This window comes from Alligator mississippiensis, chromosome 1 (genome assembly GCF_030867095.1).
Source record: "Alligator mississippiensis isolate rAllMis1 chromosome 1, rAllMis1, whole genome shotgun sequence".
Taxonomy (NCBI): Eukaryota; Metazoa; Chordata; order Crocodylia; family Alligatoridae; genus Alligator; species Alligator mississippiensis.
This window is the reverse complement of record NC_081824.1, coordinates 236,925,516-236,986,463: the sequence shown is the minus strand read 5'-3', so window position 1 is coordinate 236,986,463 and position 60,948 is coordinate 236,925,516. Positions and strand designations below refer to the sequence as shown.

At 47.0% G+C, this 60,948-nt stretch overlaps 1 protein-coding gene and 1 long non-coding RNA gene across 2 annotated transcripts; one reads left to right on the top strand and one right to left on the bottom strand.

Annotated features, from left to right (window-relative positions):
• Positions 1 to 231: 231 nt before the first annotated feature.
• Positions 232 to 56,326, top strand: FBLN7 (fibulin 7). Its single transcript, XM_014598226.3, has 8 exons — positions 232 to 598; positions 18,110 to 18,269; positions 32,217 to 32,387; positions 39,174 to 39,299; positions 42,202 to 42,339; positions 46,387 to 46,524; positions 49,707 to 49,845; positions 50,767 to 56,326. Exons 1-8 carry the CDS (start codon positions 524 to 526, stop codon positions 51,137 to 51,139), a joined length of 1,320 nt encoding a protein of 439 aa, XP_014453712.1. The 5' UTR covers positions 232 to 523; the 3' UTR covers positions 51,140 to 56,326.
• Positions 27,276 to 35,234, bottom strand: LOC109281310 (uncharacterized). Its single transcript, XR_009458949.1, has 2 exons — positions 34,894 to 35,234; positions 27,276 to 27,813 (listed from the first exon to the last, which is right to left on the bottom strand). It is a non-coding gene; the product is annotated as an uncharacterized LOC109281310 (long non-coding RNA).
• Positions 56,327 to 60,948: the final 4,622 nt, after the last annotated feature.

Sequence of the window (60,948 nt, the reverse complement as noted above, 5' to 3'; positions counted from 1 at the left end):
AGCAGGGTGTGCTCAATTTTCAGCAGCGCTCACTGGAAATACAGTCCCTAGGAGGCAAAAGGGAAGATATTCCCCACATTGACCACTGTCAGAGTGTGCTGCCTGCCAAGTGATGTCTACTAGCCAAGTGGCTGGCTGCCGAGATTAGTATCTACTGCTACAAGGACACTGCTAGACTCCCATATTTCTGCTTTTACCTCCTGCAGTGCACTAAGCCAAGGGCTTGAGTGGGAGGGATAAGTCAGTCACACAGCCAGACCCAAACAACTTAGGTGTTGGACTGTGAGAGCTCACAGTAGCAGCAGCAGCAGGGGCAGCCTACAAAGGAAGGCTTGAGAACTGAATGGTATTCTTCAAGCCTTCTGTGTAAAAGCTAGGTTAGGGCTGGAAAGCAAACTCAGCTGTCACTCTGCTGCATTCCAGGCATTCCCAAGGACTTGTAAAACAGACGGAGAAAAGCCTTGGGACGGAAAGCATTTGAAGATTAATTTTTAACAAGAGATTTCACCTTAAAACTGGGACCATGTTTTCTGGATTTCAGTACAGCCTCTTTCTGTTCCTGTGTCTCACAGCATGTCAGGAGTCTCAGGCTTCCCAGGTAAGCTCGCCGCTCAATCACATCCATACAGGGTCTTAGAGCATATGCAAAGGAGCTGTCTGCTACCACCTTCTGGCTCTTCTGCTTGCTGTTCCATTCCATTTCATGTAGAGACTATTCCTCTTTTATCAGGAAAAAATGGGTTTGAATCTCTGGAGCAAGTCCCTGGAATGTGTGTGTGAGTCTGCATGATGCACGAAGCAGCAAGTGTGTTCGTAGAGGAAACTGGAGTAGCAGAAATAACTATAGGTAACAGATCCTTGTATGTTTAAGGAATAACTTGGAATGCAAATTAGTTTGTGGAATGGAATAGTTTGTGCAGAGCTGTTTTCATGAATACCTCTGGTATTTTCTGGAACTGTGTTGTTTATAAATATGTTAGAAAGCTACCAATCCTTCGAAGCTCTTTCTGGCTATTTTCTTTTCTTGCTGATGCTTTTCTCATTCAAAGGCAGGGCAGTTGTTAGCACTCACATTAAGAAAAATATAAGGACTAAAGTTTTCATGATTCACTGTGCATCGCTAAAACTTCTCAGAGGACATTAGGCATTAAGGAAGTTGTAAAATTCACTGGATTTGTAACTCCAGCAGTGAAATATAGAGTCAAGTCAAATGTCCCCACCTCTGTCTTTGCATTTTTACTTGCAGTGCAACCTTTCCCACAGTATAATTGTATCTGATTTTTCAATAGAGTCTAGATAGAATCTATCCCATATATACTTGAATTTTGCAGCCCAGTAGCAGGCTATGGGCTATAATACAGTTTATAGCTATCATGAGAAATTAAAAGGGCATGCACAAGAATGTTGTCTTTGTATAATACTACCACTAATACTTAAGTCTTTCATTTACCAGTATGTGCTATTTACCAGGTCAAGACTAGAGTATAATGTACATTTCTTGCTATCCTGTCATAGGTAAAGTCAAGCACTGCTTCTCTGAGGGAGCTGTTACCTACTGGTGAATAGTATGGTTCAACACACTACAGTGAACTTATGCAGGCTGCTTAAGTTAAAAATAACCCTTTAACAAAGAGCTTATTATAAAAAGAAACTGCCTGCCAGGAATCTGCTCACTTTTTTGCAGTTTTCTGCATGACAGATCCAGCCACTATATTTTTGTTTTATGGAAGCATTGGGCAACAAATACTATCCAAAAATGTAGGTGATATCTTAAACACCCCCTCCTTATACTAGAAGAGCATGATGATTGCAAAATTAAGCACTCACCAATCTAGACAGGCCAGAGTTAAGTCTGCCCATGCAACTTTAATTCAGCCCCCTAATTCTGTAAGGATTTTCATGCAGTGTTTAGCTGCTCACTAGTTCTTCTGCCTGACTCTGCCTCCTTAAAATCACAGGCTGGACAGGGCTCACTGAATGAGACAACTGTTCAAGGTTTGCTTTCATCCCCTTCTGCCTCTGTGGCCCTGCTCCATATTTACTGTGCACTGTCCTAACTCTGCATCAAACAAGGGATTTTTGTTTCCTCAAGAGCTTCTCTATTGCACTGGTTCATGCATTCCATAGACATGTATTAAGCTCAGTCAAGGGGCTTAACATGATCATCTCCACTGCGCATGGGGGAAACTGAGGCAGGAAGCTTAATGATCAGACAGGCAATTTGGGGGACCTCAGTGATTGTGTGCCCAGCTCAAGACACCAAGGACTCAATGTGCAGAGATGCTGAGGAGTGGCAGTTCCTCCTGCCTTAACCAGGGGCTGGGCATGTTCCCCATGTCTGCCCATCAGGTCCCAGCTATTTTAGGAGGGGCATATACTACATATAGAACACACAGCTAGCACTCATCTCTCAGCCCTCTGACAGTGTCTGCAGCACAAGTCAAGGTTTCTCTTTGTGCAGGTTCCTTTTCCATCACTGTCCATTCTGTGCCTACATGAAGGCAGGGGCCTGGAGACCACATAGTGTAGGATCATGGGGCTGAGTGGTGAATTCAGGTGACATGCATAGCCTTCATTCTGACATGTTCTAGTGTCTGAGTGCTCAACTTCACAACCTTGTTGGTGACTGATATTGGCTTGTACGGAATCCCATATGCTTTTAAAAGGAAAAACTGAACAGTTAAGTTATTTTATGTGCCGCTGCTATGACCCTCCCAGGGTCTGAATCCTGGACCTTCAAGGTTGCAGCACCAACCAGAGGTGTAACAACACAGCCAGGCACCCAGGGCAACTGTGACACATAGGGGGAGCTGCCTCACTGGTGCTGGTGGCTGCCCTAGTTATACTGCTGACACAGACCTCTGCCCCTGGAGCTAGAGGAGTGACTGGGGGCGGTAAAGACCTGTTCTCTTCTTTGTTGGGCAGCTGTTGTGGAGGGATGCAAGGCAGGCTTTGCTGTCTGCTGGCCAGCAGTGGAATGTCAAAACTCAGGGCTTGAGAAGTTGACCACTTAGAGCAGTGCCTCCAGCCCCAGAACAGGGGCTCTGCCTTTGCATGATGTACATTTGCACTGCATCCCCTCAAAGTCCTCTCTGAAGGAAAGGACATGGGGTAACTCTGTTTCACAGACCCCTTGGCCAAAGTGGGTGTGAGCACACAGCTCAAGATAAAAAGAGATGTGACAGACAATGATGTAATAGATCTTGCTCCTGATAAAAGCACCATGGAATGGGCTGCCAAGTAACTGATGTCTGGTACCAGGAGGCAGAGCACTGCAGATTGCACCATCCAGGATCAGCCACCTGAATGAGAACATAGCTGCACGGCCAACCAGCTCCTTCTGCAAGGCACTGTAGTTGTATGCTGAGGGCTGGCCTCTCTCCCTCCTGTACAAGTAGGATGCCGCTAAAGACAGTGATGAAGTTCATGCACCAGGGAAAATTAGAGTTGTCCTATGCTTCAAAGAAATGTTTGAGAGGAGAGTAGCTAGTAGGATATTAGAACCCACCTGGGGAGGAGATTTCTGATATCAGACAAGGGCACAACAGTCCAGTGCCCAGTAAAATCCAGCCTGAAAGCAGGTTGCGATTCGTTAAAGGTGAGGGCAGTGATCTATCTGCCCAGCTTGCCTAGGGGCACAGTGAATTCTTCATTGCTGGAAGTCTGCACACACAGATGGAGTTGGGTTATATCTCCTAGTAAACAATTGTGGGGTCAGCACAGGAATGCCTGGATGGGGTGCATGGGTATGCGCTATATGGGAATTAGACTGTTCATCAGAATGCTCCCTGAAAACCCAGAAATCCATGAAAACCTTGTGCTAAGCATGTGAAAGGGAACATTCCCTCAGCAGGTCTTCAGCTAGTCCACATAGCTGGGTTTATGCACCAGCTGTCAGAAAGCTAATGTACCAGACAGGCAGATGGGTTGAGCTGACCATTGTGGGTTGCAAGAACTTCCTGATACTAGCACTGCCCACTGCCTTAGACCCTCTCTCTCAAACAGCTTTGCATTTGTCTTGGGAAAAGCCCAGTGTTCCAGCAGCTTTCCTTCATCCTAGAGGCCGTCTACATTGTGCACTGTGGTGCAGAGTAAAGATACCTGCACCAGCCTAGTCTGGGTACAGTAGCTTCACAGCAGAGTGAAGGAGCTTGTACAGAGCGTGCTATGGCTAACCTGTCTCCTACATCCCAGTTGGCTTGCCTAGAACTTGCTTAGGTATCACAATGCTGTATTTGCACATGGCCAAGCAGGAGAAAGCATGGCACAGATGCACATTCAGCATCTGTTTAAGTACAGGTTTCCCTCACCAACCGTGGGAGTTAGGTTCCTGAAAGTTCCCATGGTTGGCAAAACTGTGCTTGGTAGGACAAAAAACTTATGGGAAACCCTGACTTATGGTTAGGGACTTGAATATGAATAATAAAGGAACGTACAGTGCATGAACGCCACGTGCCCCCGGAGGTTGCGAGGGGGCATGGCAACCACTCACAGGTGGCAGCAGCAATGTGTGCAGCAGGGGCATGGCAGCAGGGAGCTCCCGCAGGCTGCCATGATGATGTCAGCAGCAGCGGTGGGGAGAGCACCAGTGGGCGACCACCCACAGACACCACCAGTAGCATCAGCGGTGGCCAGCAGCAATTAGGGACCACCTGCAGATGCTTCCTGCGGTGTCAGTGGGGGTGGTGGTGAGCAGTGACCGCCCACAGGTGCCACCAGCACATCGGTGGTGCTTTTCACAGAGGGTGCACTGCCAATCTTAGGGGGTGCATGTGCAGCCATGTGCACCCCCTATGTCTCGCCAATGATACAGTGTATAAAAATAATTTTTATTTACCTTGAACAGGTTAAAAAAAAAAAGTGTCATTGTTGAGTAGTGGGTCTTTTAAAGAAATTTTAGCACTTCCCTGTGGACCATTCATAACACTAGCCCTAATAGTAGCCTCACTTTTCTTAATGGTTCTCACAGTGGATTTCTTCACACCAAAATGCCTCCCTGCATTCGCCGCACTCTCTCCATGTGCTAGATGATTCCACAACTCTAATTTTGTTTCCAAGGACATCACTTTCCTTGCCTTCTTCACAAATTGCTTACCTTCACCACTCATGCACTTAGATGCCATGACTAAGGACAAAATGCAAAAATCACAAAGAAAGTGGAAGAAAAATGCAGAGCACCTGCGACTGGATGTTAACGGTGTGAAGCACAATGCGAGACTGAGGGTGCATGAGGAGATGGGAGAGCCACAGGTGGCTAGCAAGAGTGCAAATTATTTGAAATGGGAGGTGGTGGGCTGATGCGCAGCCATGAAAAACCATGGTTGCTCAAAACTGTATACCATGGTAGCCAAAATGGTATATAGAATATTAAGCGTGAATACTCAAAACCGTGGTTGGCAAGGGAAGCCTGTAACATCAAACAAGACCCATAAGTGACCCGTGCTGGGCAAAAAGCAGGGTAAAACTTCTAGCTTTGTCCAAGTAAAATCTTCCAGCAGACTGATGTATCATTATGAGGATATTTTGTGCCTGTTTTTGTGTTCAGCATCTTTACAAAGAGATGTGAAATGTGGGGAGGGTAGGACACAGGCTTTCTGTAATGCGAATTGAAGAACTCCTACCTAAGCATTGCAAGGACTGAAGGGTTAGGCTGCTAGTCACCTTGCACAGGGACAGAAGAGAAATTAAGTCCTCCCTTCTCTTCCTCTGTGGCAAACCTGGTCATAGCGGTTAGTGGGCACCATGTGCCCAGTCTCCTCTAGCCCAAGAGCAGGCCTGCCTGCCTGCCTACCTTTTCAACTTTCTATGAAAGAGGATCTGGAGGAGCACAGCATTATTAGTTATTATTGCTTATTTAATAGTCATGTGCCTAGGCCCAGCTCCTGCCCCTCCTCCACACTGCATGGGCATGGAAATGAGGTCAAACCAGCTTCACATACCTCAGGGCAGACTGATCTCTAACAGCTGAGCTCCGCATGGGGTCCATCCACCCATACAGGGGCAGGGTAAAACCAGAAGGCCAGGATGTCATGTCCACAGAGGTGCACACCCTGCCAACTCCATGAAAGAGGACACTGGATTGAGAGCCTTGTGGCCCAGGAGCCACTCCAGAGCAGTCCTGCAGAAGTGCTGCAGCTGGACAGGGAGGAAGACTTTCATTCCTTCCCCTTGTGGGGACCCACTGGAGGATTTGGCACCACGTGTGAGGCATTTGGCATAAACTGTGTGACCATTTGGCCTGGACGGCTCGCTGCCCAACACCTCGTTTAGATTTTGCAGCATGATTACAGCACCAGTTGTTTTCTTAGATACATTTTTCCTTTGACCAAGGCAGCATCTTGAATGAATGAACCAGAGTTTCCAGGCCGGAATCAGTAACTCACAGGACGGATGCCTACTACCGTTCCTCAGGAGTTTCAGCTACTAGTGAGTTTGCTTGTGGCAGTGACAAGCCTGCAGCTGCTTACTGCTGTGTGATTATAAAACTCTTTTGAAGTTAGGGTATTTTCACTTGTTCAAAAATTTCCTGGAGGCTTACAAAGAAAAATGTTTGCTGCTATATTTTTCTGTGTAAGCTGGTAAAATGAGCAGGAATAGTTTCCTACTTATTCTCTGCCCCAAGGGCAACAGTAGGTGTGTCTACATGTACCTTTTTAAGCAGGATTAGCTTAAAATTGCCATTTTTAAGGCGTATTAAGAGTATGCCCACGCACGTGCCTTTTATGCACCTTAAAAATGGCAGTTTTAGGCTAGTCCTGCCTAAATTTGATATTTGCATAAAGCAAATATTTAATTTAGGTGCAAATAGCTAAGTTGCATTATCCCACATGTAGACACTTAACGCAAATTAACATGTCTACTCATAGGCTAATGTGACTTAGCTATTCATGCCTAAATTTAATGTGCCTTAATGTACATTAGTGCATGCACATGTAGATGTGTGCCTAAATCGCCTCAATACGCTTTAAGTTTAGCGTATTATACACCTGTAGACATGTCCAGTGTCTCAGCAGATGGGGCAAGAAGAACAAACATGACCACAATCTATGAGGCCCAAGCCTACAAACACAACATCCATCTCCAGGAGTCTACAGAACCTGTGCAGAAGGTCAACTTCCTGGCAGCTTGGCATAGTCCTCACTGTACTGCTGGTTTCCTGGGAAGACCAGGTGCAAGGCAGCTTCTTACTAAAGCAGGGCTGAGGGGGTGTGACAGGGGGCCTCCTTGGGGCCGATCTCCATGCCCCGCCCACCTGTTCTTGGGCCAACCACCCGCCTTCTTGTCCACCACGCGTTGATGTTAATTGATTCACTGATTGATGTCAATTAAGCGGGAGACTGCCCATTTTGGTGCCGACGCCAGGGGGCGCTCTCTGCGGCTCCTTTCCTCCTCTACACCACAGCCCAAGCCTTGCAGATGGCATCTTGGTGTTCATATCCTCACCGGCCCCCACGCTGGGCCCCAGAATCATCCTAACAGGACCCCTCCTTGATCCCTCCACTTAGACGGCTTCTCCGCCTTCACTCAGGCTACCTAGCCCCCCGAAACCATTTTCCCCTCTCAGGCATGGTCCCCTCGGGACCTTCGGCTACTAGCCCTGGCCCACCTCCAGGTTAGTCGGGACCCCAGGCCCCTGGCTCTTGGGCGTCCCTTGCGGTGGGCCCCTGGCCCTTTTGACCCTTCTGGTCCTGGCCCCAGCATGGGCCAGTCGAGGGTACTCTCTTATTCGGGTCGGGTCTCTAGCCCCTCACTCTCTCCCAGGGTCTGCCCTCTGGGCCCTTCACAAACGGGGTTACCCACCCGGTGGTGGGGGCAAGGGGTTAAGGCACCCCAACCTGCCTTTCACCGGGGTGGTAACTGGCCTGGCATTTCCTGGGGGCTCCCGTGCCACTGAGAGCCCCACCAGGCCATCCACTCCCAGCAGGGTGCAGTTGGAGGCTCCTGGTCCTGGGCATGACCTAAAAGCCATCCCCTACAACTCCTCCCTTACCTCTGGATGATCCCAGCAGCCCTCCAGCAGCCAAACTGCCCTGTTTATATAGGCAGCCTTTGCCTCCAAAATGGCTGCCCTCGTCAGGCACCTGGTGGCTGCCAGCTCCAGGCCCTTAAAGTGGCAGGCACACACAGTGCCCTGCCACAGGGGGGCTTATACCAGCCCTCTTCCAGGAGCTCTGCCCTCATAGGAGGAGCAGATGCTCAGTCTCTGAACCTCTGCTCTTCTGCCTCCCTCTGTTTCCACCAGTTCTCCCCAGGGTACTCTCCTCAACCCCTTACTTTTATTGGGGACTTAATCTTGCTTGCATTAGGCCCTCCAGCCAGACTGACGCACCTCCCCTGGGTATGACACCACAGCATGGCTATCTAGGCTGTGATGTTCCATTCCCTTCTCACTCTGTTCCTCTGGGCCAAGGAGAACAAGCTCCCTGTCTTGTCCTTCAAAGGGACCAGCTTCTGCTCCTTTCCCAGCTCCTCTTTGCTCTGTGGTCTCCACAGACTGGAAGAAAGGCAGCCCCTTGACTACTTCTGCATAGCCTGAGCTACTTTCTCTTTCATCTTGTGCCCAGATGCTTCTTCTAACTGACACATGGGCAGGCCGGGCTCTTCTGGGCATGCACCACTGAACCTCTGCCTAGCCCTCTTTACAGGGATCTCCCCTTCCTTGTACATGTGCATGAGTGACTGGTGCCTCCTGAATCTGGGTGGGCACCCACAGAAGCCGCCAACAGCGGCGGCCCCGTCAGATGGGGCACCAGTCCTACCGACAGCACCAGTGTCAGCCACTGGGGGGCACTGGTTCCAGGGAGGGCACGTTTACCCCAGTGCATCTCTGTGCACCCCCTACCAGTCACCTATGTACATGTGTACCTTGCTACACAAGGTCATCTTAATTTCAGAAGACAGGATTGTGCAAATTACATCCACTCAAGGAGGAATCACTGGTGCAGAGCCTGAATATTTCCTTTGTGTAATAGGTTAGCTTACATCAGAGGTTCTCACCTGGGGCACCGCAACACCCTGGGATGCCTCAACAACCTCCAGAGATGCTGCAATGCTGGCACTACAGCTGCAGGATGAAATTGCCCTCTGCATCTCTGTTTTCAGGAGACACTGGTGCCAAAGGGAGAAGCGATTGCAGCAGGAAGGCTCACCAGCTTGCATAAAGCAGTGAAGCACAACATTTCTGCTGCAGCTCTTCCTGGTTCAGCTCCAATGCACCTCTTGGGAACAGAGGCATGTGGGCCAGTTCCACCTGTTGGAGCAGCATTTATCTCCTGGCTGCTACTGCTGCCAGGTAGAACTGTCCTACATGCCTCTGTTTTCAGGAGACATGTTGGAGAGGAACCGGAAGGAGCTGGAGCAGAAATGGCATGTCTGACCACAGAATGTAATGTAGGCAGCCACGGCTTTCTTGTGCAGCCACTTCTCAGTTCGGCTCCAGTGTGCTTCCTATTTCTAGGAGACATAGAGCCAGAGTGCTGACTCTGGAGGAGACATGCAGCATGGTGGGGTGAAATTAATACAATTATAATGTTAATCAACCACTAACATATTAATGAATAGCAATTACAAGTTTATATCATAATATGCATACTATATTTAAATTTTTTTTTAAATGGGGTGCTCCTAAATTTTGAGAAGTTTTGGGTGGTGATTTGAGTCTGAAAAGGTTAAGAACTACTGGCTTCTACTGTGTGCACCAGTTTACATTATGTGCACCTGAATGGAGATGGTCCTAGATGGCATGCAGGCATGCACAATTTCCTTCTTCCCAGAAAACAGTTCTGCCCTAAGAATTTACTCTAAATAGAAAGGTTTTTATACAGACCCTTGCTTTGCTGCATGTGACACCTTCTCCTAAGAATTTTTGTTGCCAAACCAACAAGACAACTCTCACAATCTTGGGATTGATCCAGGCCCTTCCCCCCAACACTTCTGCTGTGTGTTCTTGGGTACAGACCAGATCTCATTCCCACGAAGATTCCTCTTGGGGACAAAGTCGCAGTCTAAACCAGTAACCTGACCTGATCTTACAGCTAATTCAGAGGAAGGCCCTGCCAGCTTTCTAAGGTTCCCCCCAAAGTGCAGAATAAATAAAATAAGGTCTGCTGCCCCTGTGGAAACAGAATGCCTGTAGTTGTCAGCTGCCCTGAAATCACTCTTAGCACAAGACAATCTCTTGTGATATACACAGCAGCAATAAGATTTATTATATAGAACAGCTTCAGCAATCCCTCACACTCAAGGATGATTGTCTTCCATGATTGTCTTATCTCTGGGTCCAAAGATGGCTGAAAAGGCCTACCTGGGATCAACAGACTCTGCTGCAAATTGGACATGTGTTTGCGTGTGGGGTGGATGGCGCCGGATTCTTGATTCAGTTCACAACACCTTGTTTCTGCTGCTTCCACTTTTCCATCTCCTGTTGTTGTAAGGTTTCAAAGTATTGAGATCCTTGCAGCAGACTCTTGCTCCATTTGGAGAGGTCCTGGGCAATAGTCTTTCACGAGTTGATGTTGCATATTTTTACGTTGGCCTTGAAGATGTCCCTGAAGCACCTTCTCTGCCCTCCTCTTGAGCTTATGCCGTGACTCAGAGAATAAAACTTGCTTTGGGAGTCTGGAGTCAGGCATCCAGATGACATGGCTGGCTCAGCAACGTTGATGTTGGAAGATCATCATCTCAATGTTCATAGTGTTTGCTTGCAAGAGGATGCTAACATTGGTGCATTTGTCTTCCCAATAAAACATGCAAAAGCAAAACAGAAAAATCCCACTCCACTCTCTAACTTGAGCCAGCTTCTCAGGTAAATCTGTCAGTGTTTCCTAGGGCTGTGCGAGGCTTCGGACAGAGCTTCAGATCCGGAGAAGCTCTGAATGCTTTGGGGTTGAAGCAGCACATCCCGGTCTCAGTGCGGCCTCGTTCAGCTTCCCCAAGCGGTTCGGAACCTTCTCGGAGATGCGGCCATAGGGTATAATGGGGAAAAAATAAAATATCTATTCCTTTGTTGTTTTTTATCCGAGTTGCATGAATTATTTTGGGATGGTAGACTCTGCAGAGAGGATAAAACCTGCCAAGTTTCAAGAAGATTGGTGCAGGGGGTTGTGGGGAACGGCACCCCAAATTCTTGAAAGCAAAACTCGATACAGACTGGTCACCCATGGCACCAGTTTTGCTTGTCTGCAGCTTGAAGGGCAGTTCCCCTCAAACCCCTGCACCGATCTCCTTGAAACTTGGCAGGCTTTGTGGCCTCAGTAAGAGCTACCAGCCCTGCAGTTTTCACCCCCCTGTGTTGTGATATGCAGCTGTGACATGAGTTTGGCTTTCAAGAATTTGGGATATGGTTCCCCCCAAATCCCTGCACCGATATTCTTGAAACTTGGCAAGTTTCATGCTCTCAGCAGAGGCTACCATCCCTGCAAGTTTCATCCAAATCGGACAAGAAACAACAAAGTTATAGCTATTTCACTGATTCCCCATTATAGCCTATGGCCAGATCTCCGAGGCGGCTTCGGAGCCGCTTCAGCCAGATTGAGGCGGAAACCTGGTTTGGAGCTCCAGATCGCATCACGGCCATCCAAAGTGGCTGGATCCGAAGCCGGATCAGATCACTGCCAACTCGCACAGACCTAGTGTTTCCAGCCCCTAGCACCCAGCCAACTCTTCTCAGATGATTACCAGCTTCCCTTAGCTGGGGACAGGAATCTTCCTGTGCCCAGGGGTTCCTAGCCAACCATTCTTCCCAAAAAGCCTTTTTAAACACCTTGTCTTTATATCCCTATCTTTATTTCTCTATTCAGTTCCTAGGTAATGTGTATTGGGCAAGTGATGTCCTTTCCCCACTCCCAGACCAACAACTTGTTTGATTTTAGGTGTCCTCTCTGTTTATTATTATATCCAAGGAGGATAGCAATATACAAGAAAGCCCCATATCATTTTCCCTCAGCTACCCTTTATTTCAGAGAGAGAAACATGCTCTCAGTATGTGATTTCCTTCACAGTAGACACCTCACAGACGAGTATGGGCGTCTTTTCCCTTTCACATATATTCAGCAAACATACAAACCAGGGTCTTTCTGAGGTGTAAATAGCTATTGCCTACTGCAGAGGTGGGCAACATATGGCAAGACGCACCATGGTAGGCAGGACCGAGGGACCTGCTGCGGGCTGGACAAAGCCCCTTGCACCCTGAGATATAGGCTCCAGAATGTTGCCCCTTCCAGCTCAGCTTGGCCCACACTGCCCCCACCAGCCCAAATCATGCTTGTATTGCCCTTGCTGGCCCTGGCCAGCCCAGATTGGGCCCCCACTGGCCTGGATTGGGCCCATGCTGCCCTCACCAAGACAGCTCCCCAGCAACTCCCCATGTGACCCCAAATCAAGTCCATACTCCCCCTACTATGCTCCACAGCTGCTCAGCACCTCCCCACCCACCCATCATCCATGTCTACTTCCCCCCTCTCCCCTTGGCTTCCCTTCTGCTTTTCTTCTTTCCTTCTTCATGCCCTTAACCCATGGACACTCCTGTCTCAAGAGTACTTAACACATTTGACAGGTAATGTGTAATAATACCCTTCCTGTTGCTCCCCTGCCTCCTGCACCATACATTCTGTGAGGCAGCCAAGCAGAACAACTTGTACGTGAGTGTGTCATTGAAGAGTATATGATAATCCCTATGCAGTCTGAGACACTGTCCCTTCTGAGGCACTAAGGGACAGAAAGGAGTACCACACCATCTCCACCCTATTGCTTTGCTGCTGATCCCTCTTTAGACTAGGCACTGTGGATCGGAACGTGACAGAAACTCTCAAGTAAGTTCCCAGAGAGTGGGAGCTGCTCACTGATGGAGATGCAGGAGCTCTGTGAATGTCTAAGATGTAGATTTGGCTCTGTGTTGCTCAGCTTCACTATCTGGTTTTGGTTTTAATTCTCTTGGAAACCCGTAATGAAGATGCCCATCTGCTGGTGGAGCCAGGCCCTCTGAGTTCAGCTATTAGCTTGCACACACAAAACCCACAAGTGTTTCTTTAAGAAGGCACAAGACATCTGTTTTCCTCTTATTTCGTAATACCGAAGTGGAATACAATTCTAGTTCCAACCCGACTAAACATGAGTTATGGAAGCCCTCCCTGGATTAGCAAACTGATTACAACAATGCTTGCAGGACTAAATGCTTTTGCCAGCAGTACATAGGGAGCAGTTCTTGGAGTGAAGATTTCTTTTATTAGGGTAAAGGACTTTTGGAGGGGGCCAAAAGAAAATCCCAATCTAAGGTCTGTGCCCTGCAGATTTTAGAGAGGATGTGTTCACTGGAGCCACTGGGAATTTTGTCTGGGAGCCAGATCCAGCCCCAAACCCTGAGCCACATTCAAACCTCAGGTCCCATGCTAAACTTAGTGACACAGTGAAACTGAGGTAAACCAAAAGTGCAATGCAACTAAAAGAATTGATTTCGGCACCTCTCCATAGGGATTAGATAGCAGCCTGAAGAAAGGGAAATTAACATATCAAAAAAGGAGGAAAAATATGAGATGGTTTCAGCTACAAAAGGAAGATCTCTTGTGTAGCTTTATTTTGTATGTGTGTGGAAAAATAACTTTCCTATGACACAGATGGCTTTCGAGTGGAACAGAACCTCTGATCTGTCCCCTGGAACCCTTTCTGATGCTATTTTTCCACAGCACTCATTTAACCATAAGAGGCATTTTAACGAAACAGAAGCACTTGGAATTGATTTGGAGCTGGCAGCATAGAGCAGTGTAGCACATGATTGCACAACACAACAAAAGACAAACTGGTTTATTTTACTGAAGTTTGTGTCCTCTAAGCCAGCATGTTGCAGGTGTCATTTCCTCAATGCTGTGGCTCCGCATGTGTTTATTGGAAGAGATCACTGTCAGACAGGAAATCACCACTTCTAAATAGTTACCAGGCCCTTAACTAGCTTATTTATTTGTAGCTTCTATGCGGAGCATAACTACAGGGCAGCACTAAGGAGCAGTGGCTGTTTCTAGCAGTGAGCAGAGCAGCAGCACCAGCAGCTGTGTCACCAGGTTCCGAGACGAAGGGAGTCAGCCCTTCTGCTTGTCTTGTTTCCCTGCCTTCAGGTGGGATGAACACAGAGTCCATGATTGACTTTCAGAGAATATCCACATCTGGTGTCCTAATTTACAACTATCATGTACATCTCACACTCTCTTCAGCCTCAGCCAGCAGGCCATGCAGAGGAGCTAAGGGAGCTGGGACTTTTCACCTTCCCTCCTGGTAGTAAGGAACTGTAGTCTCCTGCCCTCCCAAGGGGATAGCTCCCTGCCACCTGCCTCTTTAGTGACCTCTGCATGTCAGAGGTGCTAAGCAGCTCCGGCTTCCACAGACAAATGAATCAGCATCCCATAAATTATCACGCTATCTGAACTCCAACAGGCAAAAAAATGGTACTAAACACCAAGGATGGCATTCTGTTCCTTTGTAGACACCTTGACATCCCAATTTGGTTATCTACGTGGCATTTTGGACATGAAAATCCCCCTAGAAACACGTATGCATAGGTTGGCATGCTATTCTGTACATACCACTCTACACACCTGGACAGCTATGGATCTGCCCAGACTGGTCACGTGCTTTGGCAACAGAATGAGGGAAAGAGACTATTTGCCTTTTCCCCCAAGGTGCTCAGGGACTGGGGCACTCACCTGGGATGTTGGAGGCTCTGGGTTCTGGACCTGTCAGCCAGGGGAGATTGAATGTGAGTCTCTCTGACTTCCTAGCACAGCACCATACCACAAGTCAGCCATTATCCAGGTATTCTCCAGCCCTCTGGGTAGCCACAAAGGAAAGGTATGTGGGAGAGATCTGGAACTAGAAGGAATGTAGAAAGATTGGGGGGGGGGGGTGGCTCAGAGGTGGCTGCTGGTCTGGAAACGAGGGGCCTGGCTTCTTCCTCTGCCCTTTTCCCTGGTGAGGCAGAAGCTTCCATCCATTTTCTCAATGGCTATGGTCATGGCCCAGCCTCAAAAGAAGAACTGGAGAAGGAAGCAAATGACGGTTCATCTGTTGTGGTTAGTGCTGTGCTGTGCTTTGAAGAAAAACTTTTCTGGTTTAATCCCTCCTTTGGGTGAAGGGAAGCTGGACTTCAGCTTCCCAGGTGAGTGTTCTGGCCTGACCTGTGCTGGTTACAGTGCTATGTTGGACAGGATTTAACAATACTAGGTAGTGAGGCCCTGGTTCTTGCTGTACATTCCCAGGAACTGTCCAGTACCATCTTCTCTTAGTCTGTCTCCAGTGGAAACAAGTGTGAAAAAAACTAGAATCTTTTCTGAACCTTGGCCCAAAAGTCAAACCAACTTTTTTATACAGTTTGAAATATTTAACTTCAGTTTTCCTCTGTGCAGAACCCTTCCTTTTTGGGTTGCAAAAAGAAAAGATCTCAGAGATGGATAAAGGGACTATTTTTGCAAGATATCCAGTTTAGCTTTGTCACACCCCTGAGGTTTCAGTGGATCAGACAAGCATCCAGTCAGGTTAAACCAGAATGAATGTATATAGATGCCCTAATTTCCCCCCAAGGATATGAGTAGCTCCCACTTCACTGAGTTACTCTTATCCTATGAGGACCTAAAGATAGATGCTATCACTGCTAATGGCAGACTGCAAACTGGGGAGAAGGAAATTCAGAAATAGAAGGGTGTTAACTTTTTACCTTCAGTGATATTGGATAACAATTTAGGGTACCAGGAACTATCCCTGGAAGAATATAGACCACTATAGGCCAGTCAATCTCACCTCCAGGCAACTATAGGCCAGTCAGTCTCACCTCCATCCTTGGCAAACTCTTTGAAAAGATTATTAAGGCTCATATATGTGAGAGCCCAGCAGGAAAAATTATGCTGAGGGGAAACCAGCACGGGTTCGTAGCAGGTAGATCATGTCTGACTAATCTAGTCTCTTTTTATGACCAGGTTACAAAACACCTGGATGCAGGAGTAGAGATAGATATCATTTACTTAGACTTCAGGGAGGCCTTTGATACGGTATCCCACCCCATACTGGTGAACAAATTAAGAGGCTGTGATTTGGAGGACTACACAGTCCAGTGGGTGGCAAATTGGCTAGAGGGTCGTACCCAGAGAGTGGTGGTGGACGGGTCGGTATCGACCTGGAAGAGTGTGGGCAGTGGGGTCCCACAGGGCTCGGTTCTTGGACCTGTACTCTTCGATGCCTTCATCAGTGACTTGGACGAGGGAGTGAAGTGTACTCTGTCCAAGTCTGTGGATGATACAAAACTGTGGGGAGAAGTGGACATACCGGAGGGCAGGGAACAACTACAGGCAGACCTGGACAGGTTTGACAAATGGGCAGAAAACAATAGAATGCAATTTAACAAGGAGAAATGCAAAGTGCTACACCTAGGGAGGAAAAATGTCCAGCATACCTACTGCCTAGGAAATTACCTGCTCTGTAGCACGGAAGCAGAAAGGGATCTCGGAGTCCTAGTGGACTCCAAGATGAACATGAGTCATCAGTGTGACGAAGTCATCAGCAAAGCTAACTGCACTTTATCGTGCATCAGCAGATGCATGACAAGCAGAACCAAGGAGGTGATACTTCCCCTCTATCAGGCGCTGGTCAGACCGCAGTTGGAATACTGCATGCAGTTTTAGGCACCACACTTCAAGAGGAATGTGGATAACCTGGAGAGGGTCCAGAGAAGGGCCACTTGTATGGTTAAGGGCTTGCAGGCCAAGCCCTACGAGGAAAGACTAGCGCACCTGGACCTTTTCAGCCTCCACAAGAGAAGGTTGAGAGGTGACCTTGTGGCTGCCTATAAATTCATCATGGGGGTGCAGAAGGGAATTGGTGAGGCTCTACCCACCAAGGCACCCCTGGAGGTCACAAGAAATAATGGCCATAAGCTAGCAGAGAGCAGATTTAAACTGGACATTAGGAAGAACTTCTTCACAGTTAGAGTGGCCAAAATCTGGAATGGGCTCCCAAGGGAGGTGGTGCTCTCCCCTACCCTGGGGGTCTTCAAGAGGAGGTTAGATAGGCATCTGGCCGGGGTCATCTGAACCCAGAACACTTTCTTGCCTATGCAGGGGATCAAACTCAATGATCTATTGAGGTCCCTTCCAACCCTAACATCTATGAATCTATGAATATAAAATGAAAATAACTCTCCATTTCCTTTTACATTATATTGAGGAGCTGGTAGCAACCATTTAGTTGTATAACACTTCCTAGATATTTTTTGAGGAGGGAAAGGAGGAGATAAGCCATTATGTCACCATTTTTGCAGCATATTTTAGAAATTTGGCTAGGGAAAAATCTCTGGGGTAAATACATTCATTTTCTTTGTTCTGTAAACTTCTGTTCAGAGTTTGCTAAGTTATGAAATCTTCAATATCATGCTTTCCTTTCTGTCCCTTGCATTCCTCAGGAAAACAGCAGCAGCATGCTAAAATGATCATAGAAACCAGGCATCCTAATGATCCAGTTAATGCTGCTACCAAAATGGAACTGGGCACAACAGCAGCAGATGTTGCATTAGGAATGCCTCAGAGCTGTTATAGCAATGGGTGTCAGGACAAAAACTGGCTGGGGTCCCCCAACCAACCCCCCCCCCCCCATCTCTCCCTCTGAGTTCCTCCCATAGGATAGGATCTCCCTTAGCTCCTAAGTGGCAGAGAGGGTTATAGCCTGGGGAGGCAGAGAAGTGAGGGAGCAGTGGGCCAAGTACGGTGTGAACTGGGTTCCCAAAGCAGGGGCATTGCCAGGGATGTTGCCACAGGGCTCAAAGTTTGATAGGCAAGTTGAAATAGTTTAGTGGCCCTGTGTACAATAAGTATATTTCCTGTCCTGCAGATGTTCTTGTTTAGTAGTCATTGGAAAGCATATCATTGGAACGGCCCATGTTTGTCATTGGACACATTCACACCCCTGCTGAATGGAGACAGAGCACATATTTCATGCAGGAAAGTGGGCACTGAAATAAGTGTTATTTAAGTGTGCTTAATGAGCCATTCTTGAATTTCTGGCTGCTATAGATGAAAGCAGCTAAGATGCCTTTGGGTGACATGCTCTGAGCACTGAAGCAGCTGTTTCTTTATTACAGAATTGTCTCAACAAACAGCAACTGCTGACTGCCATTCGCCAAATGCAGCAGTTCTTGAAGGGGCAGGAAACACGGTTTGCAGAGGGAGTGCGCATGGTGAAAAACCGGCTGACGGCACTGCAAAACTCCGTGACCAAAGCCGCCCCAGACCTACCAACTGGTAAGAACAACCATCAGTCTCACAGGAACTAGAGCAGCTGCCTGGCATCTGTCCTCAGGTTACTTGAGTATTGCCTGTCTGCTTCCACGCTGAGACAGGGAGTTAGGGACAGGGGTCACATGGTGGCCAGGGGCACCTGGGGCTTATATACACAGCATAAAACAAGAACCCTGCCCCAAGAAACTTACAACATGAGGTGTTCAGTGTGTAGGATGTTTTTCCTGCTTGAGCATCATTAACCAGACAAGAATGTATAAGAGGGGAACCCTAAGCCAATAGCTCAGTTTTAGAGTTTACAATGAGGGCAGTGTATCTGCAACATTCATCTATCATGGCCAAAGGTCAGGTCAAGCCTAGCAGTCCAGTGGGCTAGTATTGATAAGGCACACTGGTTTCTGTAGCTAATGGTACACAAGGGATTTCATAGATCTCATAGATGCTAGAGTCAGAAGGGACCTCAACAGATCATCGAGTCCAACCCACTGCCTAGGCAGGAAAACGTGCTGGGGTCAGATGACCCCAGCCAGATGCCTATCCAGCCTTTTCTTAAAGACCCCCAAGGTAGGGGAAGAGTACCACCTCCCTTGGAAGTTCATTCCAAATTTTGGCCACCCTTACCGTGAAGAAGTTCTTCCTGATATCTAGCCTAAATCTGCTCTCTGTCAGTATGTAACCATTGTTCCTTGTGACCGCAAGGGGCGCCCTGGTGAACAGAGCATCTCCAATCCCTTGCTGCGTCTCCCTAATTAATTTGTAGGCAGCCACAAGATCACCTCTCAGCCTTCTCTTGCAAAGGCTGAAGAGGTCCAGGGCCCTCAGTCTCTCCTCATAAGGGCTTGTCCTGTAAGCCCCTAACCATACCAGTGGCCCTCCTCTGGACCCACTCGAGTCTATCAACATCCTTCTTGAAGTACAGTGCCCAAAACTGGATGCAGTACTCCAACTGCGGTCTGACCAATGCCGCATAGAGGGGAAGTATCACCTCCTTGCATCCTATTTGTCATGCATCTGCTGATGCACGATAAAGTGCAGTTAGCTTTCCTGATGGTTTCGTCATACTGACGACTCATGTTCATCTTGGAGTCCACTATGACTCTGAGATCCCTTTCTGCTTCTGTGCTGCTGAGAGAGTCACTTCCCAGCCAGTAGATGTCCTGGATATTCCTGCACCCTAGGTGCAGCACTCTGCGCTTGTCCTTGTTGTACTGCAGAGGTTCATCTCCCATCTGGCTGCCTTTGACTCTCCATTTTGAATGATCAGGAACCCAGTGATAGCCAAGTTAAGTGGGAACAGCTTTCAGCATAAGACTGCAGGTTTGAACCACAGCCCTGGGGCTGTGCCCACATACATGTCTTAACCATTCTGGCATGGTGCTCCAAGCTATTTGTAACAGCCTCTTTCCCATTTCTCAGGCAATGGCTGGCTTTAGCTCCATATACAGTCACTTCCACATTTACACAGGGCACCAGGCAGTCTTACAGTCTGCCCTGAGTTTCATGCTACCAGCACTTAGTATTATCAGTACCCATGTGGAATAAAGCTTGCTCAGGTGTGTTTGTACATGCTCCAATCATACCTCTGATTGCAGTGTAGAACACTGAAACATACATCCCATCAAGTTTCTTAAACATCGTACTCATTATTTCCTTGTCTGCTGAAAGGAGGGTCATTTCTTTATTGACTTCCACATTTTCCAGCCTTTCCTCTTCATCACTAACACATCTTGTTATTGCTTAGCACAGAAGATGTATAGAAGGCATTCACTGCCTTACATTATTTTGATTTGAGAGTGTTTTATGGCCAGCCAATGAGATCCAGGGTCTGGAAGCTGAAACCTCAGAAATTCAAGCTAGAAATAATATGTATTTTTTTAAAGACAGCAGTATTGGAACAATTGGAACATTTACCTAGGGACATGGTGGAGTCTCCATCACCCGAAGCCCTGAATGGGCATCTATCTAAAAATACACACTAGGTGCAACTACATGTGCAATTAAGGCAAATAAACAGTTTGCGATGGAGTCAACTGCTTCAAGTGCAGCATCTACATGTGCACCCAGGACCACAGCACTTGGAGCCAGGTCCCCTCTGGCCTTAGAATTTAGGGATCCCCTTGAACTTTCTTTGCACAAATGCAAATAGGTCCCCAAGGAGCTAGCGTGTATGGAACTAGGCCCTTAGTGCCCACTAAAGACTGATTACACTTCCTAAGGATGCATTGTCAAGTGTGTTTTTGAGTTAGGAGACTTGGGTTCCTTCCCTGATCCTGCCTCCTGCCCATCAGTGAGGTCTTCAGTTATTTATCTTCTTTGTATCCCTCTGCTTCCACTGCACAATGGGAGACAAGGGCCACCTGTGCAAAGCATGTTGAAATTCCTAGATGGCAAATACTACGTAAGTGTAATTAATTATTGCTGTCCAACAAGCTAAACCGCATTCTGCTAGGTATGTAGTACTAACTGGTAGATGATACATATTAACAGAGAAAGAACTGATCCACAGTTTGAGTCTAGTTCCAGTTTACAGTAAATGGTTCACTGAAAACCTAAAGATTTTTTCTTGAGTGTCCTACCCAAACACTTTCTTTTACAGGAGTTAATTTTCTTTTCAATTCACCAATTTTGCCAGCAGCAAGGTGGCCATTATTGAAAATGTTTTTAGAGTTTATTTAGTTTAAAAATATTTAAATCTCTCAAATATTTATGCATCTAGGCTGAACAGAACAGACGTTTTCTGGCTGAGAGGGTTTGTTTGTCTGCTTGCCTCTTTATTTTTAAATTTATCCCCTTTTTAACTTACTGCCTTGCTATGCTACCTTCAATATCCTTATAGCACAGCTTAGGAGCGCTGTCATTTAGAATCCATATCCAGTGCCAGCAACAATAGTGTCAATAGTCCTACAAATAATAGTCCTACAAATGTAATGTACAACCTTACACATTCCCATGTGCTAGGAGATTTTGCTTGTTCTATGACTTATATGTATACCTCCTCCACCTCCCCCTACCTCCTGGGCAGTGCAAGGGATAGCTGGCCAGTAATTGGAGAATGGATCTCTGTAACTAGAGCGGAGAGGAAATCCCCTACGGCAGGCGTTGCAACTCTGTGTTCTGTGGTGTGATGAGACAATGAGAGAAGCAAATACTGACTTTGATGCCAAGGTGGTTGTGCTGCTAAAATGAGCCAGAAAGAGAGAAGCTATGAGTTGAACAAAATAAATCTGAGATGAAGCCTTCAGGCTGTTCTTTGCTGGACAGCTGCTTATAGCCAAGGGTAAGCTCCCAAAGCTGTAAAAAGTTGTAAATAGTTTCCTGACAGTGAACAATCTGCAAACAGCATAACCCTTTTTGATGTTTTTATGAATTATGGTGCATAAGTGCTACCCCCACCCATCTAGTATGCATACTATACTAGTGACCCTTGGATGAGTCTTCTCTGGGAATGGCAATCATTTCATAACAAAGCTATCATCCCCATTTCACTGCACCCCTCTGCAGGCACTCCCATGTCAGCAGAGATGCTGCAGTGCTGTGGAAAAGGACTGCACATTCCCCCATTACAGAAAAGTCACACTGTAGCTTTTGTATCAAGGATCTCTATCATCTATGTGACAGAAGAAGACAGCCCCTCACAATTGTATCTCCATGAAAGATTTGCATAGCTCATGTAAGGGTGAGATGTGGTCATTTCCATGTCAAGCTAGAAAGTTCTAGGAAACTTCTTTCAGGACCCAGCTGGCTGAGCTCCATCATGCTGTTATGGTAGGTGCTGGTGCTCACAGTCTTCCAAGTTCTTTTGCTTAGCAAGTGAACAGCTGCTCAGTTTTGGAAAGACGTGCTGTTTCAGTCTGCAGATTTCCAGGAAGAGGAAGCCATACAAACAGCAGGAGAGATTGATTTCTGTTTTGGTCTCTGGTTGGCATTTGGAACCAGTTCTTGAAGCAGAGTTTCTCCCTAGAAACTGGATAGTAGTGTTAGACTGGGATTCTTGGAAGAAGAGATTGTCCTGCATGCTGTTTAACCACCATTATTCCTGGGCTGGCGTACATGCAGAAATTAAACGAACTAGGGCATATCCAATCTCTGCCTCATTGATGTCTTCTCCACTGGGAGCAGTGTGCCACTGTTTTCAAATATATACTTGAGGTGCAGTACAAAACAGACTCTCAGATGCCCCTGCCACACTCTCCCAGTCTAATACAGCACAGCTTCAGAGGCAGGTGAACTCCAGAACACCTGACTGAGATTTGCAGCGTAAACAGAGAAACCCTTAACCACAGAGCCAGAATGGATTAACTCTGCTAAATTCCTCAGCATGTCAGATAAGTTTGGCTCAGATTTAGAGGCATACCCAGCAAAGTGAGCATGGAGAGCCCCAGCAGGGTGAGCAAAGCTTCCAGCAGCCTTAGGGAATATTGGACACATCAGGGAATTGTGGCATGCAAACAGAATCTCAGATGGTGGACCAGAGTTATGCTATTCCAAACAATGAGGTCTAGCAAGAATCCTTGCAAGTCACTAGGCACAGAAACAAGCACAGATCTGAGAAATGAAGAAGTTGAGACACATCTAAGGAATATTATTTATTTAATGAAGTAAAGGAGCCCTTCTTGCATGTGGAGTTCAACCCTGGCCTTGGAGCAAAGTAGGAACAGCTATGCTTGTTAGAGCTAATCCAAGCTCTTTCACCATTATTTATTATTCAAGCTTTTGCCAAATCAGTGTTCTGCAGTCAGGGACCATGGTAAGCAGCAGCTGGTACTGTGTCTTTGTTGACATAGTAACAACTGGCAAAGACTGATAAGGTTACTGAGGATCAGTGTTCAATCTGGTGTAGAGGTCAAGCTTGTAACATCAGTACCACAGCCCAGCCCATCTAGCCAAGAGTCAGAGTAAAGATAGTGATGCCCTGCAGACATCTCTGCTGCACTCCACGGATGGACTATCCCAGTGGATAGGTACCAGCCTTCTTCAACAGCTAGTGGCTACAGGAAACCACAGAGTGCTCGAACAACCAGTGAGTTACAGCAGGCCAAGTGTTCTGGGCAGAGGAATAGACTGCAAGATTCAGCATCGGCACAAGCCCACAGTGAACTAGGGTCACGAAAGCAAAGCACTGCCAAAACTGCATGCAGGAGAGTGAGGGGAAGCCATTCCAACCTGAGAGGAAGCCATTCCAACCTGCTGACAGCCAGCGAGCCACTCCAGATGGCCATGCTGGTCAGGTGGATGGATAGAGCATCACCATGACCCCATCACAGATGCTAAGGGAACCACTGTGATGTGTCTGACCAGGGCTTGCTGGGGTAGGCCTGGAGCAGAGTCCAGCTCTGATGAAGCAGAGGGAACTCATTGTCCAAGGGAAGATGGTGCTGACCCTGTGCATCTTCTTCCAGCACTAGAGGCCATTTGTTTTTATTTTCTTTCCAGTGTGTTTTCTATCAGACATGAATTCTAATCTTTTAAGGGACCCAATCCAGGCCTCTCAGAAAGTAAGAATATAAGAGATGCCACACTGGGTCAGACCACAGACCCATCAAGCACAGGCACTGTGTTTTACAGGGGCACAGAATGGATGCTAAAGAAAAGAGTATTTAGGCAGGTTCTATTTAGACTGATCTCTCCCCTGCTCCTTCCCCCTTACAGCTTCCAGCATTTATAGGCTGTGGAAATCCTAATTTGGAGGTTGTAGCCTTAGTTGTCATGTGTAAAACCAACTGATGAATTTATTGAATCCTCTTTTGAACCAGGTTAAATTATCATCTTCTACAACATGCTGTGGCAATGACTCCCACAAGTTAATTACATGTTTTGTGGAACCTCCCCCCTTCCTTTTCTTTGCTTTGAATCTGCTTTCTAATAACTTCATTGTATGTCCCATACTGCTAGTATTGTGAGAAATGATTCATAATGAATCCCTACCTACTTTCTCTGCACCATTCATAATTTTAAAGCCCTCTGTTATATCCACCTTCAGTCATGTTTTCTCAAAGCCTTCACATGCCCCTGATTATCTTTGTTGCCATTCTCTGTTCCTTTTCTAGTTCTGTTAAAACTTTCTGAAAAAGTGGGGGAGACCAGAACTGCATGCACTATTCAAGTCGGTGAAATAATAATACTTTCTGTCCTGTTTTCAATTCCCTTCTTGATATTCTCAGCAGTCTGTTTGCCTTTCAAACTACAGCTAAGCACTGAGCCAGTTTTCTGAGAAAAGATGCATCATAACTCCAAAGTCTCTTTCTTGAGTAGTAACAGAGAATGCAGAGTCCATCATCCTTTATCTCACATTAACTTCACTATGTGCTAAATCAAACCTAACATCCCAGATGTTACCCCTCCATTTTCTTCATTCTTGCATGGGAATATGTGAAATGAATATTACTAACAAGCCAGAGCTCTCTCTGGGAAAGATCACTTAGCCCATCATCCCCACTTTATCGGTTTCTTCTCGAGAACTTGTAAGACAAAATTATCACAAGTTGCCTTGTGAGATTACAGTCCTTAAATAATACACATTCATCCTGAACACCACCTCCAGAGCAGCCTCTTTCAGCCTCCATACTCACACTCAGCTTGATGCCTTTTCCACAGGGTTCTCCACTAAAGGAACAGGAATCAGCCCCCTGGCTGATTCCTGTCTAGCTAGGCTGAGAGCTGCCCATCCTAGGAGATACCTGAGCTCCCACTGCACATACCCCTACTACTCCACAGATAGCACCACTGCTTGGCTCCATGGCATCTAACTCTGGAAATGGCTGACAGGGTATGAGCAGAAAAGTCCCCTCTCCTTATTCTAGAGCAGTCTGCCCCTGACTCCTGGAGACAGTATCTGTGCCTTGGCAGCCTATTGTCCTCCTGGCCATGGAGTTGTTGGGAAGCAAGGACTGAATCCACATAGGCCTAAAGCACCTGACTGCTGTAGGGGAATCTATGACCCTGCATTAAGCACCTGAGCTCACTCTCCTTGTGTTCAGTGTAGGGAAGTGCCTAGGAGTGGGATTCATTTTTCAATGGATCAGGGGGCCCCAAAACTATTATCTTGCAGGGGGACCCAAAAAAATTGTGGGCTGGCCCTGCCTGAAGTGGCACTTAGGTGGGACTTTTGATTGGAGTCCTCAGTCCCTGAGAAAGAGCTGTTTGCAGCACCTGGGTGGCAAGTGGAAGGAGTTGGTAGAGAAGCTCCTAAGAGAACAGGGATGTCAGTGGTTGGCGTGTCATTAGTTGACCATGGGGAAGGGTAGTGTTAGTATAGGGAAGAATTGGTGCAGAGAGGATGAACTGAGGCCTGAGACAGCCTGTTCATCAACTGAGGGGGGAAAGGGAAAAGCAAAAGTGTGGGGGGGGGGGGGGGGCGGGGAGAGGTGTGAAAGAGACTTGAGAAAGAGAAACACAGGGAAGTGAAGAACCAATAGTCTAATAGGCAAAGTGATCTGCACACCATCCTCTGGCACCAAATTAGAAGGTGCACCATTCTGGCACTCCCACCAGGAGCTAGCCACAGCAGGTCCAGCCCCATGCTGCCTGACCATAGGGCAGGTGCAACCACTCAGCCAGTAGTGTATTTGGGAGGCAGGGGGATAAAGTGCAGGTGCAGCCCTGGGCCCAGTAGTGTATCTGTGGGGTGGAAGAATGAGGCAGATGAGTTGGAAAAGGAATTTTCCTGGAGTTTCCCAGGTCAATGTTAAGCTGATGAAAGACAGAGAATAGCAAGAAACAGAAAAGACAGAAGGGCGCAGATTGAAAAGCAGCTCCCCACTGCAACTCTCAGCACTTTGCAGGAAGCACTATGAGATGCAATGATCTCCTGGAACAAACAGAAGTTCACTGTTGTGTCTGGGAGTTGGGGAATGCAGCTGCTTGCTGTGAGCCTGCAGCCCAGTCTCTGTAGCAACACCACACCCCATCCCATCCTGATGCTGTTTTTAGAAAGGGACGAGGGAAAAGGGAGTGGAGAGAGCTTTTTTTTTTTTTTTTTTTTGGGGGGGGGGGGGGGGGGGGGAGTTCCCCATCCAGTGCTGGAGGGTGGGGTGGGTGCATTGGAGCACCACCCCTTCCACCTGAGGAAACAGTGACAGGCTAGGAGCTTCACAGACAAGTTTTGGAGCATGTTTATCTGAACCCTCATGCAATAAGGGTTCAGATTTTTGTGGGATTGGGCCCTTTTAAAGCAGTCTGAAGCTATGTACTTCTGTTTGGTCATGGTTGTAGACTGTGACCAAACAGCTTTCTGGCTATCTGGGGCCAGATCAGGCAAAAATTGTCACTTCCATCTGTGCCCTAAGAGCAAAGCCAGCAGTGTCTGAAGGAGGCTCAGGCGAGATGGTAGTAATGGAAGAAGTGATCACCCTGCCTCTTCTCTTTGTCCCCACCTCTCTCCCCTCCCTTCTCTCCCCCCTCCCCCTTACTCATAGGTTTGCCCTGGTTTAACTAACCTGTGAACACTTCCCTTCAGCTGGGGCAAGCTAACCCTGTACAGACAGGTTTGAACCCTCCAACATGTCCACACACAGGCCCACCCACTCTGTTAAACAGCCTTAAACTCACCCCTTCAGTTAAAGCAGTGTCCTTTTTGTCCAAAAGTATTGGGGGGGGGGGGGAGGAGAAAGAGTGTGGGAGAGAGTAGATTTCACGTGCACACTCACACAACAAACAAGTGCACACATGAGCAGGGCAGTTAGACACCAGAGGGGAAAAAATGGGATATGTGGAGCAGGGAATAGAGGGCAGGAAGTTTGGCTAGAGCTGGGGCAGGGAAGGGCAAACACTTGACATGTGCTCTCAGGCTGTATACTCCTACACGCTTTCTGGGGAGCATTGTTTCACATCTTGCTGCAAAGCCTCTGCTGCAAAGTCTGGGGCCTGGCTCTGAAAATCCTCCTGGCATGCCTCAGAAAGGGACAGTCTAGCTTTCTGGCATTCCAGCAGGCCCTTACAATAGCTCCTTGATTAATGCTGCTGCAGCCCAACCACCTTCCAGGACAGTTTAGATTAAAAACAGTATTGAGAAAAAGTTTACAAAGCCATGTAATAACCATATTTTTTTAGAGTTACAAGTCACATAGTAGCTACATGGGTACATAGTTGATGTATATTAATGAAGTCTAAGAAATGCAGTTAGTCATTCAGCCTACGATAGCCCAGGGTAGAGTGGCTAGGAAGTTTCAGTGTGATGCCATGGGAAGAAAAGACAAGACTCCATGCATATTAATAATATTAATGTAGAGTTGTAGGGGTGTAAGACATTCTTAAATAGTGGTTTTAGTATGTGGTGTTCAGTTGGGGTTGGAAATATTCAAGGGCATTAACAGTCTTTGTAAGTCTATTATGTGCCTGGGGGCAGAGAGGTTCAGTCTGTCTTCTCACTCTCATTTCTGGTGGGTGGTCTTGACTGGCTGTCATCATACTGGTGATGGACCATAATGTGCTTGACATAGGTGTCCCTTGACCATTGGATGGTATCAGTAAGGATCTACCCAAATTGAGATTTTGTGATTTTCATGGTAACCATGATTTAGGGTGGGCTCTGCAAAAAAGCACAGGCTCCCTGGAAAAAAAAAAAAAAAAGCTTACTGAAAATAAAATGTTGGCTCTGGCCTGCTGGGGAGAGGGAGACTGTTGACATAGCAAGATAGTTGCCACCTCTATCCTTCAACACTGATTACCCCCCCCCCCCCCCCGCCACCAACTGGCAGCAAGGGGTAGGACCATATGACAGGCAGCCCTCGAAGCCAGTCAGTAGTGAAAGACGGGCCACCAGGGGCCCTCAGCCAATCAGAGGCTTGAAGGGGCCCACCACGCTTAGACCAAGAAAATGGCTGCTGGCCCAGGGAATCTGTTCATGAAATTGGCTAGCAGCTGCCTTGAGTTTGGTAGACCCCTAGTTATTAGATACCATGAGGTAACAGATTCATGCTGATAAGGTTTCTCTGTTTAAAATTTGCAGATTCTCCGATAAAAAAAAACAACCCACAAATTCTCCAATTAAAATAATAAAATAAATTCTAAATACCTACAAGTTTTGGTGTTTGATTTTGGGTTCATCATGGAAAAATCAGAGATCTCCCTGCTCCCTTTGCTCAGCAGGACACGGGTCCAGCTGTGGGTTTCTGACCCTCCCCCCTCTCCCCACACTGCTTTGTGGTGCTGAGCAACCTTGATATGCCGATGCCTTGCCCATGTCATTACCCCTCACTCCCAAGCCACAGCCCCCCAACCCTGCTGGTGCCCTAACTCCAAACCCACAGCCCTGCCAGCACCCCTCATTCATGGCCCACCCAGCCCTGCCAGTATACCTCACTCCCCACCCACAGCCCCCTGGCCCTGCTGGTGTCCCTCACTTCTAACCAACAGCCCTGCCAACTCTGCCAGTGCCCCTCACTCCCCCCACAGCCCCCTCCAGTGGTGGGAGCCCCCAACTGTCAGGGCTATGGGGCCAGGGACCTGGCTCTACAGGCCCCTGCTGTCCTCAGCAGTGCCCAAGCCCTGGCTGCCTGTGAGAGGTGGTGGTTTCTGTGGCCTGAGTAGAGCGCGGAGCCCAGTTTCTCCTTCCCTCATGGGTGTTACAGCTTGAGAGGAGCCCATGGCAGGGCATGGATACAGGCTGGCAGCTGCAGGCTCATGGCTCCCAACCCTCCTAGCCTCTCCCTGGGGGCTTCCACAGCCCAGCAGATGGGACCCAGTATGGGAGGGCAGAGTGGGGCAGGGAGGCTTGGTGCTGCCACTGGGATCCCTGCACTGCCATGGCAAGGTGTTCCCTGCCTGTCCAGCAGTAGTTGGGGGGCACAACACTGCACCATCACTCCTGCTTCTGCCAGGTGGGCAGGGGGCACCTCACCATGGTGGTGCAGTGCTCCCAGTGGTGGCACTAAGGCTCCCTGCCCTGCTATGCTGGGTCCTGCAGGCCCCAGTGGGAGGGCAGCAGGGTGGGTAGGCGGAGCCCACAGTGAGCAGCCCGCATCCACTCCCGCCCCATCCACAAAACCAGGGGGACATGTGCTTACCCATGCCTCTTACCCTGGGAGTGCACACAGTGGTCAGGAGCTGTCCCCCCACCACCCCCTGGACAAGCCACCCATGATTCCATTCCACGCTCTGCCCAGGTCCCAAGCCATAGGCCCCATGCACCAGCCCCACTGGGCAGCACCCTCCGCCCAGCCCTACACAACTCCCTCCCTCCCTCCCTATGGGGGCTTGAATCCTCCCCCCCACTTATCTGCAGGGAGCTGATCTCCATGCTGCCTGGCTGCCACGTGCATGCACACGGTGCCCTCTGCCTGATCGCCCTCCTCCCACTCCCGCCAGCCCCTTGCAGGCTGCATCTCTGCCAGTTTGAAAAGGGAGGGAAACCTGCCATTTTCTGCATTTTTCTCCTTCAAATGAGGAAATCAGTTTTTTGCTGCAGTGACTGGAAAACCCAGATCCCTGCTTATCAGCTTTGAGCAGAAGCAGGGTACTCTGAAAGTTCACAGGACACTCATCCCATACTCAGGGTATCTATCATTGGCATTCAAGGAGGCCCCATACCTGACTTGCCTACTGAGGCCAGCAGCTTCCACCTGGCCTTCCCTCCATACTTCCTATCCTCAGTAGACACCACAACAATGCCCCTTTCATTCCCCTCACTGACAGACTACTCCCTGCCTTCTTCTCTGCTGTTCTTCTGAGAACATCTTCCCAAATTCTCTTGCCTCCCTCAGTTGCTGCCACAAAAAAAAAAATGATCACCTAAAATCTTCTAACACCAGTCAGCATGATCAGTCATTTTAAAGGTTAACTGTAGCAGCCTGCAAAGCTCTTCTAAGTGGTTTTGCTTGCTGCTGCAGGGCCTGTACTTCTTGTAGAAAGACACACAGGATGGACTGTGTGTCTGCATAGCACTTTTACCTAGGCCACTGAACTATAGATCCTCTGTGCCCATCACTGCTGATATCATAGTACATTATGGCAGAGGCTATAACTGAACTCCGTGCCTTGTTCATTGCACAGGCAGGAGACTCATGGAGACCGAACAACATATGTATGGACATCCATAAGTCTGGCCCTTAACCTAAATAACAATTTTTAACATCATTTGTCTGCATGAAAGATCTAATATCTATTGGAATCAGTGGTAGCAAGTATTTTACTCACAATCAGCCCTCAAAGAGCCTTTTAGGACTTTATATAAAAGAGAGATTACATCAATTAATAGGATGTTGCACAAAACATATGGAAGAGTATCTTGTTCTGTCTTGCCACCTTCTCTACTATGAATTGACCAATTTTACCACTAGCACAAATGGGCTTCTGTGGCAATTTACAGCATCAGGGATTGGCAGCTTATATAACTGCACAATCGGACTGCAATAGTTGGCTCCCTCCTTAATGCCTACTATCAAGCCCTTCAGACAGGTCATGGCTTTTCAGAGCCGAGATAAACAAGATGACAGATTTGGATATTGCAGTCATAACTCTGGGGATTGTTCAGAATCCTGGTACCACAGAGCTGGGTTTCTGTGACACTTTGGGCACATCTACACATCACCCTACATCACCATAGCAACATACTACATTGCTGTATGACATGCTGTGGTAACGTGATCCCATCAGTCTACAGGTGACCAGCAGCTACTTTCATAAATTTCATAGACATTAGGGCTGGAAGGGACCTTGGAAGACCATCGAGTCCAGCCCCCTTCCCAAAGGGCAGGAAGTCAGCTGGGGTCATAGGATCCCAGCAGGATAAGCATCCAGTTTCATCTTGAAGGTGTTCAATGTAGACACTTGAACCACCTCTGGTGGCAGGCTGTTCCAGACCTTAGGGGCTCGGACAGTAAAGAAATTCTTCCTTATGTCCAGCCTGAAATGGTCTTGTAGTAGTTTATGACCGTTTGACCTAGTCGTCATCCCTTGGGGCGCTCTGGTGAACAAACGTTCCCCCAGATAAACTTATAGGTGGCCATCAGATTACCCCTGAGCCTGCGCTGCTTTTTTTTTTTTCTCCCCCTTTTCTTTTTCTTACCTTTCTTTTCCTTCACACTTTGCACACACCCCCATTTTAGCACTCTGCTATGGCGAAGTAGTGGCTAAAACTAACTGTGCATGTGGTGCAATCTAGGCAGTTACTGCACTGTGCTTTAGTACTTCCAAAAGGAAGTACTAAAGCATGGTTCAGAAACAGTGTTGCTGTGGGGTGATATGTAGATGCGCCCTTTTCTTTTTTTTTTTTTTTTTTCCCCCTCCTGCCTGACTAACCTTCCAGGTGCTAAGATGACTAAACACACTTTACTGCCTCAGCCCCTTAGCTTTCTGCAGATGGTGTTACAGTCCTTGAGAAGAGTCAATATTTTACTTTCTTTTCTTGTTTTCAGCCAGAAGCAGATACTGTAAGGCATGATGGCGAGCAAATGGGCTCACAAAGCAGATGCTTAATCTGTGCATTTCTCATGTGTTCTTTATTGCCATATCTGATATCATGCAGTAGAGTTTGGGACAGAGTCTAAGGTCCTTGGAAACTATTAAATTATTCTCCCTCCATAAATATGCCACAGGAGCCACTCACATACATTGGTCTTGTTCACCATGAGTAAAGGCAGTGGCATTGGCTGCTCTTTGGGAAATTCCCTTTTGCATGAGTCCACATCAGCCACTGGGTCTTCCCCTATTTAAACATGAGAAGCATTGAATAAGTTGACAATCACCACACTGTACACAGATTTGTCACAGCAGCTCTGCTGACCTTTAATGAGGCATCTTGCCTCACTAAACCAGAAACCAGGCAGCAGCTTGCCATATTCTTTCAGGCTTGAAAAATAGGAGGAGGAGGAGGAGGAGGAGGAAGTGGCTCCTTGGTTATTACAGTTTGGGAGAATACTCATCAGCAGGGATCAGCATGACCCTCTGCAGACTGTGCACTGTGTCCCTGGGCACAGCTAGCTGTGTATTTAATTTCCAACTATGCTTTTGCAGTGTCCTGTCCTGCACTGGAAGCCCCTATGGATGGCAAAAAGTTTGGTACCAAGTACTTGGTGGACCATGAAGTCCATTTCACCTGCAAACCTGGTTTTCAGCTCATTGGTTCTAGCACTCGAGTGTGTCAAGCAAACGGCAGCTGGACTGGAGAGGAACCTCAATGCAAAGGTACTTTTGTCTGTTCATTTCTTTGGTTTGAGTGGATGAGCCTTTCCTCATGTCATCAAGTGGGTCTGCATAGGCCTTGGGAAGGACATACAGATCATGTCACAGTTACATGAAGTATATTTTCTGTGCAAGAAAGACTAATTCATAACCTGAATTCTCATTTCATCTATTGCCTCTCTTTGGCTTGTCATGTTATTGCCCAAGCTCCAACTTCTTGAATAATAAGTACATGGGAGGTGGTGGGGCTCATTTTAACAAACAAACAAACAAACAAACAAACAAACAAACAAACAAACAAACAAACAAACAAACAAACAATTTTACTGCTGAATGCTTTTTATTTAGTGGCAAACAGGACCTGCAAACCTGGCGCTTATCTCAGTGTCATTTTGTTCCTTGCATTGCAAATAAGTGCCAAAGACAGGAGAAGCTGAGGATCTCTGCCTGTCTTCTTCTACCTGTAAAAGACCCAGCTGGTCATTTGCAGGCCTTATTGAGCCTCTACACTTGAATCTGGACTTGAAGGGTGTATACTGAACTGGAAAAAAACCACCATTCAGTGTCCACTTCCCTTTACCTTGAAGCCTATCTTGAACAATGATTAGGTACAGTGCATTGTAAACCATTTGTTCAGCTAGTTTTTAAGATATGTACAATAAGATTCCATAGTCCATACAGTGAGCCTCACATCTATCTATTCCCTTTTTTCTGTGGGAGTTTAATTTATTGCGCTTAGGGCTAAAGATCTGAGCACATAAACTGTCTATTAAGGAATTAGTTATTTCATAATAATAAATAATCAGCTTCTGAAAAGAGGCTGGCACAGCATATCCATAATAATCCCCCTTGGATGCTTATTTGGAAACTTGCCTTTCTGTCAATCTGTGACTGATCCAAATTGGCAAACATGAAAATTATATATAATTACATCTATTAAAAATAATTTACTGGGCAGAAATATATTTCATGATGGCCAATAGGCATTTGGCTTAATGCACCAGTACAAGACATGTGGGGGGGGGGGGGGGGGAAGTTGGGTTGGGTTTGTTTTGTATACATTTTTCCCCCCCAGAACTGCAAGGTTGATCAAAAAACTGGTAGATGTCTGCAGCCCTCTCTGCATCTCTCTAGCCACAGAAGAAATGCAATAGAAATACCCCCTCCCCCCCAAAAAAATTTTCATTTCACAACAAGAAAAAAAAAATCCTCCCCTAGCAAAAGGAAGACACCCAAAAACAAAAACAAACAAACCAAACAACCCAGGAGCCTTTACTCAGAGCTGTTTGCCTCTGCTCAGGGCCAAGGAGCCATAGCACTGGAGTAATGGTTCAGAACCGAGTGCTGTTCCTTGCTCTGCTTCTCCTGCCTTTGCACAAACTACATGATCTCTCCTGGGCTTCAGTCCTCCCTCTGCAAAATGTGGACATGCAAGCCCATGTGCAAGAGTGAGCTAGTCAACTGTAAGGCCCTGCTAATGCATAAAGTCAACTCCCTCAAAAAAAATCCCTCTCAAATGAGGTTCTAATTCTCACTTACATTATTGTAACAGCCACAGATCAGAAGAGTTGACACCTCTTCCACCCTTTCACTGCTGTGCATAGGACTCTGGGCCAAATTCTGCTTTCATTTACAGCACTTCATAACTGATATAAGAGTCATCACAAGGAAGTGAGTGCAGAATGTAAGCCAGTGTTCATGGGATTGGAGCCTGGCCCTACACTTGTATTTACCATACTAGTCAGGGAGAGCTTTGGTATCTTGCAGTACTTAGTTCACCCAGTGACCTTGTGACAGGTTGTCACTCTAGGCCACCCTTAATATGGCCCAACACACCTGTCACTGGGCAACTGCCTGCTTTCTCTTCTGCCATGCCTTGATCTTAATTGAATAATTAATTAATTAGGGGAGGCTGCCCTTGTCCTGCCCCCTCCACTAGGGGGCACTGTCTGCAGCTCTTTTCCTCCCCAATACTGCAGCCCAAACCTCACAGATGTAATCACTGTTGTCTTAATTCTATTCTCTCCCTATATGGCCCCTTACCATTCTCCCTGGGCCTTCTTCCCTGTGCTGCCCCCTTCCTGGGGCTTTCTGGTGCCCAACTTGGGCCTCCCAAAAATGCGGCCCCTTCTCTGGGTCTCGCCATGCCCCACTTAGGGGGCCACATTTATAGGAAGCCCATCAGGGGCTCCCAGTGCCCAAACTTGGGCCTTGCAATGCTGCCCCCTCCCTGGGGCTCGCTCCGCCCACCCTGGGGTTCTTCAGACACCTTTCTCTGGGGCTGGGGTCTATGCACCCCGTAAACTGCGCCCTCACTGGCGCCTGGATCCCCACGCTACTGTGGGTTTCCTATGAGGCCTCCTCCAACCCCTAATAGCCTCACCCAAACCACCGGTCTTAACAAAGCAACAAACTTGAGCCTCTTGGCTATAACTCAAACATAAGCCACCTGGCTACAACAACATTGCTCCAGCATCTTGGAGCTGCTCCCTTTTTCTGCCAGCAGTACCTCCAGTCAGGCTTCTCCTCACATCATTGCTCGCAGAGCTCCTGCCTCTCTGGCTGCTGGAAGGGAACTGCCTCAGGCCTCTGGTTCTTGACTTTATAAGGGCCAGGCCCTGCCCTTTCTGGTCAGCCGACTCATTAGTTGCCCCAGCAACCCACAGCTGTGCTCCCTCTCTAGCAGTTTCTTTCCTCAGGCACAGGGCACCCCAGTGCTCTGTGACACCTGCCTCATTTCAAGCATGCTGGTGTTTCCCCATCCTTAAGCATGGTGGGTTGCAAGGAAGCTGGTTAGAGGGGAGGCACATTTATACCAGCCCAGCCTCTGGCACCAGCTCATTTGTTCAAAATTATCCCTTCCACCCAGGATAAACATATGTGACACTGCAGATCTAGGGCTCTTACCCAGATAGAGGGGGATAAGCATCTCTGCATGTGGAAGAGGCATGAGCTGTAAGAATACAGAGCCAGGTCAGTCATCCCCCAAAACTCAGAATTCCTGCAAAAGCTGCAAGGAAAAGTTTAGAAACAGAGCATGGATGAGGGGGCAAATGCCTATGTAAGTATAAAATAAGTTACCCAGATAATAAAGCTGTCATCCAAGTGATGCCATCTGGGTGGGAGGGCTCCAAAAGATAGGAATTTTTTTTCCTAAGGAAAGTTCCCCTGATGATAAAATAATGCAAAATGGCACACATTAAATAACATCCAGTATAGATGAGCAACAGCCATATCAGACACACTTTTGCAAATACAAAAATCAGTCTGCATCCCCATCAATTAATTCTTGATGGTTTTGTGTTTCACTCATGGGGAAATACCTGTTCTCCCCGAGATGAGAGAAACCCTTCCTGCACTGCATGACAAAAATCAAAGAATTCCATAAAGTAAATAAGAAATCTTGTCCACATCACAAACTTCCCACAACTTGACCCAGTCAGCATGGGGAAAGAGGTTCAGCAAAAGGGCTAGAGGTCAACTCCAAGATGCTTTGGCAGAGCTATGAGAGGGGATTTGGAGACAAGCCCTAACCCCTGCTAGTCTTGAATCTATTTAGTAGTTTCTTCTCCAGTGATCTGTAGGGAAATGATTTAACTTGGGCATTATTATACATTTAGGCATGTTTAAGTTTGCTACCACTGGATATAAATCATGCAATTTATTCCAAATAAAGCTCAAGTAGGAGTCTTTCCAAGCCTAAAAAAACAAACACAAAAACAAAACAAACAACAACAAAAAACCCAACCTCACGGTCCTGCAAACATACTGTTCCTGTAGTTCACACAGACTCACAGCTAGTGGGGAGTTTCAGATACTATACAGTGAAAGTGCTGTTTAAGTGAATTCCATCACATTGTCTAAAATGCTAATGGGCCATTAAGCTACTAACACATACCCCCTGCATTGCTGTAAATCACCAAATACTTTAGCTTTCTATTAGGGCTTGCAAATGGAGTCTCAAGAGATTATCTCAGCTATGTTAGACAGGTTGACAGCCTGGAATCCCTGCAGAAAGTAGAATGAGCCATTGAATCCTCCCAGGCTCATTATATATACACACCCAAGATAAAGGCTTCTTTATGAGGCTTTCCTTGACATGAGAATGCTTGGCAACCAACTTTGGCCAGGGAACCACTGCATTGAACACCTGTGCAGTGACTCCATCTTGAATCTGCATCCAAAGATGTTATCGCCTTGTCTCTTGGTCCTGGCCTCGCACACACACAACTGCTATAGAAAGAGACATGGGGGTTAATGCTCTTTGACTTCTTGTTCAGAAGCTTCATGGTCCAGCAGTCCTTAAATATTCAGAATATGCTATTGATGACCAAACAAGCTCAACTTTTAGCAGCTGCCAAGGAATTGTTATCCATGCAGAATTCGCAGCCTGTTTCTTCACTGACATTCCTCTGAACTGACAACTTAAGAACCGAACACACTGAGCAGAGGTGAAAACACTGCTTGGGTAAACAGGAATTTGGAAGCATTCCGATCAAACACAGCAAGACAAGTCTTCTGGTAGTAGTTTGCTTCCATCACATTTCATTCAGCTAAAAGTCCTGTTTAAATGCTTTGTTTAAAAAACTTGGGAAGCTTCCCAGTCTCAGTCAATAACAGTCTGGTATCTCAATATGTGGAGAGAAGTAGTTAGCCATGTCAGTCAGAAGGCATGGTAGATATGTGCCTTTTATACGCTAGCTAACCAAGATATTTAGAGAGAGCACAAGCTTTCATGAAAGCAAAGTTCATCTTATCAGATGCTGTGAAAGGATGTGCACAAGAAACAGAGAGAAATTACAAACAGAAAAAATGGGGGCAAGGGCAGGGTGGATAATGCAAGAGATTAGTGCTAGAAGAGACCAGAAAAAGAGCAGTAAACCCATAAGAACAAAGGGTATCGCAAAAAACAAATCCAGGTAGTGAGGTAAGAATCCACAGGCCCCATTTAACACGGTCCAGTTTGCAGATAATAATTTTTCTGTGATTTCCTGCTCAAATTGGTTGCTATGCAAACAGCTTCTTGGGTTCTGTCATCTTTGTTTGATGATTCAAGATAGCTTTCAGATAGATTTGTGAAGAGTTTGCCCAGCCAATCACAGCAAAAGCATTTGTTCCTCCCAAAATAATAAGTAGTATTCCGAAAGATCACTTGACCAATGCTATTGGACAAGCTGGCAGTGTTCCTAGTGATACACATACTGATTTCAGCCAACGTAGGCAAAATGCACACAACTACAGCCTAAGTTAAATACTTGGGAAGTTATATCATGCAGTCATCCATCCCTTGTCAAGGGGTGTTATTAATTAAAATCCAAGCCATGATTTTCAAGGATAGGGGCTTTGGCTTAGGCTCCTGAGGCCTAGAATCCCAAATATTTAGGTTCCTTGGTCATCTACATACCTGTTTGGATTTGAACCCCAAGGGCACAATCCATAAGGGACTTAGGCTCAACAATACTGAACTTTGAAGGGCCTCTCTTAGCACCCCCTGCCAGCCAGCAAAATCCACAGCCTAGGACAGAGTGCTCAGTTTCTACATAGTGTGCAGGCAGAAACCAATGTCTCAGGGTAGGATCCACAAGAGCTAGGAGAGACTGAAGAAAGGGGTATAGCTTAACCCCACCCCCCAGAGTGAGCAAGGCACTGAGCTCCTGGCAGCCATAGCCGTGAGACCTCTAAGATGCTGTTTCCAAGCCAGTCCTTTCTCCCAAAATAGAGCTGGAATAGCCCTTTTACCCAATAGCCAGAGGTTAGAGTACTTCCTGGGAGACCCCATTTCAAATCACACTTCTGACAAAGAGGACCTAAGCCTATGGATGACCAGGCTACAGTATAGTCTGGAGTCAGGTACTCTTAGTCTGTACTGACCCCGGACATGCATTCACCACAGGCAAGGACCAAAAACCAGGTTTCTCCCTGCCTAGCCAAGTGCCCTAATCACAAGGAGGTAGAAGCCATCTCACAAGTCTCTGCCCCAATGAACATTTAAGTATCTAAGCAAAGTGGAAGAGCTTTGACAGGAAGGACTGATGAGACCCCTGCCCTCCCCCCAGAATAGCTTAGTGGTTAGGGTTATCTCTTGGAAGATGGGACCTTTGATTTCAAGTACTGCAAGGCAGAGGAGGGATTTGAACCTCTCCCAAGGGAGTGCTCAGACCACTGAGCACTTGGCTGAAGGGGGTAGGGGAGGGGGATGTTCCTCCTCTGGTTGTGGGTTGCACAAAAAGCCTGGTTTAGGAGGCATGTTATCAGGCAAGCAAGGCAGGTAGGGCAACACTTGTTCTATGAACCCCTTGAATCTTACACACATAATTGGCAAAGAGCTGCTTGCAGATTACGAAATTAAAGAGGTATAAGCATCACTAGAAATGCCAAGTAACAGATTGGTGGGTGTTGAGGAAACTTTACCAGGAAAATGTAGGGATCTAGAGTCTGTGTTATGATCTATGTTTTGGACTTAGGCCCATGAGGTTGCAGTTAGTCACCCAAGACAACATTAAAACTCCCAAATCTCCAATCTTTAGAAGCATGAAGTACTTGTTACTTTCCATTAATACTTCAAGAGGTCTTAAAAACCTAAGCTTAGGCCATTGTTTTTTCTAAATCCTGACCCAATTATTTGTTGGTCATGACCTTTATTATTTTTGGTGTATTGTTATGGGTTTGACCCTGAAGACATTTTAAGGCAAAGCTCCCCTGAGTTCCATAGAGGGGCTATAGGATCAAACCTTGAGTTAATGAAATACAGTCCACAGAATCTCTTTTAAAAGATTTTTCTCTGCTCAGATGTCAGCAAATGCTCTAGTCACCCCTGCCAGAATGGTGGAACATGTATGGAAGGAGTAAACCAGTACAAATGCATTTGTCCTCCAGACTGGACTGGAGCCAATTGCCAGTACCAGACACAAACAGGTATGTAATTTGCTTCGGCATGAAAAGAAAGTAAGGCAAACAATGGAGTAACAGTCATGAGCCACTAACCAATCTCAGGTATTGAAACTCCACCTCAGAATGATAATAACTGACTGACATTGCAATGCCACTTAAGATGCCAAAAAATATGGCCTTTGTGTTGCCATAAGGTGGCAAAACAGACACCCATACCCCTTATTGTGCCACAAATGTCCAAGCTTTGTGGCCATGATGAAAGCAGTATCAATCTGTGCCACTATTTAGTAGCAGAGATCTATTTACTTTAGAGCGTAAGAAGACAGGCAACCCAGAGCTGTCCACACTTTCTAGCTGCGCCCCCCCCCCCCCCCCAACAGGTAAGCCATGGGTTTAAGGGACCCAACCCCACCTGGGAATTCCTAGCATGCACAGGTCCAGGCCCCTCAAGCTCTGGGAAAATACATCATCCATTGTTTCACAGCATCAAGGAGTGAGACAATGGGCGATGTGCATTTCACCCAGTGAAACAGATCAGCTGCACCAGGACATCTTAGTACAGCCGATCCACTTCATTCAGCAGTGGATATTTCTAGCTTTTGAGGCTCTAGTCTCATTGTGCCAGATGCCATACAAACATAACAAGGCCTGTCCCAAGGGCCTTGTAGTCTAAGCAACTGTGCTTTATGAACTTTCAGACACCTGATAATGTATAATCAGGAAGAAGAAATGTCATGAGACTTGGGGAACCAGCCATGAAGCATGATTAATGAATAATAAATAGTGAAAAGTTAACAGACTGTAAGTTACTGCCTGGATGAAGTGCCTGCAGGAGTCTGCCTGCTTACAGTGCCTTCCCAACCCCACTTCACCTCCTATCACTCGCCTGCTACAACTTCAATGTCATTTTTTGTTGTTGGGGAGAGGTCCCTGTGGGTCTAGTCACATCATGGGCTGATCTGTCCATCCTAACCAACCACACCTGGAGCCTTTTGGCCTCTCCAAGTACTTCCCCTTTGAAGGGGACATGCACATAGGATTCAGCACTTGTCAGGGTCTCAGAATCACTGCCTTGGCCCCTTTTTTTTCCTCCAAGGCCACACCCTCCACTTGAGCCCACTGGTCAAGGCCTCAGCCTCCCAGGTTCAGCCCTACCACAACAGTAAGTCCCTTTCTAGAGTCCACTTTCACCTCAATCATCTCTGCCCCTCTGTCTCAGGGCTTGAAATCTGCAAGGAGGCTGCTCTGAGGCACCCCTGTCCATGGTCTGCTCCTCCCCATACAGCCATAATCTAGTCCTCTGGTAGATTTAACCAAAACACAAACATCCACCCAACAGCTGTAAAACAAAAAATCCTCCCAACTCTGCATTAATACTTCCCTGTAAGGTGAGAGTTCCCCTTGGCCTCTTCTTCACAGCATGCTACGATTGTTTAGGCACTGGTCAGCCTGCCTCCTGCAGCTGCTTTACACAAGAACTCTTCACCCTGATGCCTTCAGGGCCAAACTAACTCTTTTCATCTCAGGGACTGGGTTTATATTCCTCAATCCAGCCCCTTTCCAGTCACCTGATTGGCCCTTTTGTTCCTCTTTCCCCAGGGCCAGGTGCAGTTAATTGCCTCATTAGCTGCTTGATCCCTGGCTCTTTTACCGATTCAAGCCCTGCTAGTAACATGGGCAGAGCTTCCCAGTTACACTGGGTATTATTCCTCTAACTTATCAAGGGAGTACCCATAAATATCGACTCAATTAAACATATAAAAAGAAAATAAAGATTGGCTTGCAAATGATTCTTTTTTCAACAATGGGACTTGATTTACAATGAACATTCTTCAGAACAAAGACTACAGCTATCTCCATGAGTGGCATTCCTTCAAAATGAACATGCATAAAATTTCATCTATGTTGAAATGAACATTGTTTCTGGGGATATACATTAGGCTGGGCTTTGGGATTAGAAGTGATGTACATGAATGCAACCTGTGACTCTCTTATACAGAACTTTGTGAGCTACGCCTCTGTTATACTGACTAACCCATTTTTTATTTTGTTTCTTCTTTTTCTTTTTTTTAGATATTAGGATAAAACAATACAATCCAGATCTGAATTTCATTTAGCTGATCATCCTGAAAGCCTTGTAATAAGCAAATGTTCCTAATGTGAGGATCAATACGAATTGTAATGCCCAGGTTAGAAATACATGAACAATAAACTAAAGTCACAGGAGTCTGCTAGGAAGATAGGGGTACCATTTTCAAAGGAGTCTTAGGGACCCAATGGAACCAATGGGCTCCTATACACGTGCATGGAGCCTGCTTCAGTGCACTGGAAATCCAGCGCATCGGGGAAGACTTGATTAATCGAGTCTGCTGGAGCATGGAAATTGATGTGCTCGCTCTGGCAGCCTTCTGCGTCATGTATATTAGCATCCCTGTGCGTCTCCATGCTGAAAAAATGGCAGCAGGGTGCTTTGAAATAAAACATGTTCAATGAGCTTTAGTTCAAAGCACCCGGTCGCCATTTTTTCATCATGGGAACACATGGGGACACTGATACATGTGACACATAGGCACTTTTAATTAGCGCAGCTTGCTAATTAAAGCACCCCATGCTGCGTCCCAAACCACATGTAAAAATGCCTAATGGTACCAATCCCTTTGAGGATCTGGGCCTTACGAGTTTAAGCCTCAGTGGCTATCACTGAGACTGAAACTCTTATGGGTCACATATTTAGAGGGATTTGGGTACCTATAGATTCAGGGAGGTGCTTACTGTACTAGGTGCATGCCTTCATCTCTAGGCACTTTATATGTATAAAAATCTTGTCTGAAAATCCCAGGTGACTTAGACACTTTAGAAAATGTTAACATAAGCCTTTAAACCAGTTGTCTTTAAGCCCTTTAAAGTTTCCTTTCATCTCTCTCAGCACCACCTTCATGGAGCATTACAAATGACCCTGCTTTCAGTCGTAAGCCACGCTGTGCCAAAATTGACAGGACACAGCACTGTAGCTGTGAGGCAGGTTTCCACATGAGTGGCACAGCAGACAATAGCATTTGTCAAGGTAAGAGAAAAATCAAAATAACCTTACACAAGTCCTATTGCAAATATACCAACAATACAGTTGGGCACCCAAGTATCCAAAAGCTGAACTCCTGGACACTGACTCATTTACTGACAAGTACTGTGCTTGGAAAGATCTGTATGTTGCCTGAGAAAGCTTGCATCTGAGCTGAACCTGGTTTTATTTATTATACTTTTGCAGAAGGACTGCAGCTTTTTTCTTTATCATGCCACATTGTAAGCAGGTCAAGAATGTGGCACAGACTCGGTACTCTCCTGCATATCCTCTTAGGTTTGGGGGCTGGAGACAGGAACCCATGTTTCAACATACATGAAATGTTATGGAATCTTGCTACTGTGCAGGCCGGGAGCGATCCGGGGCCCTTTTTTCGCGCCGCGGGCTGTGGCCAGCAGCCCGGACACACTGGGTTGGAGAAAGCAGGCGACATGCTAGAATTAGGCACGGACGCATAATGGTTGATTCAAGATTGTTTACTTACACCGTAGATGGTCGCGGTGTAGGCTGGACAGTTTCCCAGGTAAAGCGCCGCTTAAATCCCTATGTTAAGGACTTGGACAAAACTCTGAATCACACGAAGTTGTCGAGGCTCCGTGGAACTTTTTGCGCGCAGGGAAGAGGGATACGTCGAGGATTGCGCTCGGCGACGGGGAAAAGAATCGATAGGTGATCAGTCTATCGATCAGCCAGCCGCATGTCAAATCTCCGTAGAGGCACTCTGCAGCGTGCTGGAAGTTCTCCAACTTGGGCGGAAACCACCCAAGCCTCTTATACGGCCAGCAAGCCAATCGCTAGCCGCCATGTGGGAATAATTTAGAAACAACCAATAGTGGGGCACGAATTTAAATACATATGGCGGGAACTCCTTGCAATGTGCGTTTCTATGCTGCAAAGAAGAAATGCACCCTGCAAAGAAAGCTTCAAACGGCAGGAAAATAATTCAGCGGTGCCAAAGCACACACAAACAAAAATCACACCCTTGGGTTGTGACAGCTACACTTCAGCCATGGTTTTTAAAACTGTGAAGTAATTTGGATTGCCACAATTTTGGGAGGCCTGACCTGAGGCACCTTTAAGACTCACATTTTTCAGAGAATGGGTGCTCAATATTTTATGAAAATCGCCTTTAAGGTGTCCCAAAAGCAGTACCAAAAGGTGAGGGTGCTCAAAATCACTCATCTCTTTATGGGGGTGTTGGTTGTAGCCATGTCGGTCTAAGGACATAGGCAGACAAGGTTCTTTGGGTAAATATGATATCTTTTATTAGACCAACTAGATAGTTGGAAAAATTGTTCTTGTAAAATCCTCAAAGGAAATTTACAAAACACCTTTCATAGACCAGCCTGCAAGCCTCACTTAATAAATCTACTGGATACAAAAAATCATGAACTAATATAGACATTGGATTTATGGCGCATTATAACCTGCCTGCCATCCGATAACCCAGGGGTGGGCAATTATTTCAGCTGGAGGGCCGCTTAGTGAGGTTTGATGAGCTTTCGAGGGCCACATGATAGTTCCATCCCTTGACAGCTGCCCTGCCCTAGTCTCCATCTTGGGATTGGAAATCCCTCCTCTTGCTCCCCCACACCCCAGAAATACCCATTTCAGGATCAAGGGGTGCCATTTTAGAACCAGAAAAAAAACAAGTCATATACTAAAAGTCAAACATCTACTATAACATTTTAATTTCATTACAAAAAATATTTTTGTCATGATTTGTGTTTGTGTACTGTATATATCAGTGATTGCATAATAACTCAAAAATAAAGTCTCAGTCTTATATATTGTGGGGGGGGCATGGTAGGGTATGTGTGCATGGCTAGGTGTGGGAGGGTGTCTGATGAGGTGTGGGGGGTGTATATGGTGGAGTATGGGTGTATGTGTGAGAGGGGGGTTGGTGAGGTGGTGCAGCTATGTGTAGGGGGGCAATAGAGTAGGTTGGGGGGTGTATATGTGGGAGTTGAGGGGGCAGGGTGTGGATGTGTGGCATTTGTGGGATGTGAGGAAGGGTGGGGGAGTGTGGGGACCCCCTCCTCCCCCATTGCATGCAGCTCTATAGACGGCAGCAGCAGCAGCAAGCGGGGATATTTGGGGTGCTTGTGCCTGGCACAGGTGGGTGCCCGGGGGCGTGCAGCTTTGAGCAGCACTGCACATCACAGAAAAGAGCACAGCCCCTGCCAGGCCACCTCTTTTGCGGGGGTTCCCCCCGCGTATGAGTAGCTCCCGCACTTGCACACCACTGAAGGGAAGCTCCATGCACTGGAGCTGGCTGCCTTTGCCACTCCCTGCTGCACAGGTCCCAGGACACCTCCAGAAGGAGCCCTGGCCCCTGCTTCCCCATGGAATCCTGGGACCTGTGTGACAGGGAGCAGTGAAGGCAGACGGCTCTAGCTTCCCTCCAGAGGTGTGCAAGTGTGGGAGCTGCGCGTATGTGGTGGGGACCCCCCCACAATACAGGCGGATGCACTCCTCACCGCGATGTGCAGTGCCAGCTGGAGCTGCGTGCCACTGGGCACCAGCACCTGCGCTGGGCATGAGCACCCTGAGCACCCCTGCCTGCTGCTGCCACCACCTGTGGGGCTGCACACCATGAGGGGAGTATGGGGGGAGTTCCCACACCCTCCCTCACACCAACACCCTGCCTACCTGAGCTCTGTGCTGCTGTCACCCCCCAGGTGTGGGCTCTGCACTGCCACCAGCCCCATGCTTCCTGCCTCTGCCCAGCGGCAGCTCCTCCCTGCCCACACTGCTTCCCTACCTACTGCCCAGGGCAGGCAAGATGCTGGGAAGCTGAGTCGCTCCCCTAGTGACTGCAGTAGCAGCAGCTCCACCCAGAAGCTGCACGCTGGCTGTGCTGGGCCCTTCCATCCATGAGGGTGGGAGCGAGGTTCAATAGGGTATACTGGGGGGGAGGTACGTACATGGGCGCCTCGCTCCCACCCTCGTGGGCGGATTAGCTGGGTGGGACACAATTCATTGGTGAGTGCCATGGGCCCGATGAATGTGCCTCGTGGGCTGGATCTGGCCTGCGGGCCATATTTTGCCTGCCCCTTTGATAACCCTAGGTAACCTCTCTACATTTTACCAGCTACATACTATCAACAGGTCAATGTTCCTCCCTCCCCGCCACCACCTACCTGTCTCGTATCTATTGTCTCCCATGGCCCCTATTCCTCGCTGCCACACACTTGCATTCTCACAGACCTGCATTTTGCATATTGGCTTCTATTCCATCCAGGAGAACACAAAACAGCAGATTCTCCCTATGCCTGAAGAAGGGTGTTTGTGCCCAAAAGCTTGCAAAGAACACATTTTCCAGCTATTTATTTGGTCTAATAAAAGATATAACATTTTCCCAAAGCCCCTTGTCTCTTTATAGAATTTTAGGAAATCTAGTCTATCTTTTGAGTTGAATTCACAGGCAGCATAGCTGCTGCCTTTCTCTGGGTGTCTCCAAACACCGATGACTTGCTGTTTTAGCAGGCATGAATATTTTCCTTGTTTCTTTTCACGCTGAATATACTTTTTAATCTTATTTTCCTTTTCACCATGCTCATGGATGGATCCAGGATCCCAGCCACACCTCCTTCAGCCAGCAGCGTGGTGTAGGCCTGGTGAAGACAGTTCATAGTGCATGCACCACACTGCTGAAGGTGGTGTGACTACACCTCACTCATTGGGATCTCAGGTGCCAGGGAGCTCTAAGTTCAGCACTGTGTCAGAACAGCACCTGTTTGGAGCTGTGCATATATTGTGAGCTCTGGTGCAATTTGTGTGCCCATTCCCCAGCCAAACCCAAAAGGTAGTGAATCAGCACCAAAGCATTTTTGCTCTGAAAACATTGCCTCATTGATGTTATGCTTGTTTCACTTCTGAATACCACTGGATGGCTTGGTCCAGAGAAAAGCTGCCAGCTTGCTGTTCTTGCCAGACACTTGCATGAAGAACAAGACAGTGTCCAGCAAAAAATTCTTTGCTGTGATAAATGGTTTGTCCAGAGCTCAGGAAAGTGTGTTTTCTCTGCAGATGTGAATGAATGTGAGGTCTACAAGCTGGATGGAGCTCCACGCCTGTGTATGCATAACTGCATCAACATTCCTGGCTCTTACCGCTGCTCCTGCCCCAGTGGATACAACATACTTGGTGATGGGAAAAGCTGTGAAGGTGAGAGGTGACTTCCTTATTGCCTGGCACACAAACTTATGACATCCTATAGGTATATGGCATTCATATAAGCTGACTCATTTACAGTAGGTACAGCATAGCACGTGCTGGTGTATGGGGGATGGTGTTGACCTTGATGGGTTTGGGAAAGGACCTGCAGTTCTGCATCTTGGCAAATTTTGGAAGTTCAACATTTGGCTTTGTTCTCCTAACCCCAACATTCTGCAAAGCCTGCAACCTGAAATGATCCTTACCCTACTGTACAGCAGGGAGATGGAGAACCTGGACCACAGAGGGGCAGCAAGTTTCTAGGTTCCCAGCTCCCCACTGGCTCCTTCAGGCAGAATGCTAGGGAAGCAGTAGAACAAGAAAAGGTGTGTATAATAAATCTTGGGTATGCTGGCACATATGAGGGCAAAGGACTGAGCACAGACTGTGATGTGGGGCTGCTTTTAGCAAGTACTCAAATAATCCATTTGTCCCTAAGGACAAGACATCTATTATCTATCCCAAAGGTTGGTCACATATGGTCTGTGGGTTGGATCTGGCCCATCGAACCACAGCTTTGCCTGTGCCCATGCCTGCACTAGGACTGAGCAGTAAGGAGCTGCACTTGGGCTGGAGAACTGCCCCCTGCCTTCTGCACTCCTGCTCCCCCCTCTCTGAGGCTGTGGTGCAGATTCAGATTCCAGCTGGAATACAGCTGTGCCAGGGCTGGGCTGTATAGAGGTGGGGGGAAGGAGGGATGCAGGGGCAAGAAGAAGCAGCAGCAGCAGCATAGGAGCTTCCAACTGCCTATCCCTGGCACAACTCCCTTTGCCTGGAAGCTGCACTTGCACAGCAATCAGGTAACAGGGGGCTGAGAGCAGCAAGGTGTGGTACTGCTTGGTGCAGGCACAGCTCCCAGCTGTGAGGCTCTGATGGAGGCTCAAGGAAAGCCCATCCCTTGCTACCACTGATGTGCCATTGCTGGCCCTTAATCTAGCTTCAAGGAACAAACAAATGTAATAACTGATGACAGGAAGTTTCAGTGGATGAGACCAAGTTAATGTCAGTGTAAGCATAGAGGAGAGAAATATTGGGAGTTAAATTCAGAGAGTAAACTAGGACTGATTGAAATTATTGGGAAAAACTTTTGTTAAAAAAGGATCTTGGACATGAAAAGTTGTCAAATGCTGCATTTTCGGGGTGGGGGGAGTTAATGGCTTTTGTTTTTTGTTTATTTTACATGGTTACTGAGGATATTACATAACTTCTGGTAAGATTTTAGTGACATTTTCAAAACATATTTTAAATGAAAAACTTCATACCTTTATCAAGTAAGCAAAATGAGGTATGCCTCAGATAGCTCTGCAGTTTTGCAGTGTCACAAAAACAGGTGTCTAATTTTCTGCTCTGGTTTAGATCTACCTTTGTTTTTTCTATAGGCTAGCAAGGGTTATGCACGGGCAGATGCTTTAGTGAGGAAAGCATCCAAATGGAACCCAGCAGACAGAAGACTGAGGAAGAATGTGGTTTCAGTCTTTCTGTCTGGTCTGAATGATTATAATTAGGGTTTTTTGCTTCACTGTGCTGAAGAAGGAAAATGTGCTTAGACAGTTTTGACAGCAAGACAAGAGAGGGGAAAAAGGGATAGGCAAAAGTTGCTACTATCATGTTTTTTCCTCTATATTTAATTTTTTAACCATTTTAGTAAAGGTTGATTATGCTGGGTTAAAAAGGGATAACACAGTTTCTGATACATAACGCAAAGTTTCTCCAGTAATGGGATCAAAGTTCAGTTGACAGGAGGGAGTCATAGGTGAGCAATCCACATTAATCCTTTGATCACCATAAAAAGATAGAAAATGACTTAAATTAGGATATAATAAGTCAGAAAAATTGCAAGGGGGCTGGTATGCCCAGCTATGCAAACAGAGGGTGAGCTGCACTGCTGTGTGAAGTCTTTAAAGGGTATTTCTGCTCTGAAAGGCAACCCCCTTCCTGCTTAGAAGATCTGCCTCCCAGTTTTCACAAGAACTTAGTAGCTACTGATGCTGAGATCCTGCCCCTGACTGGAGGTGCTGAGCCCTTGTGAGAATCTGACTATTTGCTGATCCTAGAGCCAAAGAAATATTATTTTCCTATTGTGATGTGTTTAGAGTTGTGTGAATGACTGATTTTTTTTTGCTCTGGACATTAAAAAAAAATCCTCAGATTGAACTGTTCTCTGAAATGCAATGCTTTGTTTATGCAAGGGGGAAAGGTTTCTTTGTGTGATATATTTTATTGGACCACCTGCATAGTTTGGATATGGTTAAACAAGCTTTTGGATGCAAGACAGCCTTCTTCAGGTCAAAGAAGAAAAGCAAACATGGTGACAGTAAAGAACAGTTGGCTGTGAAATGTGTGGTGGAGAGAAAATTTTCCAGGGGTAGCAGACAAACAGCTGAAGAAAAGAAGCTCATTAGTCCGCTAAGCAAGTCAGTGGCGCTGCTGCAGGCGGAGGCAGGGGTGCAGGGCACAGTCTAGCAAGGAGGTGGAGCTCCCCCTCAGCTGCTGCTCAGGAGGAGACAGGCTGGGCAGTGTGGGCAGATCCACTGGACTGCGCTCTGGATCCCTGCTTGCCTCTGCCTGCACCAGGGCTGCTGACTTGGGGCTGGGGCTGGCAGGACGCTGGGTGTGGGGGGGCGCCAAAATACAAATTTGCCCGGGGCACTGTTTTCCCTAAGGCCGACTCTGACTAGGAGCCAAGGACTTAACACTGATATTGTTTTTAGTGTACATTATAACCTACCTGATTCTTGAATTCTTCCCACAAATGAAAGGTGCTAATGACTTCCGCCCTTTTTATAGGCCTTGATTTCCCAGTAATCAGCTTCTTTTCTTCAGCTAATTGCTTGTCTACTACCCCTGGTAGCACTGATGGTGCAGAAATTGTGCAGCCGCCACCACCCCCACTGCTGCTGGGCCCTGGCGTCAGCCACGCTGCAGCCCCATGGCCTGTACCCCACTGTCAGTGCAGAAATATGGGGGCCATGTGCCCTTTCATGTCCCCCTAATGTGTTGCTAATGTTCTTTTCCCCAAAAACGAGCTGCTGGAAAATTAGAGTGTGCATTACATGCAAGAAATATGGTAAGAACAGGTCCTTTCCAGTCTTTTGCTTTTACATAACTCTCTTTCAATTGTCACTGTTTTGCAGATATAGATGAGTGTGCCCTGTCCCAGCACAACTGCTCAAAGGGCACAACATGCATTAATACTGGAGGAGGCTTCCAGTGTGTTAGCTCTGAGTGTCCTAAGTCTAGTGGCAATGTCAGCTATGTGAAAACATCACCATTGTAAGTATGGAGAAATGAAACAGAATTAATGGTCTTGCGAACTCCAGATAGAGTAACTATGATCATCAAGTTTACAATCCTGTTTAATTGCCTTGTTAAACCATGTCTCCTTCTAGAAGGCCCTCTTTGTGAGACAGGAAAAAATGTTCTGTTAAAACCCTCAATTCCAGGTTGTTCATCTTGAAGTTAGTTCAAGACTTGGCTTTACTAAATCCAATACCAGGACAGACCTTGAAGATACATGACTAAATGAACCTCCTGGGATGAAATCCTGGACCTATTGAAGTCATTGGCAAAACTCTTGCTGACTTTTGACCCTAAATCTTACACTCTTCTGACATGCAAAGATCTTCTCCATGTGTTAACTGTAGGTCTGTGTGTAAAACACTGACCAGCATGGTAGTTTCATGTGTTGTCCCAACCTCTGTACCTGGCCCCCTTCAGTTTCCTCCCCATCCTGTACCTGGTCCCCAGAGGATACCTGTCTGCTACAGCCCCAGCCTTATATTCTCATTTGGGAGGCCCTATATTCAATCCCTGGTGGGCTAGATTTTGACCTTGGTTACAATGGCATACTTACAGTGTGACTTCACTGAGGTTATTGCAGATTTACATAAGTGTGACCAAGAGGAGGACTTGGCCTGTAATCTGCTAGTTCTCATAATTCCAGGTCATGAAAGCACTGCCTCTTTTCACTAGGGCTATGGGGGACTCATCGGTGAAGGTTCCTTCATGTTAGGATTAGTCTGATGAATGTATTTTAGGAAATGTTTTTGTAGTACATATGAACATAAATTCTCCCAATTAATATTAATGGATCATTTGAAATAAGATGTTTAGGCCAAGGCCCCATGGCCATGATGCTTTCATACAAACTGTTCCTGGGACTGACCTAAACCTTCTCCTTTCTTCCACTGTTAGCCAGTGTGAACGCAATCCCTGCCCAATGGACAGTAGATCGTGTCATCATGCCCCAAAGACCATCTCTTTCCACTACCTGCCTCTGCCTTCCAACCTGATCACTCCGACCCCACTTTTCCGTATGGCGACTGCCTCAGCTCCGGGACGGCCTGGACCTGACAGCTTGCGCTTTGGGATTGTGGGAGGCAACAACCGAGGGCACTTTGTGATGCAGCGCTCAGACAGGCAGACAGGAGAGCTCATCCTTGTACAAAGCATGAAAGGACCCCAGACAGTGGAGGTGGATGTTGACATGTCAGAGTACCTGGATCGCACCTTCCAGGCCAAGCATGTTTCCAAAATTACAGTTTTTGTGTCTCCCTACGAGTTCTAAAGAAAGCAGCTCATGAAAGCAAGGAAATCAACAGCTCATGGACTGTTCCTCCTCATCCATCACTTTCTTTTAGTACAGACTCTTTTAGAAACTTCCTCTGTTTCTAACTAGTGATCCAGGCCCTGTGAGAGCACCTGTAGCCACCGAAAGGCAACCATACTGCAACTACTCCAAGAAACATGAGCTTAAAAACTAGTATCAAGCAATGATATCAACCAAATTACTCTGGTAGTTACAGGAGTATTTTCTGCAATCATCTCATAAATTTACTCTTTTGTAGGAAGTTTTGACTTTGGATACTTTACATTTTTTACCATCTTCCATAGATCTATGCTTGTAGGAACACTAACTCTAATCAGATGAGTATACCAATGAAAGCCAGATTCTATCAGATACACTAACCTCCCTGTAGCTAAATATTTTTCCCTCTGGATTTGGGATTTTTTTTCTTTTTGGCTCTGTCTCCTGACTGGTTTTACACCCACATATATGAAAAACAGCAAATGAAGTGTGAATGAACTCATGTGCTCGCCAGCAACAAGCAGCTGCTCCATCACAGAAGTCTGGCATGCTCTGTAGCAACGGGCCACACACCCAACAGAATTATCAGGAAACCATAGCAATTTAGCATCCTCCCCACTAACCTCCAGGAAACACAGTGCTGAGATCTAGATTGGAAAACACGTGCTGGTGAGTAATCTGTGGGCAAATGAGTGTGCTGAAGCCTTGTTTGTCCTCATCCCACCCCTCACAGAGATGTCTGTTGCATTCAGATCAGTTCAGTGATGAAGATGTAAATTAAATACAGCCCTGAAGAGTTGTTTAGAAAACCAGCATGTTGAATCAGTATTGCCCATAAGCAGTACTGACTTCAGGCATGAGCCCATGGGATCCAAGTCTTGTGTCTCTGTATGAAAGGACTCCAAGACCCATCAGCTAGTACAAAGAGAAGGCACATGTGACTTGTGTCTCTGCATGGGGTGCAACCTTTCAGGAGCACAACATGGAGAGACTACATGCACCCAGACATACCAACCTCCAAATACACCATCATGCAAAACTCTGACTATTACTGCCTGCACAGTCACACAAAATCAGCACAATAACTACCATAGGGTTACTTGCATAGAGGCCCCCAACTGGCAGTGTGCCCACGGCCTCAAAAATCCTTAAAACAACTATGCACGCAAGAGCAGATGGCACAGCCTGAACCGGTGTTGCATAGGTTTTTCCACAACACAGCTCAGTCCTTCTGGTGATAATACCACTGTTATTCTGGGCCTGGGTTTGTTTCGGCTGAGCACAGCTGACCAAGTACTTGTTCATCTTGTTCTGAAATAGTCTATGAATGGGGTTGGAAATCTAAATCCATATGAAATAAGGGTGTTACTTTGTAGGTTCCACAGCAGTCACACAATACCTCTCAGGCACAAACCTTCACAGCTATGATGTGCACAAATACAACCAATCAAAGATGGGTTAGTGCAAAATGTTTGGAGACATCCAGGGGCATCAGTCTGTCAGTGTAAGCAGAGGCACACAGCTCATAGTAAGGAGTTGAACCTCCCCAGCAAGGTTCTGGGAGCAATCCAACCCAAAGGTACAGCCAGAAAGCAGCACTGGGCCCAGAACAAAAAGTTGATCAGTCCTTGAATCCCCCTAAGCCTAGACAATTTACTGGTGCTCCTTTCCTGCACAAGGGCACAAAAGGAGCTTTTGCTTGGAGCTGTGAAGTGCACTCCGGCCTTGTAAAAGCAACATCATATTATTTTTCATATATTTATATATTTCATATCTGTCATATATTTATGACAATGAACAAAGCAGAGACTAGAGTAGCAGGTTGACTCTAATACAGTGGTTTTCAGTCTTTTTAGATCTGAGGCACCCTTCCATGATATGCACAGGGATCAAACTGGGTCACATATTTGGAAACTGAGAGACAGTTTGTTGATTCGCAAAGCAAATGAAATTACATGTAAAAATAGCAGCACTTCTGCAGGGTAATCAGCAGGGTTCTTGGAATCACAGTTCCTATAGCAGCTTCAAGAAACTTGGCTACTTTGGTGTGTTCTTAATTTTCTGTCTGTATTGTAGCCTGATCCCCAGTGTTACTGAGAAGGTCACTGTCTCCAAAAGGAGCACTGGGAGCTCTCAGAGCCTTGGCTTTGTTTAGGACAATAAACACAGCAGAGACTAGAGTAGTAAGTTGACTCTAACAGAGTAGTTTTCAATCTTTTTAGAATCGAGGCACCCTTCCATAATCTTGGTGAATTGAGTAGCACTCCATTTCTAACATTAATTTATTGGTGCCTTGCCTGCTTGCAGAGGGGCTGGGAAAGAGGAGAAGCAGCTGACAGGATGAGCAACTGGAAAGGAAGAGCCTGAATTTACCTTCTGCCCAGAGCCTGAGCTTATCTTGCTTGTCTCCTCTTTCCCCATGGCACCCTTCAAAGGCTGTCATGGCACCCCAGGGTTGAGAAGCAGTACTCTTGAAGCTCAGCACAGTCCTGTTAATCTGTGCGTATATGAGAGCTGTCAGTGCCATCAGTTGGAATAGGGGCCCCAAGGGCAAGTGTGCATCTGTATTTTGGGGTAAAATGAAGGCTCAACCTCAAATACCCTGAGTCACATGAGCTGCCCCTTCCTGTCTACACTACCTTGCTGCAGCATGGAGACAAGTAGTAGGCAGACTGATTTCTAGAAGAACAGGAAACTAAAGCCCTTTTGGGAATCACGCTGGCTATTTGCATCTCCTGTTTTAGACTCTAATTATGGGCAATAGAGACAGTCAGTGAAGTGCCGAAAGGCCACTAGTGGACTTCCTATGCTTGTGGCCTGCAGTGCTCCGATGAATACTGAACTTACAGCAGGGGCAGAAGGGAGCCCAGCCTCGGGCTTTGATGCCAAGGAGAGCTTTGGGGTTAGGCTGGACACCTGCCAGGGAGTGTGAGGTTAGGGGTTTGTATTGTGGATGGTTGGCAGGCTTGGGCTAGAGGGGAGGCCTAGGAGTCACTCAAGTTTACAGTGTAGACAGATCTTGATGCTCCTTGTCCAAACTAGGTTTCATGAACAGTCTTGCATTTTGGGTTCTCCTCATCCATGTCCTTGCACAGATTTTCAGTCACTAAATAAACAGAAGACAGAGGCAGTCAGGCTGTCAATATGAGAACCAGAAGAGAGGACAGATTGTGAAGATGGTTTAGCAGAAGCACGTATAATTTCTCTGTTTAAGAATTACTGTGGGCTTGATTCTGTGGTTTGATACCTGATAGAGGTGGTATGGTCTCCCCTCTCTTGGGGGGGTGGGAAGGGGAAACTTTGCCACGGCCCTGTATGAACCATCTATTAATTGTAGGTTGTAGGGGCACACGCCTCCTACATCCTACAGTAAGAATCATACCTGGATGCTGCAACAGGAAACAAGTACCAGTTTCAAAAAGAAACAGTGGAGGCAAACTGAGGTTAACGGTTCAGCTAGAATTTAGATCCTTGTTAGGTTTAAGGAGGGAAGAGAGGTCCATGAGCTACCACTGCAACAATGACAACAACAACAACAACAAATTAAAAGCAAGGAAACTAGCAAATGATGCCATGCTACACTGGAGTGGGCAGCATTGTGTTTAAAGGAGGCTTGTAAAAGAGCAATGTGGCACTCTGTTAAAAGATTTAGCCAGCCTCAGAAAGTGTGGGTCTTAATTAAAGGGTTCTTAGAAAGCCCTGAAGGGCTATACCAGCCTACAGCATCTAATCTCCTTCCCAGTAACACATGGGAGGGTTTAGAAAGCATCATCAGTTACAGGGAAATAAGGAAAACAGTGCAAACCTCAGGGCATTGCTGTAACTTAGATGGGACAGTAACATAGCATTCAGACCATTTGGGGCCTTCTCTTCTCCCCATTGAAGTTCATAGTCAAAACTCATTGATCTCAGTGGAACAGAATCAGGTCTTTATAGCTTGACCATGTGTAAATTAGGTGTCTTAACTTTATTAAATGAAAGCATTCACATAATTGTTGCTCAGAGGCAGGCTGTCTGCCAACACGATACCCCGCTGGTGAAGTAATTCTGTGGGTTAAGTGCATGTTATGTATAATGTAAAATTAATGTATATTAATTAGGCTGTTTTCAGTTCCATTCAGGGATTGTGTTTCCATTGAATGCCATAATAAAATTAACTGACTGCTTATTAAAATATCAAACAATTGAACCAAAGTTTTTTTTAATCCCAAGCTGGCAGTCCTGAATAGGCATCTAGAAGTCACAACTAGCCTGCCTTTCCCACATTGCTAAATCAGAGGGAGGTCCCAGATAAACAGGTACAGGGTGCTCAGGGGTGCTAGTATGGAGAAGTTTGGAACTCCTCATTTTATTCTATCCATTTTTCTACTTCTGTATTGCTGAGGTGTTCTTTTAAGAATACATTGACTGGTTGTGTTATCCCAAGGATCAAAAGCATGTCCTAAGGCAAATCCTGAGGATAGCATTATAATAAAAATACCTTGTATGGAATATAAATGTTATCCATTGTTGCAAAAATCATGTTGATAGCATTCAGGGCTTGTTGTAAGGCAAGGATTTCAAAGATACAGCCCACAGGCTGGCAGTGGGCCATGGAGCTGATTCAACAGGACTCCCAGAGGAGCTTGGAATTAGATGGTGTGAGCCAGGGGTAGGGCCTGCCACCGAAATCTGGGGTACAGAACCTCATCGGGGATGCATGTCAGTGGAGGGATAAGCAACAGCTCTGTTAACCCCTGCACTGCCATTTCATCCTGCCACTGGAAGTAGGTCCAGATCCGACCCATGAGAAGCCCCATGATCTGGATCCAGCCTGGGGACCTGGGTGAGTTTGACACCCCGGATGGAAGAGAACCTGAGGTGTGACTATTTCATGCACAATAAACCACTGCCCACACACTTAGTTGTGACTGAGCAGCTGTAGAAGACAACTGCTGATTCAGCAATCATTTCCATTGTTTGCCTTAGCAGGTATAATAATTAATACATGCAGAGCCCACTTTTATGATATCACCACTTTCAATGTTAGGTACCTGTTTCTCAGTTTCAGTGCTTTCTTATGTTAACCATGAAACACTACATTATGCATGCTTTTATAATACACCGTTTTAGTGTGATTAATGATGTAGACTTTTATTGGATAAATAAAGTACTTCACACCTTTTGGATACTTTGGTTGGAATCTGTTCACAAAGGAATGGCTGCATGAACTGCAATGCTATCCTTTTCTTGTTGGGAGAAATTGCCATAGTGGACATTCACACCAGGAGACCATAAGTTCAGCTGCACAGAAAAATGCAGCTGCCTCCAAATATTACTAGAAGCCAGTCAGACTTAAATTGGTTTATTCTTGCATTTCTTGTCTGCCTGCTTATTGCCTTGAGCAAAGAGCCTGAAACTTCAGGCAAACTGAAAAGTGTGGGAAGTGACCAAGGCTCCAAACAACAGGTTCTGTTGTCTGAACACTGAGCAATCGGGTGGCGGGGGCAGCAGATGGCTGTGAAAGAGCTGGTTTGACTTACCTAGGTTCTCTTTTTTGTTTTGTTCTTTACAAATTTTTCCGTATTCCAAGTCAAATTAGCCAAAACAAATTCCAAATCCGTGAATCAGTCCAGAACCATAAGTGGCTCTGCTACATCCTCCAACCCCATCTGGGGCTTCAGATGTTCCTAAAACCTTTGGCAGGCATTTTACTTGCAGGCCCAAGCCTGGAAGCTTAGGGTTTGGATGGCCCCAAGTTTTACTTGCCCTCAGCCATAAGGCTGCAGGAGCAAGCTGGGGAGGAGTCTCCTCTTTCCGTGAACTGGGCATAAAGCCAAGATCTTCCCACTCCAGCAGCTAAGTGGGAGGTTTACTGTATATTACCTTGGCAGGTACTATCCCCATGCCAGGAGAGCAGTCTTCCTCGGTGTGGCTAGGAAGACCACCTCAGTGGTCACAGTGTTTCCCTTGCCAGGTAAGCATAGGACCACACTCGATCTGAGCCGACAAGAGGTTCTCTTCCACTTGGTGCCAGCCAGGCCTGTTGCAACAGCAGTGGCAGTGAGGGGATTGCTATTGCCCCTGCTCCTCTGGGGCACCCTGTTGTGACAGGATAAGGAATTCAGATCCCCCCCACCCATTTCAGCAGGCTGCTCCCCCATAAGCAAAGGAAAGAGCAGAGTTACACCCTGCTTTTCAAAATCCTAGGTCTGCTTAACATGGTGTGTCTTAAGGCTGCATTAACCTCACAGTAAGAGGAGTTGTGTAACTGAGAGCAATGTTACTGCAGCTACTGCTGCCCAGGGGGATTGCTGCCCTGTTGTGCCCTGCCTCTACCACAACCAGGTTTATACCAGCAAATTTACCCTTGGCAGGGCTGGAGAGACTACCTAGTGACATGTCCAAGCAAACAAACAGACACCTGAAAGAAGATTTGAACTGATGCATCTTTATTTGTATCAGTTCATAGATTCATAGAAGAGTAGGGCTGGAAAGGATGTCCAGAGGTCATCATGTCCAACCCCCTGCTCAGGGCAGGATCACTCCTGTCCAAACCATCCCATACAAGTGCTTTTCAAACTTTGTTCTAAAATAAAATCAGCCTTGTCTCACAACTACAAGGGATACTGCCCAAGAAATTAAAAGCACCCTAACCTGCCAGAGGTAGAGCAGGGGAACAAGACCTGTAAGTGTCCTGTTGCTGGAAAGGTTAGATGTGGGAGATCCAAAGAAGACAAGACAGACACGTTATTTGTTTGTCCTGTATATCCCTATTTGCAATTCACATTGATCTCTCACCCACTTTTACACCACCCTGTCTTTCCACCCACGTACTTCTCCAGCTGCCATCTGCCCTCATTCATTACATACATACATGTTCTGCACCCCCCCATTCCCTCCCTACAGCCCCTACAACCCCTACAGTTAACAGTACAGCTCTAGGCAGCATGGCAGAGAGCAGCTCCTGCAGCTAAGTCTATGGGAGGGGGCATAGATGATGTGTGGGAGGGCAGGGGGACATAGGCAACATGAGGAGGTTGGGGGGTACAACATGTGTGGAGACTGAGGCAATGTTGGAGTCTGGTACTGGGGCAGGGTTGGAGGCTGGGGCTGCTGCCCAGCCAGGACAGTGTCCAGGGTGTGGGGCTGGGGCAGGAATGTGTAGCCACAGGGCCTGGCTGGGGAGCAGGATGGAGCCATGGGTAGTTCATCCCAGGAGGGGAGAAGTGGAGCATCTCCCTGCCACTGCATGCACTCCCAGGGAGGGGTTGGGCACCAGAGGTGACACATTAGGAGGGCTTGGGGAAGTCATGTGCCATTCCCAGATTTTTGTGCCCACAGTGGATCATGGGGCTGCAGCCTGGCCAGACCACCACTGAGCAGGAACCCCCACCACAGCCCATCAGGCAGGATCCAGAGCAGAAGGGCAGAGTGTGGCGGTGAGACTCATTGCTGCTACCACCACTGCCACAAACCCTGCGCCAGCCACCCCACTATGGCCACCAAGGTGAGGCACCCCCTGCTCGCTGCTGCTGTGGGGGCAACTTGTGTAACCCCACTGCAACTGCAAACAGGGGGCACCTCACCGTGGTGGCAGCTCCTGCCCAGTGCTGATCTGGCCAGGTTGCAGCCCTTTACCCTGCTGTGGCCCCCCTGTATCTCCCAGATGCATCAACACTGCTATTGCCTATGGTCAGGCACCCCCCCTACCCCACACACACCACACCTACCCCACATACTGGGGTACTAGTACCTGGGGCAGTGGGTCAAGAGTGAGGGGCACCAGCAGGGCTGGGGGGAGCTGTGGCTTGGGACTGAGGGGCACTGGTGTATCAAGGATGCTCAGCACCACAAAGCAGCAGGAGCTCTGATTTTCTATGATAAAAAAAAACAAAATCAAATGCCAAAATATATACGTACTTAGACTTCATTTTATTATAATGACTGAGACACTGGTAGGCTTCCAAATTGCTTTAAAATTGTAAATTTATCAATAAAACATTGTGTTTGACTAATATCTGTATGTACTGTATAGTGGTGTTTCATTTTAACCACAGAAAAACATAGATTCAGTTTTTTTAAATCAGAGAATTTTGAATTTTTATTAGAGAAAACCAGGTTCCCTACCACCACCCAGGACACATCACGTCCGTTCACCCCATGCAGCCATTCCAACCCGCCGTAACAGTCCAGCAGTCACCTCTCCCAAGCTACCTTGCAAGCTACACAAAGGGAAGCCAAGCGCAGCCAGAGGCCTTACCATACAAAGGCCAAAATCTGGAAAAGATAGGGGGTCACATCCCTCCAAGCTGACGTTCCAGACCCATGCCTCCCTGCTCTAATCATCATTTCCATGGACAAGAAAATGCCACAGCATCAGTTTACCTCAATGTCTGTCCTTCTGTTCTAATGTCTGGCTCCTCTGTTCCTGGCCTTCTCCACTATGTCCTCCAATTAAGAGATTGTCTCAGCCTGGTCTGCTTACCGCATCCCTCGTATCTTTACCCCTTCTCCACCTGAATACCTTAATCCCTCAGGAGCAGCTCCCCCACTCCCACCTTGCAGGAGGCACTAGCCTGTGCCAACATGGCCCATGTCAGAGTCCTCAGCCTCCTCTGAGGTAACTGCTGCTGGCGTTTTCTGATCCCCTTTGTGTACCTTGCACCCTGCCAGTAGGACTGTGCAAAACAGCACTGTTTCGTTTTGATTCCTTTTTTGCTGTTTCCAAGGGACAGTGTTTTGTTTCACCGTTTCATTTAGTTTTAAAGTTCTGTTACATTTCGTTTCATCAAAAATGTTTCGCTGTTTTGACATGTTTTAACGTTTCGCTCATAGGTTATAACGGGGAATCATAAAAATACCTAAAATGTGGTCATTTCTTGCCTGATTCTGATGAAAATTGCAGGGATGGTAGCCCCTTCTGAGGGCATGAAGCCTGCCAAGTTTCAAGGATGTAGGTGCAGGGATTTGTGGGAAACTGCACCTCAAACTGCTAAAAGCAAAACTCGTGTCACTTGCCGACAGCGGCAGCCTCCTCTCAACTGGCACACAGATCCGGGAGCCCGCACCCCCAGGAGGGCTGCGGGGCTGTGCCAGACTCCTTGCAGGGGTGTGGGCCCCCAGATATGTGCGCTGCATGACAGAAGGCTGCCGCTACTGCCTGGGACAAGCACTGGGCATAGCCCACACCTTGCAGCAGGAAGACTGCTGCTGCCACTGGCCCCAGGCAGCAGTGACATCCTCCTGTCATCCTGTGCACAGATCTGGTGGCCCGCACCCATGGGAGGAGTCTGGCAGTGCTGGAAGGGCAGGTTGAGCTCCATGAGGCTGGTGGAGCCACTCAAAGCACAGCCCTGGCTCTGAGCACAGCCCTGGTGAGCACAGCCTAGCAGCTGGAGGCTTGGCAGTCCCACAGAGCTGAGCCTGGTGGCAGGAGGCACAGGACAGTCACTGGCCAGGGCTACACTCAGAGCAGCTCTGCCACAGGCTCTCCATTGCCTCCCCCCACCGGGCTGAGCTTCATGGGGCTGGCGGAGCCACGCAGAGCTCAGCCCTGGCTCTCCCCTGCCTCCCACCACCTGGCTGCTTTGAAACTCAAAATGTTTTGAAACTTTGAAATGTTTCAAGTGCCCTCATTTTGTTTTGAAGCCGTTTTGAAGCCTTTTGTTTCATTTTGATGTTGCTGTTTTGAGCTCAAAACGCATCGAAACAGCTTTGAAACAAAACACTCCTTGAAATGTCACATAGCTCTACCTGCCAGTATCACCATGCTGCTTCTTCTCCATCTCTCTCACCTAGTTCTGACC

Bases quoted from the DNA above. Each gene is read 5' to 3' on its own strand.
- FBLN7 (XM_014598226.3), top strand. From the start codon at position 524: ATGTTTTCTGGATTTCAGTACAGCCTCTTTCTGTTCCTGTGTCTCACA. The intron at 18,270-32,216 runs GTAAGAACAACC...ATGCTTTTGCAG, and splicing joins CGCCCCAGACCTACCAACTG to TGTCCTGTCCTGCACTGGAA. The intron at 42,340-46,386 runs GTAAGAGAAAAA...TTTTCTCTGCAG, and splicing joins AGACAATAGCATTTGTCAAG to ATGTGAATGAATGTGAGGTC.